Below are 60,948 nucleotides of genomic sequence, written 5' to 3' on the forward strand. Positions count from 1 at the left end.
CTACTCTCTTAGAGTCTATAGGGAAAGAATTTTCAAGTCTCCGAGAATCATCTCCTTTGTCTTTACTTTCTGAGTGGAAAAAAAGCAAAAAAAATGGCTTATGGAAAACAACAGGACAAAGAAGTTAAACCTGTATTAGTAGCTGATGAAGTGCTCTGATATGCCTTGGAGGAACCATGAAATACTACCTTTCTGCAGGAGTTGTCAGAAACCTTCAACTGCTTCTAGACATTTTCTGGTATGCAGCAAAGCCTGTAGGTATAAAAGCTATGCAGGTGCCTACATGCACTGGGAGGATATGGTCCTAAGTATACCCGTTCCGTGAATTTGTATGCAGGCTAGCATCCCTAATGTTAGTTGGTCTCTGGTTTCCCTCCTATCCTGCACTAAAATGGAAACTGGAATCTGATAGAAGACAAAACAGTCTCTGTTCCATGTGTTTCCCTGGAGTGAGGCATCACAAACTCCAAACTTCTCTGAAAACAAAAAAGTCCTTTAAACAAAGTGATCTCCCAACAACAAGGAGCTTTGATTCCTCGTTGTGACCTATTTCCTGGGGTGAGTCACTTAATGTTAGTGCCAGAGCAGTAATAAAAAGATTAAGGAGGGGGTACCTGCATTTATCAGCTGTAGTTTAATATGCTGCAACAAACTTGGAGACTCTCTGATTATCTACAGCCAAAAAGTGCTCCAAGAGGTAAGTATCATTATTTGATGTTTCTGCCAACCTCTTTCACTTTTCAAAGGCAATATGTAGAGGCTTGCATTAGTTGTGCTCTAACATGGGAGCAGGGCTGTCATCCTGGAGCAGAGTGCTCAGAAGTACTTAAGATTTGTCTAATTATACTTCAGATGTTTGAAAGATGGAAATGGTAGTTATCCCTAAACTTCGCATTATGAAACTATCATTTGGCAAATTAAAAGTTCCCCTTCTCACATCAAACATTTACAGAGAGATTAAGGCACTGTTATTTTACTATGTCAACAGTAGCATTACTATTAGTCATGGCAGTGAAAAAGGAATTCTTATAAGTCTCCTAAGACTCCTAAAAGTGCTTAACAGTCTTTCAGAAAAGGAATATTGTGTGGAATTTCTTCCCTAGATTGTGCTTGTTAGCCATAACTTAACAGGCTTGGAAAATAGAGACCCAGAATTCGTGTTTAGCCCAGATATTAAGAAGTCATGAGCTGACCTCTTAGGAGTTTTGGAAGGTAAACTGCATGGCAAGCTATTGGTGTTCAATCAATCCTGAACATGCAGATGGCAGTCATGACCTTGAATATGTGGTTTATTTTAGCAAAGTCTCTGGATATGGCTTCTCAATACAGCTTCAGTTATTGATATACCCAGGCTGATACAGCACTCTTTGTAGGTCTGTACAGGAAAAATCAGATTTCCATAGTAATTCACATGGATATTTCTTCAATGTGCTCCACAGAGCTGTGGAGCTGCTGAAAGCCCACAGAAATACCATGTGTGTGTTGAGTAGCAGCCCAATCCATAAAATGTCCCACTGAATCCAATGGGACAAAATGGCTTCTATGCTACTGTAGCATTCTCTCAGATGGCATTAATTCCCCCTATCTGGAGGGCTTTTGTATTTCAAGTGGGCATCAATGGATATGGGTTCTATGAACTTGGGGGTAACAGAAGCGTAGGTATCTTCAAAACTTCTCAAAGATCTAAATGAGGCCCAGGGATTTCAAGAAAACATCCAATCCTGTTAAAATCCTGAACTCAGCCTTCTCTAGGCAGCTGGAGAAATAAATTACATTCTTGCACTAAATCACTCCCTTCAAAGCCAGTCAAGGTTAGCCCAAAAACAGCTGAGGGATTTCAGCAGGTCCCACAGCCATAACCCTTCCTTCACTTCTCTTTTTGGTCTTCTTGGGAAAATCTAGTTAAGCTCCCCCACGTTTACCAGATTGGGCTTTTGGGGTTTTTTTTGCAGGCTAGTGCATAATACTTATCCTCAAATGCTCAATCAATCCTGAAATAGAACAATAGTGTAATTTTCCACTGAAAGCTTAAACTGAAATATTATCCCCTTGCGATGTCCCAGTCTAAAGCATGAACCACTGGCTGACTGTGACCAAAAGGCTGTATCATGTCTGCTGTCATTCACAACTTTGAGGCTGATGACGCTACCTCAATCCCCCACTAGGGCAGCCACAGCCTCCAACAAAAGACCAAGAAAAGGATAATTTTCTTCAACACTAAATAAATTTGACCTAATTAAAGATAATTCTTGTCTTTGCGGACAAGAAATTTTTTGCTTCTGGATGCCAAGTCCAAATGATGAGGCATCGTATTGCCTGCAACAGTAAAACTCCACTCACTATTACTTGCAACCTAGCTTTGGTCTCAGAACTAAGCTGTTGTATCTTCTAGATCGTGTTCCATTCAATATTCTTCAATTCAAAATATACCATCTTCAGAGAATATCAGTAGGACTGGCTATTTTAAGTAGCATTGCTTCACTGCACACAGGCTGAGCTTCTGAAGATTGGAAGTGTGGTATGTTTACTGGCATTCGGCTAAGGCCCTATGAAAGTGATGTATGTCCTGTTTACTGACTATCTAATAATTCAGAGCCAATGTCAGGGATCCCACCAACCTCAGGCAGAAAAGGCACTTAAAGAACCCCCAGTTCTACCCCAGCTGTTTGCTGTATATGTACAGTACGAGCAGATTGCTCCCAGGTCCTGGGGAAGCTACACACCCCACATACAGTCCTTGCTCAGAGAAGCCTCTTCACTCCTTTCCCAGGGAATCCACTGGAGTTTTTACCATCTTTCCCCAGGTCATCGCTTGCTAACTACATGTAAAGAGATCTGTCCCCAGTACGAAGCAGTGTTTTTAGCTCTGCTTAGATCTAGCCAGGATTCTGACTATCCCATCCCATCCCATCCCATCCCATCCCATCCCATCCCATCCCATCCCATTCCATCCCATCCCATGCATTTCTTCCACAAGTTCCCTTCTTGGGAACTTCTTCACAAGATCCCTTCTTTGGAACTTCTTCACAAGTTTCCTTCTTTTATGTGACAGTAAACTGTTTCTCATCACTTCAAAGGCTGTTCCCTCCTTATTTATCATCTTTTTTTTCAGAATCTAAAGGCTGACTAGTTTGAAATATCAGTCTCCATACCTCTTGCTCCATTTTCAAATGAGTGTTCTGAGCTTACATATGCCACCATACAAGTCTATTCATTTAATGTCCTTGCAAATCTTTTTTCAAGGTCATCTGCTGCTGCTGCGCTGTGCTGTGATTACTGTTCACCAGGACGGGAGAGCTTTTCAAGGGATAAGAAATCACCCATAACTATCATGTTAGCTTACTTCACTGCTGAAAATGATATTTGTCAGCAATGCATAACTAACACAGCTATAGAAAACAACACTGAATTCTGTTCTGCCTCATATATCATCAATAAAGCTGTCATCTAAAGCTTTCCTTTTTGACTTTTGTCCCTGGAGATCATGACTGACCTAGAAGAAACTTAGCTTGGCTTTTAGAAATACTGCTATGCCTGAAGTCATGAAGAAGGGCAGATGGAATGAAAAGAAAATCCCACAGAGCTCTTTTTAGCAAGATTTTTCTAATGACAGCTGGATTTTAACCAAGCCGTTGTCCCTGTTTCTGAACGCTGACAGCAGCAACACTTAGCAAGTATCTACAACTGCTCAGACGACGATCTAAGGAACAAATTCTATTAAATTCAAATTCCGCATAAAACCCCCCCAACCTGTTAGGTAGTTATTACTCCCTTTTGAGACTAATATCTGTGTTTCACTTCAGCAGTGAAAGAAAAATATTAGAAAAAATAAAGCTCTGTTAGAAGGAAAGAATGCAGGGAAAAGGGGGTGTGCTTAGGATGTAAACACAAGAGTCTATTCTATAAAGAAGATTTTTCTCTGCAGGAATGGTATAAAGAAAGATGAGATTTTGTTCAAAATCTCCTTTTTCAACATTTATTTATAGACACACCCATGCAGGCACCTTTCCTGCTGCCACCAGACGCAAGGCACAAGGCTCAGGTTTTGGGTCAGGCAACTTCTAAATTTATTTGTTTTCTTTTGGAATCACAAGCATTCTTAATCTCTTCAGACATAGATGGTTCCTGCTTTGCAGCTATTTTCTCTCCTCTTCTCTACTGAGTGCTCTTGCTTTCAGTCCTTGTAATACATTTTTTAGGCCTCCTCTATGCTTTCTTATCAGAATGCAAAGCGTAAGTCTCACTTGCTATCAATTGCAATTTCAATTAAGCCACAATTTGTCTTTTCTTTGAATCATTTCCTCATATTTCTGTTCATTCAATCCAGACTTTTCCCAAAGACCCTCTTAGAAAAAAGCAGAAGATAGGATTAGATTTAGAAAGTATTCAGATCCATGCTGCTGCCCCTGAGTTTCATTGACTCTTTGTCCTTTGCTTGAGCCTTGTGTGTTACTCTATGAGAGTGCTGGTTCCTTGAAAACAGTCCAAACTGAGACATGCAAGAACACAATCAGAGTGACTGTGAAAATATATCTTGTCGGGATCTTTGCATGACCTTTATTTTCACTAATTATTTAAATGTTCTGAGTGTTACAAAAGACCTTTCAAAAACCTAAGAAACTCGAGAACCCTATTTGTTTCAATTCAGTTTTTCCTGATAGTCTCTTCAGGTAATGATTTTGATGTTCCATAGAAAGTTTATAGCCATTCAAAGGTGTTTCCACTTTTCTTTTTTTTATTGCAATTACACTGATGAGTCAGGAAGGCTACCTCCTTCACCTAACAATTTGAGAAAAGCAGAACTATGACACAGCCTGAACAAACCTACCCAGTTCCGGTTAACAGTAAACTGAATAGTGTTCATTATATCAAGAGAAAATTGGCGAGGTTACAGCAAAGTAGTTCCATTAACGAGTTTATCCTTGCGATACAGTTAAGCTGCTGGAATGTGCACTTGTGCTATGTTGCCAAAGCAAATTACACTCTGGTATAAAAGTCACTATTGTTTTTTCTAGTACTGCAAAAGATTTAAACACTTCAGAGCTAATGACCACAGTACTCTTCAGATAAACCTGTCTTGCTACAAAAGAGAAAGAACTTGATTGTTGGTCAGGGAAAAATCCCAGGAAAAGGTAAAGTGTGAGGACTTTGCTCCAGATCAATTAATAAATTTCTCTGCAACCTGTACTAAGTAATTTGATCTCTTATCTAGTGAATTTGGCTGCAAAACCCAAATGGCTCAAGTTTGACATTAAGAACATTTCTATATCTTGGCTGCTCCACTATAGCAAAATTTTTTAGGTATAAATAGAAAATTATTTTTTAAATTCCTAAGAATCAGAACCTGGAGGCTATTTATCAGGGCAAAATAAACATTTCTCATGTCAAGAAGAAGATAATTGAGTCTTCATGTTCATAACACAGCCAGTGAAGGAATGCTGACAAAAGCAGAGCTTGCAGAGACATTCATCAGCTTGAAGCTCAATGTCAGGTTTTACTGTAAAACCTACACTCAATGCTTGTCAGATCTGGTGTCAATGTTATTTTCCAAGAACCTTCAGGTCCCACAGACCTAAGTACTTTATAGAGATTTTGTGGGTAATGACTATATTACAAAAAAAAATCTTATCTACAAAGATTAAAATTGAGAGGGAAAGCAACTTGCTCAGGGTCATGTAAGAAAGACAACGCATATCTCCTAATTAGAGTTGAAGCAAATCCAAAAACAGTCAGTCCTTAAACATAACCCTCATTTCTCCCTCTGTCCTAAAGAAAACACAGGCAGTGAGGGGATATCAAAATATCTGCCAAAGGATAACTGAAATTAGACCATATTTGCTTATTCAAGTATCAGAAAGTATTGTGTATAGTAGTCAGCACTCAAAAATTGTTAATAGATACATTAAAGGAATAGATAGAATTATTTGATGAATGAAGACCACAATTCCACTGCATATTTCCATGTCGGTACAGGCAAGAAAATTAGGACCTAGGAAAATGGAAAGTTTTAGTAATGCTGACTACAAAGAAAGCTTATATCTGTATGGTCAAAAATAAAATGTGAAAGAAATGCTTTTAGAATGAAGATACAAAAGAAACTCCTGTTTCTGTGGAAAAAAATGGAAAATAAGCATCACAGCCATACGTGTATTTTTAAAATGGGATAAGGAAGTTACATGGCTTTACATAATATGTAGGCCTTACTGCATAGAAATAGTGTCTGCCTAATACTGTAAAATTAGAAATAAACTTCAAATCCATTTCCTACAGGAAGCACTTGAAAAAATGAATGCTGACAGTATCATTTAAAAATGAGCCTACCTTTTGTCTTCTGCTACAAAAGAAAATATTTCCTACACACACTTTCCAGTTTTTCCTGAAAAAAAAATCAAAATAAACCCAAACTCTTCTTGCCCGTATGTTTTCACTTTTCTCATTCAAGTCCCTTATACTAATCCTGAGTCTCCTGGCTGAGTGCCCACATGCTGCCCTTCAGGAATGCCCACTATGACTGCCTTACAAGTACTAGTGTGAAGACAGGAAATTCACTCATTCTAATAGGGTCAGAAGCCCAAAAGACTTTCCTTCTTTTCTTTAAAAATCTCAGACCTACTCTTTTAGCAGGTTTTAAGAGGTTCATAGCATCATAAATCTCTTCTACTGTATGGCAAGTGGAAGAGTGGCTAGCAGGAGGATTTTGTGACTCGTTAAACAAAAGCAGATCATGAGCATGTCAGCTAAGGTTTATGGTCTTGAGATCTGCTGTTTTAATGGCAGCATGTGGTTACAGCAAGGGGCACTTCCAAAGGCAGACTACATTTCTCAAATAGTGACATAGACTCATGCTCAGAAAAACCTCCATTCTTGGCTCAGCCTCAGAAGAGACAGCAATGGTGTGATCTCCCAACTGTTTATGGCAAGAAATCCTGTATCCTAGTGCACAGTGTGCTTTGGGAAAAGCAAGCTCAGTAACTATAATGCTGCCATCAGAACAGGGCTCTGAGAAGGCTTTGTTCCACTGCAGCCTCACATCTAACACGAGTCCCAAACATTACATTCACTTCTCCATGTGCTCCTAAAAGACAGCTCCAGGTGCTACAGTGAAGAAAAACAGTCTTTACAAAATCATAATTTTCAAAGCTATTTTCCAAGCATAAAAATTGGTCAAATTAAGCACAAGACAAAACTGGGTCTGTGCCACATGCAAGTTTGAGACCTTGAGCAGTTTCTCCCTATTCGTCCCTAACCATTCCCTGAGCCGGCAAGATCTGAGTCTCCTTCTAAGAGAAGGAGACTGCAACCACTTCTTGCGCTGAAGACAGAGACAGCAGAAATGCCTTTCACATCTGCACATTTGCCTTCTACCTCTGGCTTTTCTGTTTCCAGTCTGGCTGTGAGTGAACCTTGTAAAGAAAAATTGTGGAGGCTTCTGCCTATTGCCGAGAGTTTTGTGCTACCCTACATACGAAATTGTGATTCCATGCGTACAAATGCATTTTCTCATAAAGCTGAAAATCTGAATTTGTGTGGGTGCTGAGCTAGGTAGTTGAAGAGATGCTGTGAAAGTACAAAGTATGAAAGTTACTGAGGAAATCTTACTGCAGAGGGCAACAGATACATTCCTGCCTGTTCTTGATTCTTGTGTGGCTGCATTGAGTTACATTTTTCTTAACTAAAAGGATAAAAAGGCTGCATTGCCCCTATTGGACTGGGATAAAGACCTGGACACAATTGTCAAAAGTCTCCAGAAGCTTGGTCAAATACAAAGGAATCCTGAGACTGGACAATTTGAGATGATTCTGCTGAATACAGAAATGACATGCAAGATCCATGACTTTTGGCAGGATTGCTCTTCTCTCTTAATGTTTTCAATTTAGAAGCTGACAGTCATATCCTGTAGCATCTTTAGGTTCATTTTTATCTCTCCTTCTCACACATGCACACACAGATAAAGATGAGACTTGACATTTGTGCAGGGGAGTTTTACTGCAGACGGAAAATTCAATCATTTCTGGCAGGCCTTACCACTCCTGACTTCTCAGAAGATCTGCAGGTGACCCGTTACACTTCCTTCAACCCTACTCTAGCAAATAAACTGGTGCAATACTTCCCACATTAGCCTGGGATTATTAAATGTTTGCAGTGCTGATTTGCGGAGACAGAGCTGTGGTTATTAAAGTTCAAATTAATATCTTATTCGAGAAGTACAATCAAGATGCTGTCTCTATAGGTTTGGATTTTCAACCCTTGAAGAAAGCTGATCAGCTTTAATATCACTTTCCTTCACTATTACCAAGCTGCCTATGTACCAAAACACAATATCACCACTGGAAAACTCTGCTTGCCTTTTCATTACATCTGTGTACTAAAAAGAAGAAAATACGAAGTTTCTTTCAATTTAGCATCTCTAATTTCATACAGTACAATCAGACTATTGTTGGTAATGTTTTGACTGTGGGCATTTTTTGTTTGTGCTTGAGTTTAAAATTACACGTAGAACCTGACTTCCCTGTTCCAAATGCCTTCAGTGAAATCCAAACACAGCTGCCTTTTTCCAGTGTGCTTCTTATAAATCCCTCTGGTCCAAACTGCTGCTAGCACCTGATACATTTGGTAAGCACTGAAAAGCACAGAGATATGGAGAATAAGGCGAAACAAACGCTCTACAAGCTAAAAATCTATATTTAATAGAGAAACTGAATCTACATGGCAAATGATAAAAAGAAAGATCTTAATTGCTGACATGTGAAAGCAGGAACCCCAGGTAACTAGTAAACAGGACCAGAAATTCTCCTGGGTCAGAGGGAACAGTCCAGTTTCTGTTGTTAATCTATATGACTGAAATGTCAAACCACCCTAAAGCTGGTAGGGTCAATGGAAAAGGCCTGTAGAGAACATATCAACCGCTCTGGAATTACTGAAATATTCACACACCAAGGAATACACATATGAATCAGTTCGCTAATAATATAACCCCATAGAAGGTTCCCAACATTGGACACTTTTAAGACCCAGCTGGACAGAGTGCTGGGTGTCTTGTTTAGGCTGTGCTTTTGTCAAGAAAGGTTGGACCAGATGACCCTTGAGGCACCTTCCAACCTGGTATTCTATGGTTCTATGAAGGCACTAGTGAAGGTCCATATGGAGTGCTCATCCTGGAAAATTATAATGAAACACTTCGTAAACATTCCACTTAGTAAGAAACTGTTTTAATGGTTAGGCATGTATGCTGTGTTAGAAGACGTATGTCGGATTCCTTCTGCAGATGCAGAGAAAATATTGTTAGAATTTCCAAAGCTTAAACCAAACTGCTTTCATCAGGATTTTTTTTTTTTAAAACAATAGAGAATATTAATCACTGAGTTAGAAGCTGAAACTAGAAGCCTTTATTGGACCTGCTTATGTTATAGTATGACAAATATTTGTCTGTCAAGATAGCGCTATACGTCACAAATGCTGTTTTACCAAAATTAAAGAAATTATTATTAGAAGAAAAATAGAGGACTAAAGAATAAGAATGCAAATTATAAAGTATACAGGAGATATTTATTATGTATCAAAAAAAACCCCATGCCCCCCTAGTCAAGAAAGATGAACTATTTTGCTAAAAGTCTGGTTTAGCATAAGAAATAAATGAAGAATGAAAATAAGCATTTAAAGGGGACTAATTAATATAAACTAGAAGTCACAAAATGCATACAACTGATAAGGAAAGCAGAAGGTTATAGAAAAATCTATAGCTGTCAGGTTGAAGGACATGGAAAAGATTTTATAATTGTATTTGAAACAGAAGAAACCTTCTCAGTGTAACACAATGGGTTTACTCCTTCTAGAAGACTGGTTGAGGAGAAATTCTTCCTCCTGAGACTTGTTTCTAATAAAGCTTGGAAGAATAGGAAAATTTCAGAAACTGGAAGACAGAGAATTTTGAGCCAAAAACTGCTGATAAAGTATAGACTTACTAGGGATAAAAACTAGCCACTTCCTAGATTTCTAAAAGCTGCAGTCAATAGGAATCATAACTGGTTGACAGTTTTTCAAGGAAAAATTGTCAGCCACCAGTTTTCCAGGACTGGATGCTATCCTGCATTTTCAGAAAGAAGTTTCATTTGAAAATAAATATAAAAACAACTTTCTGGATGACACAAAATTAGGGGTGTGGCAAGTAAAGACGAAGGTAAGCAGAGAATAGCCACAAATCATTTGGGTAAACTGGATTCCTTCAAACTAGAAATTTAAGTGGGTCCAGACGAACAAAAGGAGGGAGAGTTTCCTAGAAACCGCAAGTTTGAAATGGACGTGGGGCCAGGTGAACAAGGAACTTCACAGAAACGTCAGAGTGATATAGTGACAGAACAATAAATCTGGTGTGACAAGGAAGAAGAATTAGGACAGAGGGAAGCAGTAGTACAGCCTCTATATGTAAACTGCTGAGATCAATGTCAAAATAATAGATTTTCAAGAGATTCCGAGGAACTGGCAGGCTGTGAAAGGTACCTCGAAAAGGTTTTGACTGGTGGTGGAAATACCTCATACTGAGGGAGTTATTACACCATCATAGGGCCATTCAAAGAAGCTCAGAACATGTATCCACTCACCTCTTACTCCCAAAGGATTTGAATGGAACCTGCAAGCCATTTACAGATGGCATGAGTACCCATGGTAGTAACAGCAACCTAGTGGTTTGTTCACACTATGCTAACCTGAAGGGGATTCAAATGACACAGGAAAAACAACAAACGAGATCTTTTGATATCCTTAGATTGTGACTGCTGATTGTGGCAGATGAAGACATATTTTAGCCCAAATACAAATCATGTATTTGTACATGAGTCACTGGATCACACGATCCAGTGAAATGTGGATCACACAAAGTTAAGAAATTTAAGAGCTTTTAACCCATCAGGTCATATGTATTTTGAAGGTTGAATATAATCCTGCACCTCAAAAAATGTCCAGATATAATGAATCTCCTCACAATTGTTAGTTCAAATATCCCAGATGTTGTTCACACTGCTGGTAATCTTAACATCTGTATTTTTTCCTGTCTCTCATCCATGGTTTCCTCCTTGCCCAACATTCACACTACTACAGCCCATTTTCACTGCTATATGGTGAGATATCCACCATTAGGTAAGCCATTGGGCAAATTTTATAGTAGATTTCAAGACATTTTATTACTACATGTTACCACAAAGAAAACGTGCAGCTATGGGCAACCACAACCAAGTTATCGTGATCCTCTGATCCCTTCCTGTGAGTCAAAAGAGTCAAAACCAGTGCAACCACAAACTCTTCAAAGTAAGTCTAAGCATCCACTGGATGCTCAAAGGATTAACAATGTCAACTACACAAGAAAGAAATAATTTGTCTCTCATCACTCCTTTTCTCCTCCCACATAGGATGTTTGGGACAGCTACAAGATAACTTTCACTGGGGACAAAACAGAAAAACTGGTATCAAGTTGTCATTTATGTGTTTTCATGTAGGGTTTATGCATCCTTCAGAAAACTTTCTGGGTGAATAGAATTGGTGAGAAAGCAGATGAACTGGCATTATGGTCAGAAACAGTAGATAACTGGAATAGATACTCCACAGGTTTGCTGAGGAGTACTTTCCATTTATGTGGACTGATCAAATGAAAAAGTTCTTATTTTTCTTCTGGGATAATGCCTCACAAGCATGAATAAACAAAATAAATGTATCTTTTATACAAAAACTAAAATTTCCTCATTTGCAATGGCGTGAAAAGGAATTTACATGAATTTGAGGACACTTCTTGATTTTCTCTCTATGTCTGCTAGGAATAGGAACAAACTATTAGACACGTAAAGTTATGACCTGGCAATTGGAAGGTAATTCAGTGTCTAGGACAGGAGACAGAACTTGATAGCAAAGCGGTGGATCAGTAATGACATATAAGGGATTGCTCTGGCTAATCAGAAAACCACATAGAGTAGCAAAGAGAAGAGGAGAAGAATGTTGAGAGGAAGTGAAAGAAGAGCATCTTCCACACGATTGTGTTATCAGCAAGTAAGACGTGGTGTTTCAATGATGTCAATGTGTTTAACAGGTAAGTTTTGGGTCAATAAACCACAGTAGCAAGCATCCAGTAATCATGAGTTGCCTGGCATAATCTTCATGCTACCATGTACCATGGAATATGAATAACTTCCTAACAGAGATAGGAAACGAGCCAAAGCCCACTATACAATCAGCAAAAACAAGCTCACTGTGTGATCCATTCAGTAGAATAAACCCACATTTACTCATAATTTGTCCAGTTCTTTTAACTGATATTTAATTCACCATATTACTCACAGATTTTTCCAACCTTAAACATTTTCTGGTAAATTTGATGGCAATCTTAACCTTCTGAGAAGTCCAATACACTTCCCACGCTCTCCTTTTCTGAGATAATACCACCTAGTTTCTCAAGTCAATAACATAGGAATTATCATTGACTACACTCTCCAGTTTCTTTACCTGCAGGTTACGTCTACATTTTAGGCATCCTTCCCACATACCATTTGTACAACTTAGTCTCTTCTATCTATATAGCTAGCTAAAACTCTTCTGAAGACTGCTGTCTCCCCTGTCAGCCACTAAGAAATTCCCCTCTCCAGCCTTGCCCAGCTTGACCTGTTCATATCTATACAGTATACTATTGCCACAATTTTGTCTTTGTCTTTGTCTTTCATTTTGGCTGGTTACTTTTTTCTCTGTACCATACCACTGACTTCCCTTCTTTGTGATATCAAATATCTTTTCTTTCAAGGCCTTTCATGGACTAACTCAAGCATAGACAACCTTTCTGACCCTTGAACCAGAGGGCTAGGAACCACAAGACACTCACCATATGCCTCAGAGAGCTGAGTGGAGAAAGAACATAGTTCTACAAAGATGACAGTGGCTCCCCAGAAGACCCACAATTCTGTCTGTGGCTTGGGGTTAAGCTGGGTCCTAGCAGTGTCTCACAGTGCCAGCTTCAGAAACCCTTGCTGGTTTACTTTCTCCCACAGAGAGGAGCTGAGAAATCTCAGCAGTCTGTTCCAGCCCAGCCCTGGTGACATGACACAGACCTAGAATGGAAGCCATGCTTGAACAGCTTGAGAAATGTGTGTAGTGTGTTTGCTTCCCTAGGGCACCTTCACACTCAGTAGCATAAGGTTGCTGAGATGTCAACCTCAGCTAGACTGTCATATAATTCTGCTACCACTACTTATCACATAACAAATATTATTTCTTTGTGCTTCTCCTTCTGCATATAATCATCAACTGTCTTTTACTTTAAATTTCCACAGCTGTTTGGAGTTTACATGTATTTTGTCCAATATTTGTGCAGGAGCTGGCATAAAGGAGACTGAGGTTCCGGTATAGAGCGTCATCAATAATTTAAACACTTATCTATAGCTGGTTTTTTCATCAGGGTGTCTTACCACTCAAACTCCAGAATATTTTCCTCATGCATCTTTCTGCATTTATCTCTCACAATCACACTGTACAAAGTATGTGCCCACTGGTTCAGTAAAACTGGCTCAATAAAAATGCCTAAGTAGAAGGTATTTACTGTTCTAAAGTAGCATCACCTTGGTTCAAACTTCTATATCCAGCCAGTTTCTTTCAGTTGCTGTTGCTGTCCTGCAGAATACTACTGTTACTTTCATTCTGGCCTAAACCTGCCAGAAACAGTTTTATAGTCATTGAAAATACCATAAAAAGCTGGTACAGCTCTGCCAATTTTTAGAGTAGGAACGCTAACAGAAAACTACCAAAGTGGATCTAAACCATCTCCTTCCTTAACTCCATGATCGGACAAGTAGTTTACCCTGCAATAAGTTACAAATATGAGCCATGAATGTTGGTATAAGCTGTGTGCTGTTATTCTTGGGATTTGTCATAATTAGCTTGTTAAGCAACTGCATTTCTAGCTCAGGGCAGAGCCTGGCAGCAGAGAGCTAACACCAATGTGTCTGCACGCAAAGGAGTAGGCCACATCACACCGAGGTGCCTGAAGCTGCCCTGTGCTACAAAAATAGATTGTAGTGAAGAGCTTGAATCTTCCACATAAAGGTTTTAATGGCCTCTCGCTCTCTTCAATTTCCCTCTGTTGTCTGCAGCTTTTGAGCTTACACTGCGTCTCAGAGCAGACAGAAAATATTTTGCTTGCAGGCACTCAGCTCTCAGCCTGGTGTTTACAGAGCATTGGTAACTTCTGCAAGCCATTTCAGGAGTAGAAATCTACAAAAAATAAAAAAAATAAATAATTGAAAAAAGGAAATGGATTTTTCCTACTATCCATTACTGCCTGGATGCTAATAGCTTTATCCTGCCAGTGGCTGAGAATCTCCTGGAAGAAAGTGAGTTCCCTCATTATTTTAATGTAATTTGAGCGCACTCAGTGCCTTGCAAAGGCACTTGACACCTCACAGGAGCAGATGCTAAATGCTCAGTACATTAACCATCTGACTGTTACCCTCAACCTTTTTGATAATTGGGGTTATTTAAAATTCCACATACTGCTGCTCAAATATTGATAACTCCTCTCCTGACCTCTTCTGAAGAATATAAATAACTCATTAATCATCACTTAGTTATCTTCTGCAAATAACAATACTTAAGACAGACACTTATCTTGAGCTTTTTATGTAAACAATATTCTCTGTCTGAGAAACTAGCTGCCTGCTACAACCTAATTTGGCAACAAAAAACTGTTCCATTTAACACTTACTAAGTAGCTTCACAAAATTGTCAAGGTAGTTCTGAGTTTTTTCCACGCAAAAAGGCAATTTCTCACTACTAGACTCAGCCTTTTTTTTTTTTTTAATGCTAGATAGAAGAAATACTGAGGGCACACTAATAATGTATTTTCAGAATTTTTTCCTTTTGCATGGAGGAAAAAGCTGACACTGAGGATTTCTTTAATGTTTGGTAAGTATTTGGAGACAGTGGTTTATCGGTACACAAAACATGTATAAACACACCCCTGCTGTATTCAAGAGGGCAGTAAGAATGAAATAATTCTAATTTTCCCAAATTAGAAGCAGCCAGACTCTGTTTACCCTCAGCTACTCTTCTGCTTGGAAGGCAATGCACAAAAACTGAGAAAAGTATTTATGTTGTTTTGTCCAAAAAGGACCTTGGAAGCTTTTCTATGTGGACTTTTACTTGGATGAGTATGAAAAATGATGAATCAGAAAAGCCACAAAAAGCAATGAGGTTCTCCCACATCAATCAATGCATCGATGTGTCAATAAACATATGAGGCTGTGGAAATTTACAGGAATTTGCAGACCTTAAAACGTCTGAAAAACTCCAATGCATTAATCTACTGCGCCACCTAGCCTTGCCTGGAGGATATTTTCCCCTGGAATCTGTTGTCATGGAATAGCGTATCAAACAAGAAGTGTATTTAGGTACCGAGTACACACTGAAATACTCCCCTGGGTAAAACACTCCAGTATGAAGGAGATATTATTCTGGTTTGTGTTTCTTGTCTTGGAAAGCTTTATAGCTAAATTAGAAAAGCCAGCCTTGTAGAAAAAAACTTGAGCAGCAAGTCACTGTACATATTTTAGCAGAGGGGAAAAACACATCATACTGCTAAGTGATACATGTCCGACCTTGTGTGTGGCCTACAGCCCAGCGCAAATGCACCCTACATCAGTAGAAAAGCCACCAGTGGGCAGCACGTATTTTTCTCAGGGCAGCAGCGCGGACAGTGCAGACAACAAGTTTTCTCTAGTGTGAGTTGTTTCACCAGCAGAAGCTTGCTGATACAACACTAGGGCTGGAATAGTTGGTGTAGGACTGCCCATAATCCCCTGAAGCATGGACAATACTTGTGAGTATGATCACAAAGAGCTCTAATGACATTTTCTTTGGGCTGTTCCTTCCAAAGTCTGCTTCCTCCCTAGTTAGTGGTCATTAACTGGCACTACGAGCCACAGAGATCCCAACTCCTGGCACTCCATGCAGTGTCTGATTGTTTGATGCTCTCAGTCACTTAGTCCAGGATGTGCTTCTGATGCCTCCTCTTCCACAAGCTAGACTTCCTCAGCCTTGCCTAGATGCACTGCTCAATACAACACAGGCTTTGCCAAGGAGATTCTTTTACTCAGTATGGCAGATAGGAAACACTGCACTAAACGTCAGCCATCAAACCACTGAGCCTAACCATCCAAAGAATACAAGCTGCAATTTTCTTTAAGTAGTATAGCCAGCCTGTTATACGTTACATCACACATTCACACATGTGATTTTACAATGAATTTTTAATTGATCAATTACTAAACACACATTCAAATTTCAACCAGTAATAGCACTCACTATTCATAGTGTAAACGTAAATATTTGAGAATCTCAGCTTGCTGAAGAAATAGTAGATGACACTAATGTACCTAAAATTTCAAGACATTCTGCATTCCAATTTTTTCATTCTTTAAATTCCATGCATCCAGACTCTGTATTTGAGGGGATGAGGAAAAAGATAAAATTAATTCTCAGTGGTGGGATTTTGGGTTTCTACTTCTAGCACATCCACATAACACCCAGCATTTTTGATTTTTCCATGAAATATATTAGGTTTGTCACCCAGGATGTTTCAACACCTTATAAAGAAAGGATTCTGATTGTTGCTGAAGTATTTTAAGTTATACAGCATCTGAGAAAGCTTACCTCCTCTTCTAGAGCTTGATTCTGCTTTCCATGGACTTTCTACTGAATAAGACTTTCCAGGAACAAGACTACTGAATGCAGCAATCCAAAGCCAAGACATGGGACAAAAAAAATTTTTCTCATTTACATCACCAAAGGGCTTACAAAGCCCATTTCCAATTAATTTTATTGACTATTGTGAACTGACATATAAGCAGGTATATAAAGGTAGTGTTATCATTTTAAGATGCTGCTGTCACTTGTTTATTCAGTTGAAAAACTCAGGCTGGAATTTTCTATGCCAGTCATCTGTTATAGACTGCCGTGTGTTTTTTTAAACTTCAGTCCAAATGAGTTATCAGTTTCTGTGAGTGATATTTAAAGGAAATCTGGAGACTGTTTAGAGCTCTTCCCCTACTCCCAATGCTTGATACAGTGGAAATCCCCACACTCCTTTTAAGTAACTAGCAAAGAGACCTGAAAGCATCTGGCTGCAGCAAGCCCATTTAGCCTGCTAGTTCAAATTTCTCAATTCAGTCTACAGTAGACATACCCTGTAACCAAATAATTCTTTTATGGTTTAGAATACCATAGTATTCATTTGGGAAAGTGGAACACCTGTGGAAACAACTAGTTTTTGTAGCAAGCCAACACTCACCCTGTGGGAAACAGTCCTTTACCTCAGTCTCATTTGTGCATGCCTGTTCTCCATCATGTCCCGTCAGTGGCTTATTGTGTCCCAGAACTCAGGAATAGCCTTAGGCTAGTCCCATGACACCAGAGGGACTTTTGCAGACAAGTAACCTATATGTGGCACATTTTGCTAGCTGATATCTTCAACTGGTATGCTGGATTTTGCATCTGAAAACGTTAGTGTCCATACACTGATACAGCCCCAGAGTTCTTTCATACATCCTTGATTTTTGCTCTGCAAATGCTGGGCAAAAAGGACCTCAACCTACTCCACCACTGCCTTCTTACCCCAATGCCTTGTTTGGTTCTCCTCTGGTTACCCCATTTTCATCTGTGCTGAATAATAATGGGTATCAACTAGAGCTCCTTTATTGTTATTGGCTTCAGTGGGAAATACCCATGATTTCTCCATCACATACTGGGCAGAAGACTTCACATCTGTTCTTACATCAGAGTGAAGGTCCATAGCACAGCAAGAATCCACAGGGAACCTTCTTCTCCTGCTTCTGGATATGCCACTCATTATACAATCACTCGAAACAGGCCGCTGTATCTGGACATGAAAGACAGTGCTGTATATATGACCTGAATAAGTGCAGTCTAATGTAACAGTAAAGGACATCAAATACCACCATAACTAAAGTTCTGTTCAAACAGACAGAAATCCTGGGCTCCTTTTCATCCTAGCAAAATTTTTTTACAAAAAAAAAAAAAAAAAAGGGCTGTATCCAGAATATTTGAGCACACAATTGCAACATATGACAGTGGAACAACTAATTTGTTCCAACACACTGTGCTGTTTGCTCTCCTATAATGAAAAGTTCGATCACACTCTTGATATTTTATCAGTCCAATGCTCCAAATAACGCAATGAATTTTAACCTGTGATTCCTATGTAAATAAAAATGTTTGCGCCAGATGTCTCTTCCTCTACTTTGCCACAAGATGGTAGCAGAGAGTTTCTCCTAAGAAAAACTAACCTGAAAGTAATACCGTTAAAAAACTGTGACCCATAGAGTGGATGTTTTTGAGCTTAATCACTTTGGGATGAGCCAGTAAACCACACAGTCACCTAACTAGGATCTTAGGCTAATTCCCCCTCTGGAATCCCATCTAGCTATTCATTAACCTGAAAGTCTGAATATATTTGGCATCTCTTCATGCAAATTCCTCGAGCACCTAGACTTCATATGTGCAGAATTGCTTTGCTGTGAGGAGGATGCAGCCTGCACAAATGCTTCTGGGTTAAAAACTAGGTGGGGGAATTCCCAGGAAGTTCATTTCTCAGGGTATGACTGTTGCATGTTGCACATATTTGGCCCTCACAGGAAGATGTTGAAGACACCCTCTTTTAAATGTGAAGGCCTTTTACAATAGCCTACTGACCAGAGTCCTCAACCTGAAAGCAAAGAAAATTATTAAATTGTCTCTTCAGTTGAAAGAATTTCAAATACATGCTTGGAACAACCCCAAAGAATTACTAAAGGCACAGATTTACGGGAGACAGCCACTGCCCGCCAGTTAATGCCATGTCATTGTTCAAAAAGGCACAGGAGCCCATGGGAGTTGGAGAGCGGGACTGCTTGTGCCTCCTGCAAGCTGGTGGGAAAGAACAGTTCTGGACACAAGCAGGCCGGAATTTATCTACTCAGAGGAGAAACTAGGACTTTTAAAGGTACTTGGAAGATGCTGGTCTCTAGACCCCAAACAACCTCAGGGGTAAGTTAGTGCCTAAATGGTGTAAGTACTCATTAGTTAGCGTGAATTTATTACCCAACTGCATTACTAACACATTAGAAAATTTTGGTAGCTTTGGCATCTTTAGTTTCCAACTAAGTTAGGTGGGTAAAAGATGGGAGATTGTTACGAGATTAAATTGATGTATATAAATTTGGATTATATAACGTTAATAAGGACCATAAAAAAATATTATAGAGAATAATTTTTTTCAACTTCTGAACTGGGTTTAAATACTTCAAAATAACTAAGCTGCAGCCTTTCCACTTGACAACTGGGAGAAAATAAAATATGGAAGATCTACGGAATAAATGAACTTTACGTATTCCAGTGTTCGCTGGGGAAACGGACCTTCTGAGTAAAACCAGAAATGAAATAATTAAGCACTATATAACCACGTATATGCATTAAAAAGTGACTTGAAGTTACATATTAATTCTAATGTCGGTATTTCCTTACATTCCACTCCTTTTTTATCTTAACAAAAATTGTTAAACACAGAGATTTTTGTGCAATTATTAGTTAATGGCAAATAACTGATCATTTTTTCTTCAGTTAATTCCATAATTTATTAATGTCATTGTGCTTTTCATTTTTTAGAACAAACCTATACTTGTTACATATTAGCTAAGATCATACCAGCTTATACATATATAACACCTGCATATATGTTATACATATATAACACCTAACATCTCTTGTTAGGAACCACAGTTACTACTTGATCAAAGAGATATGCCTAGAGGAGAGCCTGTTGCTGGAACCACACAGGTTTGTGTACAATACACTGCAATTCAATACAAGCTCAGGCCTTGCCCTTTACAGTGACCTACCACAGGCACAATGGAAACCTCTACAGAAAGCTCAAAGCTTATTTGTGTAGGACACTCAGAAGGCACCTGCAAAACAAGTGCAGGCAATTACACCATTCCTCCCTCTTACATTTCATGAGACAGTCCAGGTTGGCAGTGAGGAATCCCAGCTTTCATAGAATCACAGAATCATAGAATGGTCAGAGTTGGAAGGAACCTTAAAGATCACCAAGTTCCAACCCCCCTGCCATGGGCAGGGACACCTTCCCCTAGAGCAGGTTGCTCAAAGCCCCATCCAGCCTGGCCTTAAACACTTCCAGGGATGGGGCATCCACAACTTCCCTGGGCAACCTGTTCCAGTATCTAACCACCCTCACAGTAAAGAACTTCTTTCTAGTATCTAATCTAAATCTACCCTCTTTCAATTTAAAACTGTTACCCCTCATCCTATCACTACACTTTCTGACAAAGAGCCCCTCTCCAGCTCTCCTGTAGGCTCCCTTCAGATACTGGAAGGCTGGTATAAAGTCTCCCCAGAGCCTTGTCTTCTCCAGGCTGAACAATCACAGCTCTCTCAGGCTCTCTGAGGTGTAAAGCTCTCTTAACTTTACAGCAAGCTGAGAGGCCTATTGAGAAGCCTTGAATATTAGCTCAGTCCAACACCAATATGGCTACACAGTTTCAACGACTTTCCTCTGCAGCTGTGGGATGGCCAAAATTGCTTCCAGAGGAACTCCGTGAATACTGCTGAAAACCTCTTGTCATTCTGGCTGCACTAAAAGATACACTGAAATTGTTCAGTCCAGTGCAGTTCAGCTCAAGAACACTTCACTATCCTTTGCTCTGAAACAGTATTTCTGCAACTACTGTCTCTAAATAGAAATTGTTCCTGGCTAGCAATTAAACCTTGCTTGAAGAACATTGTTCATGGAAAACAGCAGTTTGCTTTACTTTAGTATTAGAAGTTGCCACTGTGCAGCCAGAATGCAGTTAGCACTGGCTCACTGTTAAGAAGGAACCATGTCTTGAGTGGAGTTGGAAAGGTCTGTCCTGGCCATAGGCAGTCAACAGTCTGCCTGGTAAAACAGAAGATGCCTAGGATTTCTCAATGACATGAAGCTATCAGGGATCATGACCACATCAGAAAACAGGATTAAGGTTCAAAAGCATCTTGATAAATTAGAGAAATGGTGTTTCAATAGGGAAAGTACAAGGTTGTAGCCTTAAGCAGAAATAATTGAACAAGCAGGAAAAGGAAGGGTTGGCAAGATAAAATGATCTGTGGCTTACAAAATATCACAGGTGGATCTTAAACGTTATTATGTTCTGCTTCTAAGGAAACAGCAAATACACAGACAGGTAGGAATAGAGGTGTCATCTCTAAGTAAATATAGCGTTGATAAGACCCCTGCTGGGAGTGCCGTATCCTCTGTTTCTTCTATCAGAACTGGACTTCAAGAGAGATGCGAATAGCGATGATCACATTCTTTAAATCACTGAAAGAATTGAGCTTGTTTAGCCTAGAGAGGGCTGAGGGGGTCCTGCTAATAATCTTCAATATTTGAAAGGCTGCTGCAAAACAGAAAAGAATAACTTGATCTCTGTTAGCTTGTAGGCAGACAGTGGTGGCCTAAAGAGCGAATACCTGTTTTTGATTTACGAATGAGAGAACTTTCTGCTGTTAAGGATAGTTAGGTCCTAGCCAGAGGCTGCCTTGGAAGGCAATGGAGTGCCTGGCAGTGAAAGTTTTACAGTAAAAAATCTGAGAATTAGGATGTGGGTGTGATTTACTCTGCACTAGGGCTAGAGATGGCTTCCTTCACACTATCTTCAATACAAATTTACAACTGAAAGGACTTTAGGCTTTTTCATACAAATTACTGGCTTTTAATAAGAGAGTCAATATCTCTAGTAAACTGTCCAGAAACTCATGTGTATGATTATTAATTAACTGTAATCAGAAACTCTTGAAATACAGACTAGTATTTCTGCTTTTGTTTTAAATAACATAGTAAAGGAAAGTCTTTCACGGTAATGGTTAATATGGAACTTTGAACTACCCCATTTCTCTTGTTTCAAGTCTTTGATTCAGTGACTGGCAAAGGGAATTTTCTTATATTCTGTTTGCAGGTTATTTTTGCTCTGTTTTGCTTTGAAATGGTCCTGTTAATGTAGATAACACTATTCCAATGGCTTACTTTCTTCCAGGAGGACCAAATAATCAGAAAATTACATTTTTATTGCTCATAAGTGGCATATCTACTGCACCGTGTAAGTCAGTACAGGTAAAAATGATTAGTACACCAACAACAGTGACAGATTTTGTAAATGCTGGAAGTAAACTCTGTAACATTAGAAGCACCTTGTTGAACACAGATCTCAATAGAGAGAAACTAGTTTTAGATGTTGAAAGGCTACAAAAACTTGATGTGTGAAAGGGGAAACATTCTATTTTAAGCAAAGCTAACACTAAGATATTGAAAATAGGTAATTTAAATAAAACACTTCTAAAATTAGTACAGCTAAATTTGAGAAAATTGTAATGGAATTTCGTTACATTCTTAACATCACCAGAAGCAGCATCTTTTTTTGCTAGTGAATACACTTATTTTTTCTTTCTTTTATTCATTCATTCATTCATCCATCCATTCATCCCTTTGTTATTTACTAATTAATTTATTTATGTGATTATTTTAAAGTTGGGACTGATGGGTTCATGTCCAGTTATATTATATGGCACAGCAGCGAAAGCTAGAGGCAGTCTTTGGTCTGAAAACTGACAAGATAAATTGAAAAAAAGCAAAAAAGGAAATATTACTATTTCCAATTAATGAAGGAAAACTGACTCATGGAGATTAAGTGGCATGATTATTTTTTCTAATCAGAACCCTAACAAAGCTATTTTTCCCTCTTAGGCCAGGTTATTTTTCTCTGTCTAGCCAAATATCAGCACATAAGATTTACAAAATATGCAAAAAATTGGAATATTTTCCCCTGAGGTGTTTAGTTTTTTTATCCCAGAATTCTGCCCAGGTGAATTCTTAGTGAGTACAACTCTACATTGCCTGAATTGGGTGAAGTATTGCTAGCACAAACATTTATAAATCTCTGGCTGAAGGAAGACACAAATATGTGCATGCACACAAATCCCTTGCCTCTCTTCGTGTCCCCTGCTTGTTTATCTGATGCATTTAATCTTCCAGACATCACTGCTGTGGTTTTGTCTAGTGTTACATATTCTGTGGACCTGCTGTTTAAAATCCCAAGTTTTGGTCCATTGCCAGTTAAGATTTCTTACCCAAGTCCAATAGGATGCTGTAGTTTCCCGAATGGTAATCATTTCAGCACCTCCCTTCCTAAAGCAGAAGCTCAAAACTCTTCACCTCAGTGTTCTTACTAATGACATTTGCAAATATTTGTAACTGGAGAATGTAAAGAAAAAAACAGACGTGACTAAATGTTGACAGCTTAATGGAGGCAGCCAACAGACATAGCAGCCTACTCAGTAGCCTTCAGTCTCTCCTTGTGGATTTTCTGGATCTTATGGAAACTTCTTCTGGGTCACTGCAGACTCCTGGGAGCTCTTTCATGAGCTTCAGGGTGTCTGTCTGCTGCTGCCAGGAAAAGACAGCTTCCAGAGACCTTGACTTCTAACAAGGTCTAGCGACTCCTAGTAAATTCTGTCAGCTATTCATGATAAAAAGTGTGCTTTGACCTCTTCTCTCCAGCTGACCCTGACTAGGGAGGGTGCTAGAGAAAGGCCTAGTGTAGTGCAGCTCACCAGAACTCCAAGATTCTACAGATACAAAAGCCTCAATCCCCAACTGTGCTGAAGCAGGGACAGGCAGCATCTGGGTGGATTGGGTTGGGAAATGGAGACTCCCATGACAGTGAAGGCTGGAAGGTTGTGACTTCTGGCATCAGGAGGATTGGCACCTTGTCTGCCAGGAGATCCTCAGCTGTGGAATATGCTCTGTGTCCTGGAAGAAGATGGGAGCCTGGGAAGTGTTTAACAAAGCACCAGAAGAGCCAGCTGAGCCTAAGCATGCAGAGGGTGAGTCAGTGGAAGGGGCGCTGCTATGAGGGACGGAAGCTCTTATCCCCTGATCTAACCTACTGTCTAGGGACGTCTTCTGCTTGCTGGGGGCTTGGATCCAGGACAGTGCAGAGGGATTACTTAGGCTTGCCTGGCACTGAGACTAGTATCCCATGCTGATCTTCCAGGCACTGAGACTAGTATCCTGTGATGGTCTTCCATGAGAGTAGCAATGATACTGTGAGGGGAGACACTGAGTGTATCAGGTGTGACCAGCTGGCTCTGAATGTTTTACTCAAGGGCAAGGGAGCTCAGGTGGTATCTCCTCAATCCTGCCAGTGAAGGGGAAAGGTGCCCCCAGTGAGTGGAGAATTCTGCGGGTCAATGCATGTTTGCACAGCTGGTGTCAACAGTAAGGAACCAGCTTTTATGAGCGAGGGACGCTTGCTGAGCATTAAGGACTGCTAGGAGGAGATGACAGCAACTTCATTTAGTGAGGCAAAAGAATCTTTGTCAACAGGTTGGCCATCATGACAAGAACTTCAAACTAGGAATGACGAGGAGAGAGATAATGACTGACAAGGAAGTGAGGGAAGGTGGACTGAGTTGGCAGGATGCCAACCTCAAGCTTATGCACACAAGTAAGGAAGCAGAGATGACAGTATTATGGGGGAAGTTCTCATACTTTGGGGGGAAATATCACACCTGGGTGCCCACCTGAAGTGATGTTACACTAATGAACAAACAGGAGGCATTAGAGAGCTCTGTGTGCTGATGCTGGGCTATGATACTGCCTTTTAATTGGCAGCAAGGAGGCTAATACTATGTCCAGTTTTGGGCAGCCCAGCTCAAGGGAGACCTTGAGAAAGAGGAAAATATACAGCCCAGGGATATCAAGGCTGTCAGTGGCCTAGAGAACATGAACTAGAAGCCTGGTTAGTTTCCCAAAAAGGAGGCTAAGGGACCACCTAAACGCAACCTACAACTACCCAAAAAGACAGTTACAAAGCAGACAGGCAGCTCTTCTTGGTGGTGGCAGATGGCACAAGATAACATAAAGCACAGTCACAAATTGTGGTTTGGGATGCTCAGGTTGGATATGAGGAAAACTTTATCCCTAGGAAGGAAGTGCAGCACTACAACAGGTCACCTAGGATGGTTTTGAAATTGCCTTTCTCGGAGGCTTTCAAGACTTACCAGGCAAGTGAAGTCCTGCTTTGAACGGGAGGTCTATTATGGCCCCTCTTGGTTTTGCAGATGGAAGATGTAGACCGCTTAAAGAGTCATGGCCTAAAGTATCAGCAAAAGTGGTTTTATTGAAATATGCTGCTGTAAAAATGTAACTTAAAAAATTTGATGGCAATGTTCACTATTACCGCACAAAGGATATAACGATGATTCAAAGTTGGCAATACAAAAATCTTAGAGCACTATAATACCAGGTTATGCATGATATTGGTCACTTACCACAGATCTGTAGTTGGTGGGAAGTCTCTCTGCCTCAAGGAGTAGCTTGGAGAGGTGTCCCAGCTCAAGCCAGCTGCTTAGTGGGGAGAGCTCAAAGAAAGCTCACTTAAGTGGTCATATTTATGGAATGAAGGTTAGATTGTAGTCAAATTACATGCGATGGGAAAAGTATGCATGAGACTCCTTGTACCCACAACTTTCTTTGTTCCTTGATAAATGAGCCTTGGAACAGCCACCTGCTATTCATGTGTTAATCACATGATCAGTGTTCCAAGCTCATAAGCATCACTGCTCACCATGTCACTCTGTTCCTTTGTGAGTTTTCAAAGAACAATTGGAACTAGAGAAGTTCTTGACCTGGTTATGGCTTAGGCCTTTGCCTCCTTTGGAGCCTGTGCCCAGGTACCACTAGTTTGGCTAAGGGGTTGAGTGCATCCATCATGCTTGTTCAGTTTGTTCAGTTACTTTTAGCCAAGCTCGGAGACTCTGCAAGAAGAATATACGTAATTAAAAATAAAGCAGTTACTTATTGGCTAACACAGAGAAGAGCTATCTAGGTTTAATAAGCTATTAGACTAAGCATTAGTATACTTGCCATTCATGTTAACCTACCCAAGAAGTTTTTGCTGGGCAGGCAGGCATGGAAGGGGAAAGGGAAGAGTTGAAAGGGGAAAGGTTACTTCCCATGGTTCGCTGGAAAGTATTCCCAACATTGCCAAGCAGTTCCACCACCACTGGTAAGAACACACAATGATTCCCGGGTAGTCACCAACTAGACTGGCTAGATTGCCCAGGTTTCCCCAGGTGATTTTTCCCTTTAGGATTTTACACCTTTTCATGTTGGTACTTTTCCTCTGAAATCCTTGAACTACCAACAATCTCGTGTCATCAGCCCTATTTCTGTCTGTACTTCCAACTTCCTTATCCCTCTACAGATGTTCTCATAGCTCCCTCACAGCAGTCTGGATCAAGGTTATGCAGCTGTGCTGTATCAGATCTGGGCCTCGGATACATGGACACAGGTAACTAAGCACCTAGTAGAGATGGGGGGCAGGACAGGACGGGGGCAGAATTCAGAGCTGTGGTTACAGAAAAAGAGGGTCTCAGGTGGGATTGGTTGTCTTCTTCTAGGTCTTTCAAACCACATTGCTATGATTTGGTATATAAAGAACTTTAGCACTTAACTTGGGACTTCAAATTCTGTAGACACTGTGACACTCAACATGTTACAGTGTCAAGTTCTTTGACACAGTGTCTTAGTTCTTTTCTTTCTATTTTGGTTTTCCCGCCTCAAATACGAGAAAACCGGTAACTTCTTTTTGAAATACTTTCCGACCAGGCGTGAAAATTCCTTATAGACATTATTCAACAGCTTATTAGGTTTTGGGGTACTAATTAGTACTTTGAACTTTATTTCTAGATAGCAGCAAGTTCTTATGTTCATAGGTCTGGAGCATTCAAAGGATAAACTATTACATTGTTCATTCTGGAATTTTTGGATTATGTGAGTCAGTGTGCAAAAGCAGCGGCAGAGGTTATAGCTGCTACCCAAATGGAGAGGTAAGAGAGGACTGAACATCTGTAATCACCAGCAGAGTTGAAATAGTTCAGAAAATGTTAAATATACAGACAGATTTAAACAGGTATCTCCAGTAGAGGCCTAAAAGAAGAAACATTTTCAAACACAGGTGGGGGGGGTCATGGCAGAAAAATTACTTAATATGTTATCTTTAAAATAGTATGTGCAAAAATTTTCCCTCCCTACATTAAAAGACAATAAGGAGTGCAATAACATCCATTCAAAATATAAAAAGCACTAGAACCAGCTGTCTTAATTTATTCCCTTTAATTTTCATTACATGATGATAAGCCATTTTCCCCATCAGAACCCTTAATGTACGAACCCCCTATGTTCAATTTATTGTATATTATTCAAATCCTACTTTCAAATACAGAATTGATAAATTTCCAGTAAGCTTTTCTAATTATACTGTCTAAAAACATTAGGGGAAAGGACTTATTAGCATATTATAGAGAGTTGTTAATAAGCATAAGAGAAAAAAAAAGGCAAAATTTTGGCATCCAATTTTAGACGTGATTTTCATTTTCAGTAAGACTAAGAAGTTAGATGACCTTTCATGCACGTACTCCTCTGAGTTTTGATGCAAGAGTAAATGTCTGGTTCTAGTGCCTCCAGACCAGCATGTGGACAATGAAAAATGAGTAACTAGTGACCCTCTGTGAAAAGTTCAGTTTAAATGACTCACATAACATGCACAAGAACTCTGTGGAAGAAATAGATGTAATTTTCCAGAATAAGGCTCTGAAGAATAAAACTGTCGTTTGACTAGAAATCATTTGCTTGACTAGAAAGCAAAAGCATCATGAGAAAATGGAAAACCTGAGTAAAGAAGCTGGGTGTTAGCCAGCCAAGGGAAGCATGAGATAGCACCGCAATGAAAAGAGGCAGAGAACAGCTAGCTAGCTAGTAATTCAGATGAAAAGAGTCAAGGTGCTGGATCACAAACCAAGTGTAAGTCCACAACACTATGCTGTACCGAAAAAAAGAAGTACATAGCAGGAGGTATAAAAAGTAGTATAGCCCATAAGGCAGAGTGCTTCCCAGTCCACATCCTTCCGAGGAAAAGAAACCAAGTGTTGAGAATTTGAGACAATTTAAAGGAGAGCAAGGAAAACAGTGTTTTAATAGGTATGCTACATTTAACTGACAAACATAGCTTAGAAAAAAGAAAAGAAGAAACAGAAGACGTCTTTTATGTAAAAGTGCTACAAACTGGCAAAACCACCATGAACACCCTGAAAAGGTTAAGTTGCAGATTTAAATAAAACATCTCATGGCTACATCTTCTGATGGAAGCAGCGGCCCAGGCAGCTGGTGGCACACTGTTCCTCTCTGAAATGAGGCCTGCCAGAGGGGACCCGCAGCCCAGGGGCAGGGCAAAACACACGGGGAACTCCTGGTTGCCCTTCCCACCTTACGGTCCTACGATTTTGGGAGGGGAGAGTTGGGCTTTGTGATCCATAACCTTCCTTACTATGGTTTCTGAGGCGGATTTTGTCTGCCAGCTGCATGTGAGGTGGTGGGGCAGCACCAGCCCCATGATGATGGCTTCTCCTCAGAGCCCTACTGCAAGCCACCTCCTCACCCTTTTTGGCCAGAGCCACCGTCCCCTGGAGCTGGACCAAGGAGACACAGGAACCCTGGGGCCATGGGCAGTTGGGACATCACTCCTACGTGTGTTTTCTGACCAGCTCGGGACCGGAGGATCGGGAAAGCATCCGAGCAAAGTGTCCATTCTCTGCTCCTCACGGTCCCCTCAGGCCAAGTCTGCCTCTTCTCCCCTCCCTCCCTGCTTGACCACCCCAGGGTCGGCCCCTGTCCCTGACCGACCCCGGGGCGCTGCGGGGGGGAGGCGGGCCGGCCTTGGGGAGGGCGGCCAAGGAAACCGGCCGCGCTTCCCGGAGCGGGACGGGGGGGGAGGAAATTCCCGAGACGCTGCTCACCCGGCCCCCGCGAGGTGGGAGGGACGAGGCACCGCCCTGCCCGCGAAGGGAGGCAAGAATGGAAGGGAGGCAGAGCCCGGCCGCCCCGTAGCTCTGACCGGGGGCCCAGCGGGGATCTGCCTGTCTCCCCTCCGCCCTGCCATCCCTGAGGGAGCTGCTGGTCGGCTGCAGGTGAGTTATGCCGGTCTCTCCACGTTGCGGCAGCCCCTCGTTGCCTCAGCAATGCCCCCGCTTTCCCCTCGCCTCCCGCCGGGGGAAGCCCGGCCGCCCTCGCCGAGGGGAGCTCTGCCCGCTCCGCTGAGGAAAACCCACCTCCGCCACCCCGGCGCCGCGCCTGTTTTCAAACGCTCTGTAGAGTTTTTTTCTGTGGAGTTTAGTCCTGCTGGTTGAGCCCTCTCCGCCCTTTAAGCGCCCTGTTTTTCCAGGCGCCCCTCGGCGCGGGAGGGCTGAGGGAGGGAAGGGAGGGAAGGGAGCCGGCCCCAGGGCAGCGCCGTCCTCGTACGGCTCCTTCGTCCTCCACAAACAGGCTGCTGCTGGTTATCGCACTCGTGCAGTTTCAAATAACTGCTATTTTTTTTCGGTTATTTCACTCCTGCAATTTCAGTTAACTTCCCTGTTTATGAGGGCGTATTTTGTCACCTGTTTGTGAAGACACTCTTATCTCTATCTTATCAAAACCATCGGAGTAAACTAGAAAACATCATAAATTCCAGTGTGGTTACTGCTTTCTTTGGATTTTGGCTACTTTTTTGGCATAAACTTTTCATCTCTCTTTTTATCTAAATATTGCGTGCCTGGACTGGTCCCTACTCCAGCAGAGTAAGCCAGATCCTAACAGCGTTAAAGTAGATCATAAAAGCATGGTAAAATTGTTCTTCCTGTCGGCATGAGTCATACCGCAACATTATGTGATTCCTTCCCTACAATTTTTAACATTTGCTTTCTAATAGGGCAGAGTAGTCTTACACAGTTTGTTGAACACTTTACATTTGTAGACCCTATTATTCGCTATTTAATTGCTTTTTTTGTTTGGATCCAGCCTTCATGGGACCATGAAGGACATAATGTTTCCTGTTTTGGCAAAGCTCTTTAGAAAACCAACAGCATGCATCAGAGCTTTCTGTTTATCAAAAAAAACCAAGAGATAAAGCTATCCCTAAGTGAAAAAACGTTTACATGCCTATCAGACCTTAATTGTAGAAATTCCTTTCCTCCATGTGCAGCTTTTAAAATTTGTTACTCACCCATTAGATCACAAAGGCTTATTAGGAGCTTTCAGTGTCTTATGCACATTTTGTGCTAAATGTAGTTGAAACCATCTTTAAAATTGCTTGGGAGAAGAAAGCCTGAGTACAGGAACTAGAGGAAAGTTTCATCTGCTTTAGAATTTGGTGTGTCAGTTATTCATTTTTTTTTTCAGAATTGTTGCAAATTAAGCTTTCTATTAAAAGCGTGACATATATGTTGAAGAGGAATCTATTTAGTTGTAGGGTGCTTTGGCAGATGCTACTTTACCAACACTCAGTAGGTTTCAGGTGGCTTGACAAGGATAGCTGCCTCAGTTGGATGTTGGATCCGCACTGTTGATTTTGCAAGGGTATCATATTGGGAGTTGCAGGAGCCAGGAGAGCAGAGGCGCACTTGAGTGCAGAGTCTTTGTACCAATCATTTGCATCTGGAGGTAATTATTTAGACTACTTGCAAACTACCTGCTGAAGGAGATTTCATCTCTTCCCAAAGTAATTCGTTCCTGTGCTGTCTCCACTTATTGAGTGATTGCCCTTTAATTGTTAGGTCTCTGAACAATTCCTGTTGCTGCTGAATATTATTGCAATTGCTGGCAGGTCTCCAAGATCATTCCATTGATGTATCTATCAGTATTGGTTAATTCCAAGTTAAGTTGAGGAGTAGTGAATCTATTTGTATCTGTATTGTCACACCCCAGGTTACATTTTTCCAATGGGAAGAATTGTAAATAGACTATATATTCATGAGTTAAAATCTGTCAGTGATTCAGGCTACAGATCAACAAGACTGAGCAAGTCTGCTTTATTTTCCCCATAGATGCTGAATCTTTTACAAGGGGGGACAATACAGGGTAAAATGAAAAATTTCTTGCCCAGTAACTTCTGTAGGTCTGACAGATCATTTTGGGCCCAGTCATCCTCAACTTACGGCTTAGCATTATCCCTCAATTTATTTCACAGTGTGTCCCAATAATCAGATTCATCACAGAAATTAGAACTACTGTTGTTAATAATGGCAAAGAATGAGGGCTCAGGGGAGGGATTATTTCATTCTATTTGGCATTTATGGGGCCATCTCTAAGTTACTGTGTCCAGTTTGGGACTCATAGTACAAAGACGACTGACAGACTGGACTGAGTCCAGCAGAGAGACACTGGGAGACTTTGGAGGCTGAAGCATGTGTAGGAGTCACTGAAGGAGCTGAGTTTGCTTAGCCTTGAGAAGAAGAAGGGAAGGGCAGGTCTACCTGCCTAACTAATGGGAAGTTGCTGAGAAGGCAGAGCTAAGTTTTTTGCAGAAGTGTACAGCAAAAGGGCAGGTGGAAACGGGCACAAATACTAATGTAGAATGTAAAAAGAAAAATGAATATATGAATATGGGGAGGATATAAGAAGATATTCTCCTTATATGAATATAAGGAGAAAAATGAAGATATGAATGAGAAGAGTACAAGGAGAAAAAACCTTCACAGTGAAGGTGTTTAAGCACTGGAACAAATTACCCAGAGAAATTCTGGAATCTCCATCCCTGGAGTTCTTCAAAAGTCAGTTGGACACATTGCTGTGTGATTCTGTGTTAGACTAGAGAAATGCCATTGCAAAATTATCTTAACTAGAAAGGAAAAGTACTCAAATTACATCCCTGTAGTCCATATTCAAAATCACTGGCATGAGAGCTTCTTGTCCTTACCTGCAATTCATGGGAACACAACAGAAGGATTCCAGTTTGGAGCGTGGTGACAAAATGTTGCTTCTCTTAGGCTTAAAAAAAAAAAAAGAGCAGTGATTCATCCTCAAATGAAGAACTGTGGCATTCTAACGTGGTATTCATATCAGTTCAGATTGGCAAATCTGAACCAAGCTATTCACCAGAACAATGGTTGTGATTGTCACTTTCCTTGTGGCATTGCTCGCTATTTCTCAGAGGTAGTGCTTTGCTTATTTCAGGGTGATAAATTATTTAGATACCTAAAAACCTTCCCTGGCTTCCTGTCTTCATTCCCTTTGTTGTTCAATTATTTTCACTTTTGGCAAGGATGTAGTTAAAATCTGTTATCATCATTGGGGGTTTTTAAGTAAAATTGATAATATGTTTTGTACAACTGTTTTGATTCTCTTTTAACCTTTGTAACCAAGGCATGGGTTTTTAAATGATTTTATAGAGGTACTTAATTATTCATAAACCAGAATAAGTCTTGGCATTAGTTGGTAGTAATTAATTACTGTGTGTGATTAATTTGTTAGTCATAGGCAGAAATTTCTGCATAAAACTGATTTAAGTCAAAATATTGCTCATAAATTAAGGATTTTTTTTTTTCTTGAATAGTGTTTCGTTTATTTTAATTTATTTCATATTCTCTTTTGTCAGAGAATTCCAGAACTTTTCCCATGAAAACTGGTTTGATACCTACAATTGCACGTATTACCACAATTTATTATACAGTATTAGACTAGATTGTTAACAGTCTGCATAGTGAAAAGCATTGTAGCTGTCGAAAACATGTTTATATTCTGATGGTCATTTATTATATTGCTACTCTTTAGCAGCATAGGGCCAAAGATAAATAAATAAAAGTGATCTAGGCTGCGGCATTAGTGAACTGGCAGTGTAAATGACTGGAGGGAGATAGTTAAATTAGACATTTATTTCAATGCCTCTTAAGAGAACACCTGAAGAGCAGGAAAGAGTTTGGATTTGTTTTCCAAATGGGAAGTAATTTAAACAGTCTGTCATGACTTCCACAACACTTTCCCATGTATTTAATGTTGCATTTAAGTGATACCTGACAAATAGGGCAAATAGCTTTGTGCCCAACCCCAAAGATGTTTACAAAATCAGGAGTCCTGTGGGGCCAGTTTTTCATTGTGCTGATATAATTAAGTCAGGAGTTTTGCCACTGAAGTTAACTGACAACCCTTGTATTAAATTGGTCTTAGAGCGGAGAGTCAATTGGCTTGACTTCAAAGACAGTTTTATTTACATTTTTTTCTAAAAAAGGGCATCCAAGATTTGGCTTTGTGTCTCAATATTCATTTTGTATCATTCAAAAGAATAACAATCTATTGAAGAGTTACCAGAAGGTTTAAAATAATCTGTCTTGGAAAGACTTCTTTTTGTGTCGCTTACTTGCCACTCACTGCTCTGTAACTCTCTGTTAGAGCAGTTAGAGCTCTCTGTAAGAGCTGTTCTGTCATGTTTATTACAGACAAAACATATCAAATTATTTTACCTTTTAGATAATAAATTTGATCAGACGATAAAAAAAGTCTAAACTTAGAAAACATATAAAGAAGCAGATTTCCCTAAGTCAGTTCTTGGAACAGTCCATTAGTTGCATGTGAGGTAGGCCTAGGTTCTCAAAAATACTGAGATTCTTTATTTATGTTGATTTTAGTGTTGTCCATCTACTTTTGAGGATATTGGTATAATGGCCAGAAAGACTGCAGAAGCCTTTACATTGGGCAATATGGGGGCCTCCCTGTGAAGCATTTGTGCTCACAAGGAAAATGTTGGGGCACGCTGCAGCAGGGGTGCTTGTCATGGGTGTTGAGCCCTGGGTTGCAGTGCTGCACACAAGGCTCTTCTACGTTTTCTGTGTGACCTTTAGAAACGTGGAGAAAACAAAAATATATATTTGCAGTGTTTTGATCCTTTAGAGAAATTCAGAGCTTCTCAAAACTAGTGGGTCTAATGCACAGTCATTAAGCGTCTGTAGCTCTGAAGTACTAAATTGGAGGTTTTCTGCTAGGAAGAGATTCTGGAGTGAACTCCTGGCCCTTCTGAAATCAGTAAGTGTTCTGTCCTTGGCCTTAGCGGGGACAGGTCATCCTGGTTATCTATCCTGCTAAGCAGTTTCAACTTCTGTTATGGAAGTAGTGGTACAAGACTCTCTTTATCAGTATTCTGCAGAGTTCCAGAAATGTAAAAAGTGGAAACTAAAAGTTGAAGATAGCTGTATCCATAGTCCTGTTCCTGTTGTTTGGACTCGGGTGCCCTCTGTGCCTGAGTACTTTTAACCATACTGCTGCTGAATGTTTACCTCTCCCTTCGACACGGAGGAGATTGCAGGTGATTCATGTCTTGGGAGATGTGACATACGATCAGTCCCTCGGGACTGGGCTGTGCAAGTCAAATGGAGTTTCATCCTGTCACAGTGTGAGTATAAAAGTTGTTAAAGGAATGCTGGATAGAGCTATGTGATGCTTGAGGTGACAGTCCTTCTAGGAAAGGAACTTGCCAAGACTTTGACATGTCTGTTTCAACTCCAGTCCAACTAAAGCCCTCCATATAGTGTCCTGGGTTTTGGCAAAGGGCAAAGCTATGATTGCTGAAGTCTGCTGGATTCATCAGTCAGGCTGTAGGTGGGGTAGAAACCACAAGGCCGTTCGCATCTTTGATGCTTTTTTTTGCCTTGTTAGGATGGTTATCTTGTTACTTGTGCAGGAGGAAAGCCAAAATATATCAGGACAAGCTTTTGTTTTAATACACCTTAGAAATAAGCGCAAGGAAATTGTTAAAGGTATTGTGTGTTTTATGTGTTTAGATTAAATTGAACTTTTTGAGTGTGGTGTGTATCCCCTATGCTATAACCAGGTCCTAAAAACAAAAGGGTTTTTTCATTCCTAATCTTTCTTTGTCCATTCTTCCTGAATTTCTCTTGAACTGCCTGGAGCCTGTGTGGTTGGGTTTTTATTTAATCTTTCTTAAATAGGGTAGTATTATCTGTACTATCGTCTGGCATGCATTTCTCATAAAAGAAACAAGTAAATAGAAATGTCTTCTTTCCTCAGAAGGCTTGTGCAGGAAAAAGCAGATGAATGATGAATTACTTCATGGTTCTGACAGTACTACTCCCCCTGAGGACTTGCTACACTACATACTCACAGCAAGGTAAATGTCTGAACATTTGCGTTTTTATTTGGAAGCAGTCTACATCAACTGAAGCTTTGGACTTGCTCATTTGTAAGTCTCCTGTGATTAAGCAGCATGTTACACACTTAATCAAATGATTTTCTTTGGTAAGGTGATGAAGCAACTTGTATAATACCTAGGTTTTTTTAATTCCATCAATCAAAATTGCCTGTTGAATCAATAACTTGAAATGAGTGTATTTATTTATCTACTCTCCCTCTCTCTCATATATTTTTGATCTGTACTCTGCCATCTTCAGATAATTTATTTCCTCTTTGACAACTTTTATGCTTTTCTACCTCTTCCCTTTCCTTCACTTTTTTTTTTTTTTTTTTTTTTTGTCTCATCTATGAAACCTTTAGCACTTCTGTTGGCTCTTTTCTGATTGCCCCACAGGAAATCTGGACTAGAATTTTATTTCTTATACTTCACATATGTATCAAATAAAAGAAAAAATACACATATTCAGAGGGAACAAAGTTGAATATAAGGATAACTTTCCAGAAGGCTGTGTATTTTGAGGTAAAAGTACTGGTTGCACACTTGCTGCTGGCAATAGCACTGGGCATGACTCCATTAAAAGAAAGAAAAGGAATGAATATTTTTAATCTACTTTTCTGTGACCACCGTTAAGAAGCAGAACTAACCAGACTATAGTCAACAACTTATAGGAGTTGTATTGCCTTAATTAAAGTTGGTGAAGGAGGGAGAGGGGTGGGTTTTTCCATAAATGTACTTGTTATATTACTGAAGAGAATAATAGATCTGTTCAGACTTTATTTTGGCTGTCTTCAACCTTGAAATCCACTCACCCAAGGTGGCAGTTCCTCAGTTTTGAGACTCTATTACCAATGCCCTTAGAGTGGCAAAACAGTAATGCAGGCAAGTCCAAACAGTTACTGCATTACAGTAACTTGGTCATTTGTTTTCACATGCAATTGTTCAGGAACAGAATTAGTCTCTGTTGTTAATCATAAAGCTATTTGTATAGTCTTGAGTTAGCTTTCCAGTTAAAACAAGTCGTAAGAGGCCTTGATTATTTAACTTTGCTAGGAGGGGAAGATTATAACTGTGAATGCTGCAAATGTTTCTACATGTGTAATTAATACTACAAAAGTCTTTAAGTCCCACATTGTAACTCAATGGTCTTCAAGATCTTGGGTATAATCTTAGCTATATTGTTTCTTCTGTCTGTTGGTACTGCGCATAAGCCCTGACAGTGAGCTAAACTGTCTTATGCCAGGCTCTGAGGGAAACAAAATTGTGTGAGATCTGAAGTGATATGTCATCTAACTAAAAGGAGATAGTGGAGGGACGTTTGTACAGATGGATAAAAAACAGAAACTAATGAGACTTTTGTGGTTTTTGGAAAGTTAATTAAATGTGGCAGGTGAAAATATTGTCTGTGGGGAGAAAAGGGATGAGATTTTAGCTTGGACAAAAGGAGGCAAATATAGAGAAGAGAGGCAAGCTCATCATCAGTGCCACAGGCATAGTAGTGACAGCTGCAGTTGGAACTGGCTAGAGAAGGAGCAGAAAAGAGGATAGGGAAATTCAGAAGATGTGCATGGGTTTCTTTTAGTGATGCACCCTGAAAAAGTTTCTGCCAACTGGCTGGCTTTTCCTTCAGGCATATGTTTCCTTTTCCTGGGAGTCTTACTTTGTGCCTGTGAGCTTCACTGAGAGACTAGATGGTTCCCTTCCTTTAAGTTTATTTATTTGTGCTGTGACCATCTCTCTACCCCAGTTGCTTCAGCCCTGCAGACATAAAACACAAGAATGGCAAGGGCCAGAGCTTTACATCAGCCACCTGTTTGCGTGACATGAAATCCCCTCAGAGGCTTGGTACATGGTGATTCAGGTAAAAGGATGATGAACGTACAGATATGGTTGACCAGAAGATGAGCAACTAAGGTTGCATACTGGAGAGGAACAACATTTTGAGGAAATGGCCTCAAGTTGCACCAGGGGAGGTTCAGATTGGATACTAGGAAAAATTTTTACACTGAAAGGGTTATTAAGCATTGGAATGGGCTGCCCAGGGAGGTGGTTGAGGCACCATACCTGGAGATATTTAAAAAATAGGTTGACATAGTGCTTAATGACATAGTTTAGTGATGGTTTTTATGAGAGTTAAGTTGATGGTTGGACTAGATGATCTTAAAGGCCCCTTCCAACCTAGACAATTCTATGATTCTAACATTATATTCCTTAGCATAATTGGTATTTTAACGGTCTTTTTCTTGTTTTGATGGTGACAGTCTGTAGAATGTGGGGAGATGAAGTGTGTCTTGTCCTACCTTAACAGAATAACTTAAGATACTCTGCTTCTACAGTTAATTTTATGGCTCACTTTGTTGCTTTGGTTGTTCTAGCTCCTTGCCTGGTCAATCCTTGTCAGTGAAGCTAACATTATTTCTGTTTTACAGTAAAGCGTAAAATTGCTGCTTCCTTGTCATTTAGGCAAGTGAAATTTATCCACAGGCCTTCCACTTTGTTTATTTAGTTCCAGACATCTACAAATTATCATAGGTGCTGGGTTTCCTTATGGCAGTATAAAATTGATGGCCATTGTTTTACAAAAGGGACTGTGAAGCAACAGGTATGTTTTTTAAGGACCATGTCATTAACCATAGCCAAAAAAGAAATTTTACGTCTGCACTTGAAACATTTTTCCACTTACCTTACAGAAGACACTAATACTGTCAACTTCTGCTTTCATGTAATTTACACATGTTCATCCTTTTCCAGTGATTATATAGTAAGGCTGAAGTGGGAATTGATAGAAGGTACGTGTGCATATATGTATGTATATACTTCTTCCTCAAAAACTGTCTTAGGATACCACAGTCCTGTTTCTGAGACCCAAGTGTTTGAACAATGAAACCTTGACTTCTCCATCCAAGTATATCTGAAGAAGCCTATGTTGTAGTTTCTTCTAGATTGAAGCATATGGTTTTCATTTTGCTTTGGTTTCTAGTATGTTTCAAAATAGAATGGATTAAAAATATACCAACAGCATTTGTAGATGATTTTCTAAAAGAGAAACAATCTTTTCTTTCAGCAGTTTTTTGTAAATTGTTACTGATGGTACAATGTATACTTTCCTCCATTTATTCTTTAATTATATACCAGACTTGTATAATAACTAAGCTGTCACAGTGTCTGTATTCTTATGATATATAAATATGCTTATAAAGTATTACTGACTTCCTTTGATTAATCAGGGATTATTATAACTGCTGCTTCTCTTGAGCCTTTCATTTCTTATGGTTATTGTAAAGATCCATATGTAGGGAAACTGCTGCACAGAAGTTAGTGCAGAGCAGGCACCACAGGATAAATTGCAGAACGGTTTGGATATCTGATTGGTCCCAGAAACATCTATCAAAATGTAGATTCTCAAACTAAATTTCCTTAATTCTGGTGGTTTTGCCAGTAATATTCCATAAAAGTCCAAATAATCATTGGGTCAGTGGGTGAAGCACATCTGGGAGATATGGCTGGAGGTGGCAGTTTTGTAAGAAGCAACTGCTGAGGTCCCTTAATCCGGCATGTCCCCGAGAACTGTGGCTGTAGTGGGGCATGAATGTCCAGAATGAGTTCTGTTTTAGTAAAGCATACAGTTATTTCTGTGATTTCTTTTCTGTGTACTGGTCAGTATAAGCGTTCTGACCCTGTTGTTTGTAACAAGTGGAAGCATCTTGGGAAGCAACTATGGCAAAAGAAAAAGCCTAGTTACTTGGCCATTTCAGTTCCCTGGTTCATTGACAACCAGATCAAGGTTAGAGGTTTGTTTGTTTATTTTTCAGGAGGAGAGAAGATACATATTGGTGAGTACCATATTTAGTCTCTTCCGAGAGTTACGCATTTTGGGAGAGGGTTGACAGAACAAGCATCTAAAAAGAGGGACCATTCATAAAGTGATCTGTAGTTTTCAGCCTTTCCTTTCCTGACACCAAATGGGATTTCAGTCTGACTTTTAAAATTTATTTTATTCTGGACATTAACTCCAGACCCATGAAAAGATGGAGTTCTCGGGGATTTCTTGGGATTCAATCTGTGTTAATACATTATGTTGTTCCTCTTCATAAAACTATGAGGTTGCCCAGAGAAGTTGTGGATGCCCCATCCCTGGAAGTGTTTAAGGCCAGGCTGGATGGGGCTTTGAGCAACCTGCTCTAGTGGAGGCGTCCCTGCCCATGGCAGGGGGGTTGGAACTCAATGATCTTTAAGGTCCCTTCCAACTCTAACCATTCTATAAACAGATGGATGAATATTCCCATAAAGTAGCTAGTAAATTGAGGGCATAAGAAAATTAAATAGCATATCCAGTGTCCTGGTGGGGGGCCATGGCCTGGGAACCATGTAGGTTTAGGAACATCATTGTAGCCTGCTGATGCCTTAAGATGTAAGATTATCTTTGCTTTTGCTATCAACAGCGTGAGTCTTAATCACTTTTTCTTTTTTCCTTAAGAACTCTTGGGTGTAGAACCTATCTTTTACCTCTAACCACTGTTGTTTCAGATCTGCTTTGTAACTTAGCTAAACATTAATATTTTTGTGTCCTTTTTGTGCTCCTAGAATCCGTTGTGTTTCCAGTAACGTACCTCAATGTTTCTAAGGATTTGGCTCTTCAGCAGCTGCTGGTGGAATGGGATGTTGGCAAGTCAGCGCATGATGCTGAGCTGGCAATGTCTTTTGAAATACAAGTCCGTCGAACAGATGAAACTACTACTGTGTGGACAGTAAGTGTTTTTTTAAAAAAAGGTGTATTAGTTACAGGATAAAGGAAGCTAAAGGAAAATCAAATGTTCATAAGCAGGTAGCTTTGCTGTATAGGTTTACAATTTACAACATAGCATTTACAAAACTGTACTAGAAATACCTCTGTATTTCAGTAGGTGCCAGCCTAATGTTATGGCCTGTTTTTGTGAAAAAAAAAAAAAAAAAAAAGACTCAGATGAAGAACTCATTTCCACATGTGCAGAATGTGGATATGCCTTGCATGCCCTTATTGAGGTATTGTGACGGGCAGACTTAGGAGATCTGATTCTGAAGGCCTCTGTTTTGCTTTCAAGGTGCATGTTTCTTAAGCTGCCACCCAGAAACATCTCTTCCATTGCCCCTGAGGGCAGTCTTTTTTGTGGCATGACTACAGCCTTTCACTGAGGGCTAACTGAGCATGAGTCTTGCTGCTGCAACTCCTCTCACCTTATGAACCAAACAATAGTCTCAGTGTAAGCAAAGCCTTTTACGCCCTGTGCTTGGCCCTGTTAGCAGTTACCTTATACCCACCTCGTCCACTTAAGGAAGAAGTAGCGATGTCTCTTTTGCAAAGACCCTGTCCTGCTAACGCCTAAACAAGCCAAATTTTCTGAAGAGGTGGAGATCACCCAAATCATAGGCTTAGGCCTGCTCCCGATGTTTTCCCCAGTTCGTGACTTCAGCATGAGAACTTTTGTCTTCAAAGAAAATTTCCTCCCCTTTGGATCTGTCCAAATCTTTTGGGAACTAAACGCATGTTTTAGGGATATTGTAACCTATTATGAGTCATCTGCTGGTTGAACTATGGAAGAATATGAAATGCACATGTTAAAACTTAGTGAAACTGGAAAACTGCTCTAGCTCCTTTAAAACTGCTGTTTGTGAGAAAGCACATAAAGCAGAGAAGGGCTTATTTTTCTGAAACCAGAAGTCACTAAAATAAGACGGGCATGTTAAGAATCACAGCTTACTTTGATCAGCCAATTTGGTAGTATATTGCCTCTGAATTTGAAGAACCACATCTTCACTGCAAGTGAGCTCTATGCAGTTCAGAAAATTTTGACCACTTTGATACATGGGTTAGGATTTTTAACACCCCATGAGTAGATCTAACCCTGAAGTTAGGAACTGGGGCCATGTGGCTACAAACAATTAAGTGATTTTTTGGAGTATCCTTCCAAAAAACTCTTACTACCTTGCCAGAAGAAAGAAAAAGTTTTTCAAATCCAAGGACATAGTCTGTTCTGTTTACTTAAAATAACTATTTTCTATTTAAATTTTTTTTATTTATTTTATTTTATTTATTTATTTATTTATTTATTTATTTTAATACAGGTAAAATAAACAGGATATTTTGGATGTTACTATCACACAGAAATGTATTTGCTTCTGTGTTTTTCTCATTACTGTGTACCAATAAAGAGACTCTGTGAGTCTGCTCTTACCCAAGCACAGACAGTCTGTATGACTTCCAAGCAGTGACTACATTCCTCAATGCTGTATCTGAGAAATTAAATTGTAAACTGATTGCAGAGTTTTCCTCAGAGTGGTAGTATTATGAAAGTGCGGGTGTTGCTGATGAAAAGCTGATGAAAAGTGCTGGAGAGCAGTTCTCTAGTTGTCAGTGTGAGCCAGGGCTCTGGTATGGCTCATATGAGCAGCATTCATCTATGTGCTGACTGAGAATCTAGTAGAGTTGCTTTCAGAAGTACTGAAATATAAGCTCAGTTCTAAAATATATTCAAAATTACAGGTGGTTAATAGAATTTTTTGAGCTATTTTTTCCTGCTTCTTATGCTTGGGGTACGTTTTCATCTGTCTGTCTGTGTGGCTACATGGTGCCCTGGTTAGTTTGAACTGCTGTGTCATGTATTGGAGCAGCTCATTTAGTGCCCAGGTGGGCCTTGGTAGGTACATGCGGAGAGAAATTTGTAGGATATCTTTTCTTAGACAGCAGCAGAGCATTCTATATCTTTTGCTGTGTGTCTGCATTTATATTATTCAATATAAAAATGTTTGCCAAGTTACAGAGCATTTAGCTCTCATGATTTTTGAACTCCATTTTTATATTTTAGCCTGTCTTTCTTATGTTACCTTCATGGAGCTCTAGCAATTTTGGATGTATTTTTCCATGTTTCTTGTACGTGCATATTACAGCAGTCAAGCATTTGGGGGAAATCAGCAGATATTTTCCTACTCTGCCTGTCACTGATGGTAGTACTGTCCTCAGATGCTGTACCTTAAAACTACAATGAGATATCATCTCCATAAACTCATAAATACCTGCCAGTGCAGATTCCTGTTGTAATTTGGAGCCAGGGATATGTAACCCAGAGCCTTATACAAGGTGCAGTTGCAGGCAGCAGCATCTGTGCATGCTATTACTCATGTAAGAGCAGGCACAAATAACCCACTGAAAGTTTCTGAGAGTGAATCCATTTCATGAGAAGCAGGGCCTGACTCACAACTACGTTGTCAGAATCAAGTAGTCTTGCCAGCACATCAATCACTCCACCGCTGCTAGAATGGGTTTGTAAGTGGTTACTTAGCTTACTAGTTACTTGGTGTGAGGTCATGTGTAGTAAGTGGGATTTCACAGATGCATTTTTCAAAAGTACTTACCTCATTTGAGTTTTCTCTCTCTCTCACTTTTGATTGTGCTTCCAAAGTGTCTACATGTCACTGTGTTTTCAGTACTTTGTCTTACTGCCCTTTGTTTGTAGGAGTTTCATAACGTCACACTTGATAAATCGGGAAAGCCTCTTCATTGGGTATGGAATTCAGACTTACCTTTGGAGTGTATGTCACACTCGGTGAGAATCAGGAGCAAAGCAGAAGCATCAAAAATCTGGAGTCAATGGAGTCTATGGGAAACTGTCCTGGGTAAGCAAAACAAGACTTTGCAATATTGGTTTTAATTTTTCCAATACAAAGCTAGACTGTAGTCTACCGGTGAATGTAATGAAGTCCGGTTCAAGAGAGATGGCATGAAATCAAGAATACATTTTGAATTCTTTAAGCACTAACCAATTCTTTTTTGGGGGGGCCATAATAGCAATGCTTCAGCTATCGTTTTAATTTGCAGACTGTCTTCCTAAGCTGGGATCCTGGATAGGCTCTAGCGCAGCCCATCACCAGGTCAGATGCAGCCCTGGCCCGGACTAGGGGAGAGGAGGGGAAGAGCGTAGCTATGGCTACATCATCTGATGCGTGTGTTGCTTTTGTCTGGGATTTCCTAGCTTTGGTTAGCATCAAAGCAGCAGAGAGAGAGGAGCAAGTCCGCTCCTTATGTCACGTGAAATGAACTTCTGTGAATTATATGGGAGTAAACAAGTAAAAAATCAATAATGTAATTAACCCTTTTTTCCAGATTACAATGTCCAACTAGAACAGTTTGGTTTCCAGAGAATTTGGTTTAAACAAAATATGTAACTGCTTTAGAAAAAATGACTGTAGTGATGTTGTAAAGAAACAGTATTGTTGTTTGGAGCAGCAACAGCTTTTAGTTATGGGAGGCATCATGGGTAGTAGAAGCATCACAAATCTGTATACTTGGATTGTGGCACATAAATTGCCCATCTCCTGCACCTTATATAATATGAAATAGGATACAAGACTCCCTTTCTTTCTCACTAACCTCAATCTTGGAGATTTTATTTTTTCAACTGAAATTAGATAGGGATCAAAAATCTCTTTGTCACAAACTGATGCTGCATTACAGACCTGATTTAGAGCCTTCTGAAAGATAGTGACTCTAGACTTCATCAGATTTTTGGATCAGGTTCTTGAGAGTAGATTTTTATCTCCAATCTATGCAGAAGCCTGTGAGTCACTTAAATCCCACTAATTTTTGCATGGAGTACAACATCGAAAGTCGTATGAGTCGTATTCCAAGTTGGGTACCCCCTTACTGACCTGATTCATTCAATGGTGACTCCTTTCAGCTGAGCTCTGCATGAGCTTCAGAACATGAGGATTTTCTGTCTGCCTGCTCATGATCTTCAAGAACAGGCGTTTTGGCTGTAAGCACACACTTTGTTTCACTGAACTGAGAGGCAGTGAGATGGATTCAGTGTCTCAGACAACTTGTAAAGTAAACAAGGAGCAAACAAATAATGTAATTAATGAGACCACAAAAACTTACATTATATGTTTATGGGTTTAAGAGAAATAAAAATACGATGACATGAAGTTGATCTCTGTATGGGGAATACTACTAAATAAAAGTCTGTGAATGGATAATATATCATTAGAAGATTCCTATATAAATGCTCAGTTATGTGTTCTGGGTGAAGGCTGCTGCCAGGAGCAGATTTTGAAATGGTTTATTACATATTAATTTGCAGGACTGGACACTTCAAATAACAGTGGACCACAAATCTTTCCAAATGAAAAAATTGTAGAGGAAGGCTCTGACCTTGCTCTCTGCTGCATTGGAAGGAAAGGTCAAATCATTAAGGAATTCGCCATAGTCCCAGATGTTCGTGTTTTCAATCACACAAGCAGTCAAGTCAGACTTCTCATTATGAAAAACGTGACACATGAAGTGTCTCACATCACCGCCTACTGTCAAGAGTCTTGCGATGAAAAGCAATGTTCCGATCAATCAGTTTTCATTGTGGGTAGTAAGTGAATGCCTTATTACAGTTCTATTTTCCTGTTCTTATTAAGTCAAGAATGGCTGTGGAGAAAGGGAGGAGGAAAAAAAAGAAGCTTGCTCTAAGTTGTCACTGTCCAGTCATGTCCAGCGGCACTCTGTTTAATGTCTGACTTCAGATCTGTACACTTGCATATAGAAAGCATTAAAGAATAACATTAAATGTGTTCAGATTAATCTCATTAATTGATCCTAGGACATGTGACTGATTTTTAAATATACCTACACATTTAGGAGTTCAGTTTCATTGCCTGTGTGCATGTGGTGAAAACTCAGCACAGACCCCCTTTCAAAGGCTAGTAGAAATTTTTACAGATAGAAAACAATACAGATTAAATTAAAGAATGTATGAATATAATAAAAAATAGTAACATACAGAAGTGTTTGGATTGCAATTAATTTATGGTGTTATCTTGATTGTCTCTGCAGAGTGGTCACTGAATAAGTATAATTGAAATAATAACATCGGTATTAATCCAGACTTTGTACATATCCATTATTTCTAGTTTGTTAATATATTAAGAAGGTTGGTGCCTTTTATACTGACTGCCATGCTGTTGGTGTTTTTTCATTTTCCCTCTGACAAGAACCACCTGATACACCTAATGATTTTTCCTGCCAAACTCAGGACATGAGAAGAGTAACATGTACTTGGAACCAAGGAGGAGACACCTTTCTTTATGGAAATCACTCACCAAACCACACCTTGTCTGAAGAGTAAGTCTCCTCATTGTTGTATTAACTCTGGCCTGTGCTGTATAAAACAGTAATGTTTTTTCCTTTAAAATCTGTGGAAATGGTTCTTATCCTGATTGCAATTAGCTTCCTCTTTCCACCTCACTGAGTAGCTCATTTAACAAGGTTTGAGCAGTGCAGAACTGCTCTGCATTAGACTACTGTAACAAAGTTGTGGGTCCCTCAGACTAGGTTCTGCTCAAAAAAGGTTGTTCTAACCATTCTTTTGGGTTAACTTGTTTGGATATCTTTTGGTAGGTATGAAGACATCCTGCAATCAGGATATAGGTAACTTAAAAGTATAACGTAATTATTGGGTAAGGCACACAACAGGCAACTAGGATTCAATCAGCTGGTGGGCTGAGTATTAAGTGTGTTCACAATCCATTGACACTAAAAATGATAACTGATAACCCTTAGTTAGTTAGCCTGATTAGCCTCTCTAGTTCTTTTCCTGTAGGATTTTATGACTTTACATGCCGGTGTTTTCCTTCTTGACTCCTTGAGCTACTGACAATCCTATCTCTCTGCAAACTTTCTCACAGCTCTTTCTTAGCAGTCTGAGTGAAGGCTTCACAGTTGTGACCTATTAGACCTGTCCCTTAGCTCCTTGCTACACAGGCATCTAAACAGAGAGGAGAGGGGCTTTACAGCAGGGCCTGCAGGGAAAGGGGAACTCATAAAACAGGACGGATGCCTCATCATCACAACAAATTATCATCAAAAGATCTCAGAGGAGGCAGGTCATCATTGTGTATACCTTCATGGTCTCTGCATCATTCACTTCCATTAAGATACTATGATGATGATTTAAAGATGGAAGGTTAGGAAATGCACTTGAAATTATTGCTTCATTTAAAAGCATAATGGTAGACGTGAATGGTTTAATTCTTGGCAAGTAAGTCCCTAGTTTAGAATTTCCATGAGGGAATCACTAAAAGAATTTAGCTGCGTCTTAAAGGGATAAAGTAAACTTAGCTGTATCTTAAAAGGATAGCAATTTATCTGTGTTTTAAAAGGATAAGGTACAGTTAGACTTTGAAGAAGACCTTCTTCTAATTGTAAGAATACCTATATTCATCCTACCTCAGGCTAGGGGAAATAACTGGGTAGCTTCTTACAATCCCCCTCAGCCTTATTTTTCGTATGATGCTATGTTCTAGTTGGGCATCAAAAAATTCAACACCTATGTCAATTGTACATTATGGAATAATGTCCTTCTCTCTTTCTCCCTCCTTCCCTTCTTTGATAGATTTTCCCAAAAAATGGTTCTGTGCAGTGAAAGTTGTTCTGAGCAGTGCTCGTGTTCTTGGGATATAGGCCAGCAGAGGATGTTTAATATCACGGTGACTGTGGAAAACTCACTGGGAAAGAAAACTGCCACGGATGTTTTTGATGTAACTCACAGAAGTAAGGTCTTTTCTATGTCTTTGTTGAGGGTTTTTCATTGCAGGCCTTGTCCTCCTCCTGATCTTAATACTTGAGTGACCCAGTTTAAAGTATGGAAGTCCTTGATTTTTATCTTTGGAGTTTTTATTAGTTATCTGTCCTTCTGTTATCTGCTGTCTCTTCAGTTTTAGCTTTGCAAAGTTGTGTTAATGGTAGAAAACAGCTTCACTCCAAAGATCTGATTTGGTTGTTGAAACGACTCCTTAATGCTTCAAAATATGCTGCCCTGCTGAAGCTGCTTCATAGTATAGGAAGTAGCATGATGCAAGGATATAAAACGGGGAGTTCAAGAAAAATACATGTGTAGGTTACTTGGGAATCCAGTCCTTTCTCCAAAATGTTGTTGTTGATGTTGCTGTCTTTCCGAAATAAAATGAAGCTGCATGTTTTAAAAAATAAGGCTAAAATAGGTTACATTCAATGTGCTAAGTACATTAAAGTTTTACTACAATTTTCTTTTTCCAGCTCTAGTGATTGTTACAAGTTAAAGAGATTATATATAATATTTATGATGAGTTAACCTTTTAAATAGTGATTGATGAGAAGTCCTGTGTGTATTCTCTGGTGCTGGATATATTTACATGGAATTTTCCATGATTAACTGATGTGAGCAAGTAAAGAAAAACTGAAGTCCATCGTTTCCAATTCTGCATGTGGTAGCTGGGACCTTCTGTATCAAACACAAGCTCCTTTCAGTCTGGAAGTTGCCAAGTTGTAATTCATGGTCCATGAAGTTCTAGAATAAGGGCCAAAGCTGTACACCTACCACTCACTCGCATTACCCTGTCTTACTCCTTACAATTCACTGATAATAAGGGAGATTTTGAGATCTGCTGCTCTTGCTGAATACTGCTTGCATAGCAGTAAAGGATCTCAGGAATCTTCTGGAAATAGTGACATTGGCACCGTTTACTAGAGGGGAACTACTGGCAGGAGTCAGTGTAAGAATTGTGAATAGAATTTCTGCTGAAGAGGCTGGATTCTGGGGTGTAGAAATGTGTCAAACGTAACTCACCATGCTACATCAGGAGCCTTTGCCAGGCCCTGGATTAGAGAATTTTACTGGATTTGCAATAAAAGTCTGCGAATCTTTCCTTTGGTCATGATGTTCTAAAATATTTCCAAGTCAGTACAAGGGGTTTTTTTCACCTTGTATAACATTTACTTACATTTACATTCTGAAATTAATTTTTACTAATTTATATCTGCTTCTCATAGACTGGCAGAAAAATCTGTATTTCTCACTTGCTTTCACCACTTAGCTAAAATACCTTAAAATACTTCTGCCTATATTTTATGTTTTACAAGAGCTAACTCAGATTTTCCATTGGCAGTTTATCCTGCTGCACCTTTCCAGCTGTGGGAAAAATGCACAGATACAGAAATCAATTTATATTGGAAACATCAAAACAAAGGAATTGAACTCTTTTGTCAGATTGAAGTGCTCCAACCTGATGGGAAAGTACAACTGGTATGAAACCTGAATTTCATATATAAAAGCATAGCGCATATCTTTTTGACATGAGATTAAAAAATAATTCCCCAGCAATATGAATACACTAAATCTTGTGAGTGTGTGGATGTGTCTTCTGCGTTTGTTTGCTCCTAAGATCTACACGGATGATGTGGTCCGCGTCGGCAGCCATTGCTGGCACTTCCTATAGTGCGGGCCGAAGTGTGTGGTATGACTGGCCTGCATGTGTGGCTGTGTCCTCTGCTGGACGGGTTCTGAGATTTGTTGAAGTAACTGAGAATACTTACGGGCCTTATAGTTGTTGTTAGCTATTGCTAATCTTGATTTGTCATGTTTATATTACTCATATATCATCTTACACACAAATAATGGTGAGGTGTGTTGAAGGCTTTTTTTATATTAGTCCAGGAGCTTTCTTTTTACTATAGACTGTACTTGATGGTAGTATGTCTGTTTTATAGTGAGGGAGTTTTTCTTCCCATCCTCTTCCATCTCCTGGAAGACAATATTTGAGTGGACTCCTTGTCTTGTTCCACCAGAGGCTGACTGACTCTTTGCACACCTACTGTGGTTTCTCTGTAGCCATTTTCTTATGAAGGCAGCTTGCCTCTAGTATGTTACAAAGGCGTTATGAAGATCAGGACCAAGATGCATTCTGTCTTAAGTATTGCTTGAGAGCTGTTAGATCAAATGGCTGCTGCAGTTGACCATTTCAGGAGACAGTTTAGAGGAGAGGCTTAAAAGCATGGTCACTTTTTGACTCTTACCAGAACTCACCCTGTCTCTTAGGAGGGAGTGAGGGAAAAGGTTGGGGAAAAAATGGAAAGAAAAAGTAGCTGTAGATAGATCTGGAATAGCATCCTGCGTACGTGAACCGCGTAAGAGCCTCAGACTCTGTGAGGACAAGATCTCAGTAAATTCCCTCCTTGAGGTAAAGACTAGTCATTTGACAGGTTGTGAGTGACTCCTACTCAGACTGTTGCACAGGGAGGGCTTGCAGACCTCTTTTTGGATCTCCCAGTCTTTTTATTTTTTTTTTTTTTTGACTATTGTTCCACGATTAACTTTCCCAAATCAAGCTTAACATGCTGTCGTAGGATCTAAAGGAAGAGCTATTGTTTTCAGACAAAACCCTCTTGCTAATGAAGCTGAGCTGAGCTCTGACTGTTCTGTATTTCTGTCTTGCAGCATAATAGTTCAGACACGCATCTCAATTATGCCAGCATCACGCTGGGTGGACTGCAGCCCTACACTGAATACACAGCCAGAGTACGCTGTGGGGCTGCTAAGCATTTCTGGAGGTGGAGTGAGTGGAGCGAAGCCCGAACCATCAGAACAATGGAATCAAGTATGCCCAGCCCCTTGAGCAGGGGAGCTTGAAGGAATGTTCTTCGCTTGCGCCTCTGCTATTTGTTGCTACTCTTCTGCTGGGTGGCTAAAGCAGGGGCCTGTTGCATGCATAGAAGCACACTAAGAGAACTTTAGGAAGGTGTGCTTCTTAAACAACTCTCATCTTACCTTCCAGTCTCTGCCATTTCATTCAGTGCAGGCCGTGGGAAATGCAGATGAGGGGGAGGATGGACAGACTGAGTTACAGTGTTCTGTGAGGGCTGGAGGAACAGTGCAGAGGTGGCAACAAGCACCTGGGAACTGCAAGTAAAGGAAGATTTTCTAGGGAAATGAACCAGGCATTCATTCAGAAAAAAAGAATGAAAGGAGGAGAAAGAAGTTAAAGGATAAAGTTTTGGCAAGACCTGGGAGTGATGGGGAAAAAGAGGTTTCAGGGGTTGAATTTCTTCAAATAGGAGGAATCAATGAAGCAGTTTATCCTTTCTGCACCTAAAGCATTTTTGTTTTGCTGTATTTATTGCAGCTCCATCAGGGAAACTGGACATCTGGAGAGAAATTACACCAGTTCTGGGGGGGCAGAATGTGACCTTGTTCTGGAAGGTGAGACATTGATACAGAAACAAACCCCTCCATGACGTGGTTGGAAACTTCTCCCATGAACTTTGACAAGTTTGTGTGCACTTAATAGCAATTCAGCATGAAAATGTCTTTTAAGAATCTAAGACAAATATTATATATAACATATACAGTTACATAGGTTCTGAAATGATGGTGTGCTGTCCTGGTATTTCAGACATATACTTCTGGTTTTCTAAGAAAAAGATTTTCTATTTCTTTTATAAGATAAATCTCGCTACTGGTTTCTGCATTTCCATTTCAACTCATATATGTATGCATGTATGGAAACGAGTGTTTATTTTGTCACAGAAATAACATGTCCTATTAGGTATTTAAAGTTCTAAATGCTCCTCTTGTAAATTTTTTGTAAGGTTTACTAAGTAATTGGTGTCTACTCCCATAACCTTTTGCCCAGCAAACACCAAGTTTTCGAGCAAATGGAAGAAATATTTCATATGAAGTAACCTGGGAAAAAGTAGAAGATGGTTCTAAGCCTGAAAGCATCTCCTTTTCATCAGCCTACAACAGCACAAGGATTTCCATTGGTAACCATTCCTACAGAATCAGTATCATGGCAAAGAACAGTGTTAATTCTTCACTTCCTTCAGTATTGATCATCCCTAGAGCTACAGGTAAGAAACAGTAGGGGTATTTTCAGTTAGATTTCCCTTATGAGAATTTTATTTCTACCTATTTTAAGTGAAGTGATAATTTATCATCTTGGGGGAATAAATTAACCTGGCTCCTAACTCACATCACTGTTATCTGGAAATTATTACTGTGTTTTTGCCTACAGGGTGGTAACTGTATGTGCATTAAGCTTAAGTGCCTTGATCCATTCTTTAAAACAGAAAGTCTGTTTTGCACAGGGACTCTCCACAGAGCAAAACACATTTAGCCTTAAACTAGGGCCTCAGACCTGTGCAGGTGCCTCGGAGGGAGGTCTTCTGTGTGGCCAGCTTCTTGTCACTGTCTGTTTATGACTCCAGGTTTCTGCAGTCGAACTTTTAACTTGTCAGCTTTCAGCATACAAAGCGATTGGCTTTCAGCACATGAAAGATTCTGTGTGTCTGAGAGTGAAGGAACACAACTACTTTACTCTTGTTAGAAAACAATAGCAATTATATTGATTTTCATTTATGAATCTGACATCTCACGCAGGAAAATAATAGAGACTCTGTTTTGTTCATTCCTAGGCACTGAAGAGCTTAAAGAAGAAGAGGTTAATGGTACAGATGATGGCATTTTTATTTCTTGGGAGCCCAGACATATATACGACGGTTACATTATTGATTGGTGTAACTTTCCGATGTTACAGCCTTGTGATTTGCAGTGGAAGAGATTTGGGCCCAACACTTCCAGTGCTCTGATCAACTCAGGTAAAAGCTGGACAATTTTTCTTTCTGATGTCAGTGCAGCAATCTTTCATGCTGTGGGTGTTAATTGAATTTAGGAAACAAGTCCTATGGAATATTGAAGTCTGTGCAGTGCAGGTGTAATTCTTCAAAGGCATGTAGCATCATGTTTTGCCTAGCAAGTGACTTAGACACCACAAATGTGCCAGCACCATTAAGCCTTGAAAGTCAGCACAGTATTTTAGGAAAAAGTCTCCTCAGAGAAGCTTATAGCAACATCTTGAAGGAGGATAGTGAGGTTAATGAAGGAGTTAAAAATCTTTTAGCAGGAGAGATGCAAAATAGAGCTCTGCTTTAGACTTGGGTGATTTAACACCCACTGTGTAGTGAGAGGTTTAGTGGTGTCAGTGTGACACAAATAGTGTGTCTCAGCAAGAGTCTTTGTGGTTTTTATCCCAGTGGTGGCCACTAGACCTAAATCCTTCTTGGCTGTGTGGAAGTTGCTCTGATGGACTTCCCCAGCTGCAAGAATATAGCCTTCCTGGAATCCCTTGAGCTGAGAGTTCTCTTTGGAATGAAACATGTTTCAACAAACTTTGACTGAATGCATTTCCATATGCAATAAAGGAAATGCATTTCAATTTATACAAACATATGGGAGCCTTCATCCTGGCTGAAGGAGAGAGTGGTAACATAAGGAAAAAAATGTCTGGTTCTTCAGTGGATTGCACTTGGTTAATCCAAATGGGAGTGGATGTCAGTGAGGATAACACGCAATCCTGATGCATGGGTAGTGTCTGCATTAAATAGTCCAAAACATGACCTTTGCCTATGCCAGAAATGGAAATGAAATTATCTTGCTCTTTGATGCATTTGAGTATATTGTTGTGCACTCATCCTGAATACTCCAGGGCAACAAAAATGTATTACACTCCTCCACCCTAATTCTGTCTTTCAGACAGAATAAATGTGTTCAATTCACATTATGCACACTAAGAATTGGTTTACCCTATGTCTCCTTCAGTTGCTTTAATAGCACACAAAGAAGATTTCTAATGGATTATAGACCTCTGTAGAAAGCAGTTAAATAAAAGCAAAACAAAAGACAAACCATAACCTATTCTTGTAATCAGTTCCACTATTTTCTAGGTGCTTTTGTTCCGGGAGTGAGATACAGCTTCCACATCTACGGGTCTGTTGCTAATAGAGCCTACTTATTGGAGAAGAAGACTGGTTATCTCAAGGAGCTACGTAAGTTGGCAACATATTTAGGGTTTGTGTATTTGCTAAAGTCACCTGTCACAAACAGAAGAATTCCACAGAATTCCTCCTGCAACTACCTAAAAATGAATATGCTGTGTTATTTCTATATCATCAGTGAAGCATTTAAAATAAAACAACATTTGAGGCCCTACATCAAGGATATTTGACTAGTGCAGTGACCAGGCAGTTAATTACAACGTTAATTAGAATAGCTAAACAAAGCTGTGATTAGCAGTCATTGCTTTGTGTATAATGTGGACTGCATGAAGGCTCTGTGAATTTCACAGTTTTTGTGGGGCGCTTTGGAGATGCTCAGCTTTTAAACACAAGTAATATATAAACAGAAACACCACATGGGAATTCAGACATTTTTTCAAGTGAGAAGATAAACATTCTTGAAGAATAATGGCAAGTTTAGCTTGAATTTCCTTTCTTCCAGCTCCTCTGCATGACCCTACAGTGAAAAAAATTGAACTGACTTCCAATGCAGTAACACTGTTTTGGGATTATCAACTCAAAAACCAGTCTGGTTTTGTAAGAGGCTACCATGTTTATGTGTCGCCTGTACAAGAGGACTGCAGTTTGAAAGGATCCAAAAAACATGTTCTTCCAGGTAACTGAGCTCTAGGATTTAGGAAGTTGTGTCATTGATACAGGGGAAGGACTTTGTGGCTGTTGTTGATCTTGCAGCCTCTTAGAAGGCAGATTGGCTCATTAAGCAATTTAGAGGTTTCAACACCTGCTGCTTTTGATTCCACTCTAATGCTGGAGACACTAATGGGCAGAAGCGTGTCCTGGCTTTGTACACATTTATAGCCCCCGTCCTGTTGTCCATAGCTCCTTTTAACTCCAGTGTGACCTCCAGAAAAGATTCTTGCAGTACTGTAGGAACAGTCAAGTTTTTGCCTCTTGTGATCCAAGTTCTGGCTGGATTTTGAAAACATCTGTTTGTGGTCTACTTGGATGAGAGTCATAGGAAGTGTGTTAGTTTTACTACTATTTGGAGTATTTTAGAAACAGATGGGATAAAATTTATTTCCTGCAGAATTGGAACACTGTGTAAATTCCCCATTTAAATTCTTTTATAGTGAAAGTATTTGTGGCTGTGCTCTACGGTGGAGTTCCTTTAGCAGAAATGAGCTGTGGGGTGGCACAAAGCCATCTTTAAACGTTTATATCTGATCTTCCTGCTCTACACTCAAAACTGCTCCAGATGACTTTACTCCCTTATAATTTTCAGATGTTTCCAACGTGTTCAAGGATATTTATTTTTTTTTCCCCTTGACTCTTCTTCCAGCTGGGTCACGTCCTGTATCAGATCCTTCTGCTGATTAGACTAATACCAGGCTGAAAAGCTTAGTTTGAAATGAAGGAGGCTTAGGTAGGAGTTCCTGTCAGAACTAAACTAACCATAAAAGTACCATAATTCTTCAAGTAATCCCAATTAGACTTTAAAAGGCTTAAGTCAAAGATTTTCTGCTTCCCAGTTTTTCTAAGCTAGCAGACAAAGGGTGTGACTGGGAACAATCACACAATAAGCTAACCCTTTTCTCCCTGGGGTCTGGGAGTTGCACAATAAGAGAGGCAAAAGAGGTTTTTTCAAGCAGCGATTTTTTTGTTTTTAATTATCTCCAAAGAACTTGACTTAAGCTTAAGGGCTACAAGATTCTAGCGAAAAAGGAAATGGGAAAACCCCAATCATTCTGTTAAAAAGCTCTAGTAAAATAAACAGTTTCAGCTTTTGACAGCAAGTTATTAGGTGGTCTGCCAGAGGAAGGACAATGCTGTGGACAGTCCAATTAGAAGGGATGTGAGTTCAGCCTAGTGGCAATGAGTCAGGATGCATCATCCTTCTCAGAAGAAAGAGTGCAAATGACAAAGAAGGCAGGTTGCAAATGTGTTATTTCAGTGGTCTAGCCACTTCTTTGGTCTTTTGTAACATTTTGAGGAGATGTTATTGTGACCTTTCAATACTTAAAGAGGGCTTATAAGAAAGATGGGTTGAGACTTTTTACCAGGGCCTGTAGTAATGGGAGAAGGGGTAATGGTTTTAAATTGAAAGAGGGTAAATTTAGATTAGATATAAAGAAGAAATTCTTAACTGTCACGGTGTGAGACAGTGGAACAGGTTGCCCAGGGAAGCTGTGGATGCCCCATCCCTTGAGGTGTTCAAGGCCAGGCTGGATGGGGCTTTGAGCAACGTGGTCTAGTGGGAGGTGTCCCTGCCCATGGCAGGAGGGTGGGAACTCGATGCAACCCAAACCATTCTGTGATTCTGTAATTGTGATTCTACTTTATGTTTCATTTTAGATGATTCAGTGCTATGTAAATACACAATTGAAAACCCAGAAGAAAAGAGATACACCGTGAAACACCTCTTGCCCAACACAAAATACAAACTAGTGGTTAAAGGCTATACAGGTGGAGGAGAGACTCCCATTGTTAACTTTAGATACATAGACACACCATTTAACTGTGAGTATTGGCTGTGGAAAACTTGGCTTCTAGCAGAAGGATGGGATGATTTAAAAGGTTAGAATAATTTTCCTTTCTCAAGGGAAAACATTTAATTCAATGTAACATGCACTTGAGAAAACATCCAACTGAGAAACAAAACTTGCATACCAACATGGTATTTTGACACTTAAGTAGCTATGCTGTTTATTTCAGAATGAAAATAATTTTACATCCTTATTTAAGTTTTATATCTTTCTGGGAAATAGCTTAATATATGCACGTTTGTATGACTACTGAGTCCTGTTTGCTGGAATGTGTTGAAGAATTGCATTTAGATTTAACTAGTTTTCTAATATGGGAAAAACTAGACCTTTGTGCAAACAGGTAATTTCTGTGTGGACTCTTGAACTTCTAATGCTGATTCTTATTTCTTCAGTCTTTAAATCCATTGCTGAGTTAACTCCTTCATAAGTCAATAAGAAAGGGTTGTTGGCTGGAGCCCTGTAGTTTGCGAACTGGGCAGATTTGATCATCAAAGCAGAACGGGAAATCACTTGCCTGTGGTTCCGTTCCCTTGGAAATATCATGCAGCAGTTGTGGCTGTGAAACTTACGATCCAAATCAGAGATGCCTGGTTTTGAAAGATCTGTTGGGGGTGGAGGGGCAGGGGGAAGGGCAGGAAGGAGTGAGGCATTGGCTTATACAAGGAAAGTTCACATTTCAGGCTAAGCAGAACAGTGTCTGACCCTCGTGGTACCCTCTCAGAGGTGGCTCTGCCTCTTACTCCCACATTCCAGTTGCCATTAGCCAGTCTTCTCTTGCACAGGCACAGAGATTTGCACAGCCAGGCAGGGAGTCAAAATGAGGGCTTAATTAACTCAGGAAAGATAAAAGGAGAATGTAACGTGTCCATTCCCTGCTGTGGTCTGTGGTAAGGACACAGAAACTCGCTGGTGCAGGGCAGGAGCTCACTGGCCAGGGCAGAGGGACAGCCAGCACTAACTTGTGCTTCCCCTCGGCCTGGCTGTTACAGCCTCAACTGCTTGTGAAAACCGTAGCCCAAGGCTTTGTCTTCCAGCTAGGAAAAATACTGAGATTGTCATGTCAGCATAAATCCTAGGAGACCAAGAATGCTTGTCTAGTGTCTTGTCTTGCTATAGTCCACCCATACTGGTGGTATAGATGTTCTCTCAACATCTCATGGTAAAAATCTGTCTTCTTTGGGGATCTGAGAGAAAACCTAAAACAAATAGGTAAGTGAGAGTATCATTATCTTAACTTAACCCTTACAGTTAAGATGCTAACATGAGGGCAAATTAAAAGCAATCTAGTAGTAATTCAGTTTTGGTCCAAAAACTTTCAGCTGTATCCCAGGACTTCCAGCCAAACTATCTTGCAACCGTGGACCACACAGTTTTACTGCTGAGTTAGTGGCAGGTATCCCATGTGAGCTTAATGTTATTTTTGTCCCAGAGACTCAAGCTATATTGACGTTAACAGGTGAGAAGCTGAAAACAGATTTTTAAAGTATTTTTCTTTCACAGCAAACATGCTGTACCTTCTAGTCCTGCTAGTGATGGTTCCATCACTAGTAGCAGCTCTATGCCGCTGGAAGATGAAGTGGTAAGTTATAATGCATTTTTCTGTTGTAGACACAGAACAAAACTAGCATAATTTGCAAACCACAGCTGAAGCTTGTTGCTTCCAGCCTGTTGTATGGCCTCATTCATTTTTTCCTTTGGCTGTCCGGCTGTGTGGATGTTCTAAGTACTTGGCTTGCAGCATTTCTGAGACGCTCATCATCTGCTGTTGTTTCTATACACATCTGTGTGCTGCTTCTCTTGGTAGAATATGCTTTGATGAGAGAACAAAGATGTCTTTGTTTTTCTCTCCTATTTCCAGGGTGAAGGAGTGCTGCTGTCCTGTAATACCTAGTCCTAACAAGAGCAAAGCACTGTCATTCAAAGAGTTTAAGGTAAGGTCACTGAAAATCTAGTATCTTTAATTTTTCGATTCTTTGATTAGTAAAGTTTCAGAAAAATGTTTTCTTGTGTCAACTACATTTACAAATAAGTGACACTCAATTAACAGAAATTAACATAATTTAATATCATCATTTAGTTACCTAAAAAAGTAACCTCTAGCTTACTCTGATAAATTCTACATAAAGTACAGCTTCAGTTGAACATTCTGTACATATATTTTCCTTAAAATTCTGTTCATTTATTTGAAAAACCCAAACTAAAAAAAATTATAAGACAATGTTGGACATGCTTGAGGTAATCACTCCCTTTCCTTTACTCTGGGCTCCTTTCACTGACTATTTTTTTTGTTTTATGATTTTCTTGTAGATCGGTTCTGAGAAGGTATTGAAAATAAGTGACTGCACTCCTGACGTGCTCACAGTGGACAATAAGGCTGAAGCCCAGAAATTCCACCCATGGAGCCAGTTGTCTTCAATGCCAACAGCAGATCAGATCGATGGTGACAATTCTTCCTGGATTTACCCTAATGACAATGAAGAGAGAGACTCTGCACCCACACCGACACCTCAGACTCACACTTGGTTTGAAAATTTTACTTACTCTTCTCATCTTGCAGTTGAATCCAATGCCTACCAGACACGAGGAGGAAGCAAGCCAGACCCGTCAGTGCTGCTGTACCAGCCACAATACTACTTTGATATTTTAAATGGAGATGCTGCCTCAGCACCCAGAGACACAGCTGGCAGAAAGACCAGTCTGAGGTACGTTTCACAGACAGCTGTGCACTGCCTGGGGAGGAGGCTTTGATCTGCTCCCCCATCTGGGCTTTGGTTACACAACACATGTAAGAATTTCTAAAACCTCAACAACTTCTTTTGATGAAGGCTTTCACAAGGCCAACTGTCCTACTTCTGTTAACGCTGCAAAGCTCTCACTCCAAGACTAGTTTAAACACACTGATTTGTGCACAGCAGCGATGTGCATTATGGTTTTGTAAGACTTACAGGCTGTTGTGTGGCCTGTGTTTTGTAGAAGGTTTGATCACAGCAGTTTCTTGTGGCCTGATGCAAAGAACTACTGTGTTTTGCAGAGATTAACAATTTTTTTGGAAAGTAGAGGGGCAAGTCAAATGAGGGGGTGGGTGGTTGCGTGGAAGGAGTGCATTTCACTTGCAGTGGTCTGCGCACACGGAGCGTTACCCAGCATTGGCGACTGCCTCAGAACAGTAACACTGCGGGGGCTGGGTTGTATTTTCTCTCTCTCAAATGGTATAAAGAACCAACATGGAAGGGCTACCTGCCTTCAGTGTGGCGGCTAATGAAAGAGTGGAAGGACACTGGAGTTCTCTAAGGGTGGTACCCAGTGCACCCAAATGCAGTGATTGTCCTCCTTTTACTTCGAGTACCCTTTAACTACCCTTGGGTGGTAAAAGAGCACAGAAATCAGGTTTTTATAGTACAGGCCCCTGCTAGTGGGCTGGTGCTCCCATTTCTGCTAACTGGAGCTCCTCACACTTCTGCCTTCTCTGCCTGAAAGAATGACCCTTTAAAAACCTAATCCTCTTAACTAAACAAAGAAATGAGGGGAGTTAAGTGGGAAGGAGCTGTTTTTCCAACAGGACAGCTGTTTGCAGAGGTGTTGCCATGGCACTGTCTCTCCACTTGTGCACAGCCAACCCCTGCACTTACAGCAAGCCCCAAACAACAGGTGAGAAGACACGGCAGTCAGGTGCAGAGATGCGTGAGTCACATTTGTGAAGACTATCAATCATGTTCAGGCTGCACATCGTATAGATCTTCCAACACAATATTTCAATGTATTTTGCATCCTTACAGTAGGCAGCCATGAATCTGATCTTCCATTTTTTGATTTTAAAAAATTGTACATTGGTAATGAAGCACAATAGTTGGAAGCGTATCCTTCGTGTCCAATGAACCCTTTAGTTTTGCCCAATCGTGATGCTGTCTGGAATCCTTACCAAATAAAAGAACTTGGCCTAAGAGCACAGAATAAGCAGTTCTCAAAAGGGAAAAAAAAATGAAGTGTTTTTTACAATTAGATGTTCAGCTCATTTGTTAAAATGCAGTTACTTGTCTTCCCTATGTCTAGCTACCCAATCACCCTTCGTAAAAACCAAGCAGCTGCAGCCAGGGTTTTGATACTGAACCACAGCCAGATTTTGCGCTGTTGCTTCAAGGTGTTGTTGTAACCTCCCTGAGATGTGTTGCAACAGGAAGACCAAGGAGGCCATACGTAGACCTTGGCTGGGACAAAACGCTGACTGCAAACAGGGAGGAGCTTTTGGGCTGGGGAAGGTGAAGTACCCACATGGGTGGCCACCGGTGCTCGGGGGCCAGTGCAGAAGGTGCTCTGTCCACACATAGGTTGCGCACAGATTTACCTGAGAAGTAGAAAAACAAGTACAGCGTGGTCCTTGCTTCCAGCCTTCAGACAGTGGGGCAAGGACACATGGCTGGTCGCACTTGGCAGAACTGCAGTTTGGCAGAGAAGAGGGAAGGGAGGAGGCTATTATTAGATGGAGACATCCCAGAGAAACTTCTGCTCCATTTACGTTACCCTCCTTTGAGTTACTGTGAATTTCAAAGTTTGATACCACAGCATCTTTACAACTTAGCTCATTTCCTTCTCTAAAGTGTTTCATCACATCATATGTACTTGTGCAGTTTGAAAGCTTTACCGCTGGAAAAAAAGAAAATAAGCAGAAGGGAGCTATTTTGCCACTCCCAAAATAAAACTTCCTACCAGTGCATTTCAAAAAAGGACTGTTTAAAAAGATACCTAAGGAATTATGACAGGAGTCAGTCAAAAAAGTTAGATGAACCCACTCAACATTTTACATTTCAGCAGGCTGCAGTTCCCCCTGCCAGAGCACAGCGCTGAGAGAGGGCAAACTCCTACTTTTGAGAAGGCTGCAGCCACTGGAGCTGGGCTGCAGGAGTCCAGCCCAGGGGGCAGGTGGGGGTGATGTGCCCTGCTGTGCCTTCTTGGTGGTGGGGCAGGACACCTCAGCCTGTGCCGTTCCCACTTTGGCTCTCCCGGGAGACGCTGCACTGAGGAAGCTTCACTATCTGGGAGCCAGGACACTCCATGTCTGGAGGCCGCGAGAAGTCCACTCCTCTCTGTCCATAGACCCTTCTGCTGGCTGGGCCGGGGATGGGGCAGGGGGGTGGTTCAGGAAACCACTCAAGCCCAAAAGCACACAAACAGGGGATTCCACAGAGGATAATGCCTTTGTGCCCGTCAAAGGGCACAGCCCAGGCACCACAACTAGAAATACAGATAAGTATTTTTGTGTGGGTGGGGAGGCATGTGTAATTTTTATATTTTTTTTTTTTAAGACATCTGTCTAGCATTAAAGTTTGAATCAGTTCAAAACTGTAAACTTCTGTTGTTATTTTTGTTTATAATTCAACTTTCACAGCTGTTGTTGAAATCCTAACTCTTAAACCATCACATAATGGAAAACTATCAATTCATAGTATCAGTATGCTAAATTTTTAAAATAAAAATGGTGTACAAACGAGTGCCCTTGTATTTTTGTAAGACATCTTACGAACCATTAGTGGAAAATACATTTTTGACCAAAAAAAAGTTTATTTGGAAAGCTTCAGGTTGCTCTAGTTAATTAGTAACTTATGCATATAAATAAAATTCCAACCCACTTCTAGTGCTGAGAGGTACATATGAGACCCAAACAACTATAAGAAGTTTAAGTACGTTTTATTAACAATGC

The 60,948-nt window shown here is 40.2% G+C and overlaps 1 protein-coding gene across 2 annotated transcripts; it reads left to right on the forward strand.

Annotated features, from left to right (window-relative positions):
- Nucleotides 1–28,964: 28,964 nt before the first annotated feature.
- On the forward strand, nucleotides 28,965–60,732 carry LOC141477307 (oncostatin-M-specific receptor subunit beta-like). 2 transcript variants are annotated; one of them, XM_074166417.1, is made up of 19 exons: nucleotides 28,965–29,097; nucleotides 34,964–35,063; nucleotides 39,669–39,832; nucleotides 42,575–42,734; nucleotides 44,198–44,476; nucleotides 45,096–45,225; nucleotides 46,496–46,653; nucleotides 48,027–48,163; nucleotides 49,355–49,514; nucleotides 50,040–50,116; nucleotides 50,550–50,766; nucleotides 51,331–51,513; nucleotides 52,639–52,740; nucleotides 53,192–53,365; nucleotides 55,063–55,227; nucleotides 56,754–56,832; nucleotides 57,112–57,184; nucleotides 57,561–57,955; nucleotides 60,063–60,732. In XM_074166417.1, the coding sequence occupies exons 2-19, from the start codon at nucleotides 34,991–34,993 to the stop codon at nucleotides 60,178–60,180; spliced, it is 2,844 nt and encodes a 947-aa protein (XP_074022518.1). In that variant the 5' UTR covers nucleotides 28,965–29,097; nucleotides 34,964–34,990; the 3' UTR covers nucleotides 60,181–60,732. The 2 variants fall into 2 exon arrangements, with proteins under 2 accessions (XP_074022518.1, XP_074022519.1); XM_074166418.1 differs by lacking the exon at nucleotides 60,063–60,732 and having other exon boundaries at nucleotides 57,561–59,216.
- The last annotated feature ends 216 nt before the right edge of the window (nucleotides 60,733–60,948 follow it).

The sequence above is a fragment of the Numenius arquata genome, chromosome Z (genome assembly GCF_964106895.1).
Source record: "Numenius arquata chromosome Z, bNumArq3.hap1.1, whole genome shotgun sequence".
NCBI lineage: Eukaryota > Metazoa > Chordata > Aves > Charadriiformes > Scolopacidae > Numenius > Numenius arquata.

Bases quoted from the DNA above. Each gene is read 5' to 3' on its own strand.
- LOC141477307 (XM_074166417.1), top strand. From the start codon at position 34,991: ATGATGAATTACTTCATGGTTCTGACAGTACTACTCCCCCTGAGGACT. The intron at 48,164-49,354 runs GTATGAAACCTG...TCTGTCTTGCAG, and splicing joins CTGATGGGAAAGTACAACTG to CATAATAGTTCAGACACGCA. The intron at 53,366-55,062 runs GTAACTGAGCTC...GTTTCATTTTAG, and splicing joins CAAAAAACATGTTCTTCCAG to ATGATTCAGTGCTATGTAAA.